This window comes from Vicia villosa, linkage group LG1 (assembly GCF_029867415.1).
Source record: "Vicia villosa cultivar HV-30 ecotype Madison, WI linkage group LG1, Vvil1.0, whole genome shotgun sequence".
NCBI classification, from domain to species: domain Eukaryota; kingdom Viridiplantae; phylum Streptophyta; class Magnoliopsida; order Fabales; family Fabaceae; genus Vicia; species Vicia villosa.
Window position 1 is genome coordinate 203,158,806 of NC_081180.1, and position 72,089 is coordinate 203,230,894.

The 72,089-nt window shown below is 35.5% G+C and overlaps 4 protein-coding genes across 5 annotated transcripts; 3 read left to right on the plus strand and 1 right to left on the minus strand.

The window, feature by feature from the left end:
- Positions 1-29,679: 29,679 nt before the first annotated feature.
- Positions 29,680-32,952, plus strand: LOC131621817 (uncharacterized). 2 transcript variants are annotated; one of them, XM_058892854.1, is made up of 7 exons: positions 29,680-29,977; positions 30,075-30,115; positions 30,352-30,529; positions 30,620-30,743; positions 30,842-30,896; positions 32,183-32,321; positions 32,465-32,952. In XM_058892854.1, the coding sequence occupies exons 3-7, from the start codon at positions 30,353-30,355 to the stop codon at positions 32,561-32,563; spliced, it is 594 nt and encodes a 197-aa protein (XP_058748837.1). In that variant the 5' UTR covers positions 29,680-29,977; positions 30,075-30,115; position 30,352; the 3' UTR covers positions 32,564-32,952. The 2 variants fall into 2 exon arrangements, with proteins under 2 accessions (XP_058748837.1, XP_058748843.1); XM_058892860.1 differs by having other exon boundaries at positions 30,620-30,704.
- Positions 32,953-39,227: 6,275 nt separating this feature from the next.
- Positions 39,228-39,872, minus strand: LOC131621830 (uncharacterized). The gene has a single exon (XM_058892872.1). The coding sequence runs from the start codon at positions 39,764-39,766 to the stop codon at positions 39,344-39,346; it is 423 nt and encodes a 140-aa protein (XP_058748855.1). The 5' UTR covers positions 39,767-39,872; the 3' UTR covers positions 39,228-39,343.
- Positions 39,873-54,026: 14,154 nt separating this feature from the next.
- On the plus strand, positions 54,027-54,614 carry LOC131593276 (probable E3 ubiquitin-protein ligase RHA4A). The gene has a single exon (XM_058865688.1). It carries the CDS (start codon positions 54,027-54,029, stop codon positions 54,612-54,614), a length of 588 nt encoding a protein of 195 aa, XP_058721671.1.
- Positions 54,615-66,147: 11,533 nt separating this feature from the next.
- Positions 66,148-67,089, plus strand: LOC131593278 (uncharacterized). Its single transcript, XM_058865703.1, has one exon. The coding sequence runs from the start codon at positions 66,148-66,150 to the stop codon at positions 67,087-67,089; it is 942 nt and encodes a 313-aa protein (XP_058721686.1).
- Positions 67,090-72,089: the final 5,000 nt, after the last annotated feature.

Below are 72,089 nucleotides of genomic sequence, written 5' to 3' on the forward strand. Positions count from 1 at the left end.
AAATGGATTGAAACAGTAACAACACCACATTAAGCGCCCTCACATTGGCCCAACTCTTCTCCCCCATTAACAACGTATCATCAACAAACTGAAGATGAGTTAATGAGCCCCCACCTCATTACCCACTTTATACCCCGTAAACAACCCCTCTCGAACAAAAGCCTTCATCAACACACTAAACCCTTCAGCCGCAATTAAAAAAAGAAAAGGTGATAACGGATCACCCTGTCGCAAACCTCTTTCTAACTGAAATTCCTCTGTTGGACTACCATTAACTAGCACCGACGCTGAGGCTGTAGTAACACATTCAGATGACCACTTCACCCATAACATAGGAAATTGCATTCGAATTATTACTCGCATCAAGTAGCCCCAATCCACTGAATCATAGGCCTTTTCAAAGTCCACTTTAAATAATAATAACTCTTTCTTCCTTTTATGAGCTTCGTCTACCACCTCATTTGCTGTAAGAATGCCATCAAGAATCTGTCTACCTGCAATAAAAGCTGATTGGGACTCTGAAATCAGCCCCCCCAATCACATTTTTCAATCTATTTGCTAACACTTTTGCCAAAACTTTATACAGCCACCCAACTAGCGGTATAGGACGAAAATCCACTACCCGTTGTGGACTAACAACTAAAGTTTACCCCATCAGACCCAGGACTCTTATAGCTATCATAATCCCACACCGCCTTTTTAATTTCCTCCTTTGAAAACGGCTTCACCAATTCAGCCCCATCCTCTCCACTAAGAGTATTAAACTCCAAATTATCAATTCCAAGCCGCACACCATTATTCACCTTAAAATGATTCCGGAAACGCTGAAAAATTGTACTTCGAATTGGTTCAACACCGTCTACCAAACCTCCATTCACATATAACGTGACAATCCCATTCATCCTTTTTCTAGACGCCATAAACCCATGAAAAAATTTAGAATTAGCATCTCCTTCTCTCAACCAATTCAATATGGACTTCTGCCACTGAATACTAGAATTCATTCTTGACAAGGACTTTAAATTAGATGATAACTTATGCAATTCACCCACCTCTTCGTCATCTAAACGAGTATGTTCTCCTTTTAACTCAAAAGACTCAATACGCTCCTTAACCTTAACTATTTTTCCATTTAAATTCTGAGAATGATGTTGATGCCACCATTTCAATCTTCCTTTTATTAACCGTAATTTCTCCTTCAAGACATAACCACCCCACCCCTCCACTTGAATCGCCCTCCACTGATCCATCACAAATTCATGATACCCTGGAATATCAGCCCAACATTTCAACATACGCTGAGGCCTCGGGCCCCAATTATGAACATCAATATTCAACAGCAAAGGACAATGATCAGATAACCCTCTACGCATAGCCCATTGGGTACAATTAGGCCAAGAAACACACCACTCTGGTGAAACTAGAAATCTATCCAAACGACTCATTACTCGACCATCCCCCTTATACCAAGTAAACCGTCTCCCACACAACGGCAAGTCCACCAACGAATTATCCTCAATAAACCTATTAAAAGACATGTCTTCCACCGAACGCTCAACAACCACCACACTCCGCCTTTCATCCTGATTTCTAGTTGCATTAAAATCCCTCACCACACACCACCGTCTACCAACATCAGAATTACTCAAAACAGCCCCTAAACTCTCCCACAACAGTTGTCGCCTCACCGCGTCACAAGGCGCATACACATTCACTAAAAAAAATCAACCCCGCTCTTAGAGAACATACCTTGGATAATCAAACCATGCTCAATCGATTGGGAAGCAAAAACCTCCACCTCCGTCACATCCCATAAAGTCACCATACCGCCCGAAGCCCCCCTGAGAAGGCCTAAAAGAGAAACCAACCAAATCATTCCCCCACAAGTATCGACAAATAAAATCATCCACCTCTTCCAATTTCATTTCCTGAATACACAAAATCCACGGCCTATGCTCCAAAACCATATTCCTCACCTCTCTCCGCTTCTTCCACCCGCCCAAGCCACGCACATTAAAAGAAATAATCTTCTTTAAGAATCCCCACCCCTCGCCACCACCCAACCCACTGTAGACTACTACTTCCGCTCTCCCCCACCGACATGATCCACCACGTGACACCCCTCTCTAAATAGCGCACTAAACATATTCAAACTATCACCCCCAAAAGTCACCCTAATTGCGTTGCCAATGTTAACAACATCTTCCTCCACTTGATTTTTTTCCCCATGCAAAGACCTCCAATGCTGCCACTCTTCTTTATTAACCGAAGTCGTAGAGTCCGCTTCCAAAGATTCACCCTGAACTGACACTTTGTCGGTAAACTTCGCCTTAAAAGAACCCTTCCTCTTCTTCGCACTCTTGAAAGCCTTCAGTAACTCTTTCCTATCAAGGTCAGACAACCTGGCCACCCTCTTTAAGTCAATCAGGGATGCCATTTCTTTACGTCTCTTACCTCTAACAACTTTCTTCAATTCTCCTAACGACCCCACCTAGTTCTCACTCGTCCCTCCAATATTTTTCTCCGCCTGCGCCTGGATATTTAAAGACACATAAGAACCTTTACCCTCAGCCACTTCATCTACCTGAACCTTTTTACCCTCCGTATCTTTCTTCACCCAATCATCATGCAACTTCTGCACCAAAAGATTGTCATCTGGGGAGTAATCCTCTCCCATCTGAAAATCATTCTGCTCCACAGGCTCCTTATCTTAATATTCGACCAAACACGCATCCTCCGCCAATCCAGTCTCCAAATCCTCCACCAACCGAATAACATACTTAATACCATCCACCCATACTTCCTCAATGCAATCAATTACATTCAACATAGAGGTTGAAATCAAGAGACGTGCATAATCCAATCGAGATCTCTCACTAGTACAATCATCTATTTTCAGAATACGCCCACAATCAGATACCAAACATGCAAAGAAAGAAATATTCCAAGCGTGCAAAGGCACCCCCAGACATCTCACCCACGCCCCTCTTTCATACTTCACCTCTCCCTCCTTAGACCACGCTCGACAATCATAGAGGAATTCCGAGAAAAAATCCGCCGTCTCAGCGTACACCGCCTCCGACGCTTCCTTATCAAAATGATAAAGAAACACCTTATCCCCTCCCAACGGAACCACTCTAGGATCCAATAACCCCGCATCTGAAATGATCTGTTGTAACACATGAACACACATGTCATTACGAATCCTTCCAACCACACCACTCTTTGCCCACTCCAAGTCCTCAGAATTAGACGAATATTCCTTCTTCGATGCCTCACCTCTTTTCTCCTGGCCTCCGCCACTCCTGACATCACGACTACTCCCCCCCCCCCCTATATCACCAAACGAAACTAATTTCTAGTAAGTAACAGTCGAACACCCCATCACCCTTAATCTCATCATTGTTATTTAATATTATATAATTAAATTAACTATTTTTCAAATGTAAGTCTAATTTATTTAGTAAGTTAATAAATTTGTTATTATTGTGTCCAATTTTAATGAAAATAGATTTGAATGAGTATTTTATTTTATTAATTATTAATTTTTTTAAAGGTGGAAACCGTTTTTTAGGGTGGAATTTCTTTTCCAATTTTTATGGAAATATATTTGAATGAGTATTTTTTTTATTAAAAGATTTGTACTTAAGTTAAACTCAATGATATATTCAACACATCTTATACATAATATATTAATAAAAAAATTATATTAAAATATAAAATATATTCATGAAACCTTAAATATACTATTTTATATTTTAGAGGTGCGTTCATTTCAATATGATTTTACTACATATAAAAACATAACAATTCTTTTCTAAAAGACAAAATTATTGACACATTTAATTTGGAAAGATTCTTAAACATGAATTTAGAAATTTTGGTTATATATCAAGCAAATTCTTCGGTACCCACCATTAACAGTAATATAATATGGGTCATGCTAACGAGTGCCCCAGGGGCACTCTTTAAACATTCTAAATAAAGAAAATATTCTTTCAAAAGTTCACCATTTCAATTTTCGATGCATTAATTACGCATATTTCCAAGAAAAACTTACTTTTTAAAGCTATTAAAGAGTGCCCCTGAGGCACTTGTTAGCATTTCCCATATAATATTTAGTCACTACAATCTAAATACACAATTAGAAATATACAAAACAATTTAAACATGGCATTGACATGAGAGCTAAATAAAAAAACAATCCCCACAATTGATAATCAATTTGATAAGCCTCTCATTTGTAATTCTAATAACCAAAGTATTATCATTTGCTAGCTGTACCAAAATAGGATATTTCAATTTTAAATATAATATAATATCATAATTAACCAGAGAAATCTGAAAAAATAAGTAAATGGCTTACATGTTGTATGAGTTTATCAAATTGTTAAAACGGGATATTTCAATTTTGTGCAAATCTGATAGCAATGAAAGTGTGAATTCTTGATATCTTATCATATTTAACGATCAAAACATATATATCAAACAAGAAAATTTCTTCACCCACCTCCTAACCTTCTTGCCCACCCCTGGTGAATTTACCACAATACTCCTTGTTTCGGAAGTTCATTTTCGAAACTGTACTTTTTTTCTTAAAAAATGTGTTTTCGGAAATGTATCTCCGAAAACGTGTTTTTTTTAATATAAAATATTGATTTCGGAGGTGCATCTCCGAAATAAAGTTACTTTTCAGAAAATGTGGTGTTTCGGAAGTTCATCTCCGAACGCACCCCCCTTGGAGAATTCGGAAATGAACCTCCGAAAATATGTCTGGACAGAATAAAATGAAAAACAACAACAATTCGCTTTATTTAATCGGGTGAAGATTACAACGATAATATTACATAAAATTAAAGTTACATATTGTTGAACACGGGTAGGTGGGGATGAGAGAGTGGTGGGGAGAAAAAAAAGGCTTCCAAATTTCAAAAGGTTTTTTTATTCTTTTAATAAAAATAAGTACTACTGTAAGTAACAAATGACGGAGGAGGTGTAACCGGGGCCGGAACATATGACGGAGGAGGTGGATGTCCGGAGGAAGAAGAACCGGAGGTACGTCCACCGCGAGACAAAGGAGCCAATCAATGTAAGCTATAGTTTATCATTATCATCAGGGGACGTCATTACAAAAAATTGGGAAAAAAATCTTATTATTTTTAATCTTGATTTTTTAGAAATGACGTCCCCAGATGATAATGATAAACTATAGCTTACATTGATTGGCTCCTTTGTCTCGCGGTGGACGTACCTCCGGTTCTTCTTCCTCCGAACATCCACCTCCTCCGTCATATGTTCCGACCCCGGTTACCACTTCCAAAAACTAACATGATAAATCCAATACAAAAACACTGTGCGATACAATCCGAAATCAGAACAAAACAAAACAAAACACGTCAAACAAAACAAAAACATGTTATTCTGCCCGACGAGCGTTACAAAATACACATCAAACAAAATAAAAACACGTTATTCTTTCCGACGAGCGAACTCCTCCGAATGAAGATAATTATACCAATCCTCATCCCACTCAGTATCAGAACCATCAGCGTTGATCACGCCTGAAGGCTGAGCCTGCACGTCCGAGCCATGGACCCCCAGGGGACGAGAAGCAGAACCAGTCAAAAGCTTCTTCTCCTTCACCTCCTTCACCTCCTTCACCTCTTTCACCTCTTTCACCTCCTTCTTTGAAGAACCCTTTCTTCCCTTAGCGCCCTCTTTAGAAGACGCAGTCCTGCGTGCTGGTTGGTTGCCCGACATGTTCCTGTAAACAATTGAAAACGATTAATATGCATAGACAAAATAAAAAACAAAAAAATTTGAACTTCTGATACATTTCGGAAGTTCATTTCCGAAAACTGGGATGGAGGTGTTTTCGGAAATGAACTTCCGAAACACCCCTGCGATGGAGTTTTCTGCAACTTCCATGGCAGACCCCTAAACCAAACTTCAAACCAAATCAAAATGCTTCTAAACAACCTAAATACTACTAACAACCTAACCATATATCATTTATGCAATTAAAACCCTAAATAACATGCATTTGAATAATAGATCTAAAAATTTCAAAACTTACAAAGTGTTAGGATTGAGGGCTTTTGAATGTTGTTTAGCAGTGTGATTGGAGCCTTGATGCAGCTTTGGAATTCTGTTTGCACAAATTTTCGCCTTTGCCACTTTTTGTTTTGATTTAGGGTAAATGATTGGGGGAGGGGGAGTGTTTTGATAAATCTGCAGAAATCGCAGTATTTCGAAAGTGAACTTCCGAAATAATGTTTTCGGAAATGAACTTCCGAAATAAGTCAAGTTTTTCAAAAAAAGACGCTTTCGAAAATGAACTTCCGAAGCAGGAGTATTTTGGAATTTTCGCTGGGGGTGACCCCCATAGGGAGGTGGCCAAAGAAATTTTCATCAAACAATATTATACATATTATTTCACCGGTCTCTGAGCAAAGCTAAGAACAACAATCACTACTATATTATCTATATATAATTACAAACAAACAAAAATGCATGAATTCACTTCAAGAATAGATATGAATTCTTTATATTGTGACTGAGTGGAGTGGAGTGGAGAATCTGACATAGTAGTCACTTTCCTATTTGTATTAATTAATAAAAAGAATTAGAGTTAATAATAGTTGGTTTACCTCTACCGTTGTTAAAGGCAGATTTTGACAACGTTTTTTTTTTCTAAAAACTGTTGCCAAAAGGTAGGGAGGGAAAAAAAAAGCAAAATTCGCTAATATTACAAGGGGTGAATTACTATTAACCAAAGAATTATAAGAGATTAAAGAGAACAGTTAAGGGAGAGTGGTGGAAAGTGGTTTAGAGAAAGTGGAGATTGATATTGATTATTATAAATTAATTATATAAATATTAAGCAAATTAGGAAATTGTGTGGGATCAATTTGTTATTTTTATTTTTAAAATTTAATTGAAAAAGTTAGTGGAAAACCGTTTTTAATGATGGAATATTAGATGTTAAAGGTAGTGCACTGACAGCGTAAAAAAGTCTTACAGTGTTATTCAATAAAAACAAATTGTTTTGCCATGTCATATAAACTTTTTAAAAATTACAGTCTGATTTATCCTGATTCATGATTGTGATTGGTTGACAGTGTAATTTTTCTTTTACACTGTCAGTGCATTATCCATTTTCTCTTCATATTAATTAATTGGAAGAATTGTGAGAAATTAAAGAAAGCAGTTAATTCATTCATGTAGTGGGATATAAATTCTAATATTAACTAGACGTACACCCGTCCGATGCACGATTAATTTTATATACATATTAATGATAATTATTATAATTTAAAAGGTATTAGTATATGTAATTTTTATATTGGTTGTATCTCTAATTTATAATATAAGGTGTTATAATTTATAGTATTGTTTAACTACTTAAAATAAAATTTAATAAATTAATAACTAAAAAAATAGACCATATTTCAAGCGTCAAATTAATAATTGAAATAGAAAATAAATAAAGTTTGCATTTAATTCTAGAGTTAAATTTTTATGAATCTTCCAATTATTATATATAAAAAAAGGAGGACGTGCAATTAGACAAATTATGAATAAATTTTTTATGAACAATTGTGATTTATTTACGATAGTGGATTAAACTAAGAGGATTAAGGAGTAATTATAAGAAGAAGAAAATTGTTTAGCCATTTTTGTTTAATTAATTATTAGTGAATAAAAAATAGTTATAATAATAATTAATAAGTGAATTAATAAAAAAAATAATGATAAGTGATTAGTTGGGGATTTCTCTTTTATATATCCGTGGTTGGTTTTTATAACAGTTAGTGGTTGGTTTTTTAATGGTTTGATTTAACCATATAGTTATTAATTAATTAATAAGTTGATTTTTAATTAGTATTTTTTTTGGATTTTTTATTTAATAAAAATACATAAGTTAATGTATTATTTTTTTAAATAAAGTGGAGTTCTATAGCACATATTATATTTTATTGGTAAAAAATATTTTTAATAATAATTAATTTAATATGATTAATTATTAAAAAAACATATTAAAAAAATGTATTTCTTTTCATTCATCCTCTCTCACAACAATTTTTGTCACAATTAATTATTAAAAAATAATTTAAAAAATTAGCAAACAATAAAAAAAGCCAAATCTCTTTTAAATAAAAATGTTACAATTAAAGAAGAACTATAAAAGTCATCTATGAATATTTTACAACAAAATAAATTATTTAAAATAAATAAAATGGGGAAGAAGAAAGAAGAACCGTCGTCTATGAATAGTTTTAGATATCTTGTATTTTATATATTACCTGCAATTGCAAAAACAATGTAAGAAAAATTAACATAACAAAATTGCAACAAATAATAATTTAAAGTAGATCGTCGAGGAAGAAAGAAGAACAATAAAAAAAAAAACAAAAAAGATTAACATATTATTTAAGTGTTTTTAGACAGTATGAGAAATAGGTTAGTGGAGTTGGTAGGTTAATAAATAGTATATTATTAATTTAATAGGATTTTTATTGTTAGTTTCAATTTAACATTATTATAATTAATAATTATTTAATAGATAAATTAGTTTCGGAGGTAATTAATAATTAATTAATAGATAAAATAGTTTTGGAGGGAAAATTTTGTAGAAGAACTTGTAAGATTATAGTTTAGCCAATATATGAGAAATGGGTTAGTGGAGTTGGTAGGTTAATAAATAGTATATTATTATTTTAATAGGATTTTTATTGTTAGTTTAAATTTAACATTATTTTAATTGATAATTAATTAATAGGTAAATTAGTTTTGGAGGTAATTAATAAATTATTTTAATTAATAATTAATTAATAGGTAAATTAGTTTTGGAGGTAATTATTAGTTAATTAATAGATAAACTAGTTTCGAGGGAAAATTTTGTAGAAGAACTTGTAAGATTATAATTTAGTATGAATATATTCATTCAAGTTTTATTTATAATTTTATTATTAATAAAAAATATTAAATTATTCATTTATGTAGTGGGTTAGCCACGTTTAGTTTCTAATTTGGGTTAGCTAAGTTTTATTTCTAATTTTATTATTAATAAAAAATATTAAATTAAATAACAAAATATTAATTAATAATAATAAATAAATATAGATACATGAAATTACTGAATAATAAGATATTAAATCAAATAACAAAATATTAATTAATAATAATAAATAAATATAGATAAATGAAATTACTGAAATAACCCTAGTTTTGGATAGGCCTTAAAAGAGGTCGGCCACCAATCATCTTGTTTGGAAATGATGTAAAAAGAGTTTGGTGCGAAATGGCAGAATTACACGATGATTACATGACCTCGCCTAGTCTAGACGTCTCAGTCATGGATCGTCTGGTTTAGTCTAATATATCTTAACTCGGGACCACGTGAGAACGTTCCAAGTCACATATTGAGCAAATAATTGAAGTCACCATTATTCTTGTAAAATAATAGGACTCCCTATTAAGGGGGTATCTGGATCCACTTATTTCCATAATCTAATTGAGTCTAAGGGACAGGTGGTTGAGCATATATGTGTTTGATCTGACTTTCTTAACAACAATTTGACTAAGGGGCCGAATCTATAAATACCCTGGTCATACGATTTAGGAGATTCATTAATTTTTTCACCGATTAGAACCACATAGGCCTTTTTGTGCATCTTATCGCAAATAGGGTATCCTTTATTATACTTATTGCAAGTAAATTTGGAACCCACCGCGGGGTCCGATAAAACTAACTTTGAACACACTCTCATCTGAAATACCAGTTGCTTTAACCACTGATTTACAATGGTGAGACGGGGCATCTACAACAATAGTGGCAGCTTTCAAGAAGCCATAGCGGAGATGCAGGCCGCTACAGAAGAATTATGTTGTGTCAATGAAACCTTACAAGACAACATTTTGCATCTCCTACAACACCAACACGAGGACAACCCTCCTAATGGCGAGGAGATTCAAGGATCCTCGTCCCCCTCTCTGATGAAATTTAGGACACATTCATGCTAGAAAACTTCAAGCATTCGTCTTTGGTAACCTTCAACAGAAAGAACGATCCGCGGGAGCACACATTACCATCAATATTCAGATGGAGATAATAGGTTCCCGTTATTGGGTGAGAATATGAAGTAAAGAAATGGTCTAAAGGGGGGGTGAATAGATCCTAAATAAAAAATTTCACCGATTTTCCAAAAATAGCATATCATAGATTTTTCAAAAACATATGCGGAAGTCGTAAAGCAAAAATAGAGATCTTATACTTTTATTGGATTTCAACCACGTCGACAAATACACAATTTACAAAACTCACAGATTGTTCAAGAATGATTAATTGAATGATTGTATATTACACGCGATGTGTCCCATACAATATTTTTATTATGATCGGACTTTAACAGCACTAGTTTTCCATAATTTAAGCACCACTAAAACCCAATTAGGTACAAAATCTAACAATACCTACCCTTACGTAATAAATCACTACCAACTGAATAAACGATAAACTATGCTAAGAATTGATACTACGCATTCAATATCCTACAAAATTAAATGCAAGAGTGAATGAGAAAGAAATAGTACATCAGGATATATAGTGCTTCAGTGTTTGTAATCGCTTTGCCAACTCCACTCTTCAATAGTTTCACATTGGAATCTGTTTTGTTTCTTTTAATTTTGACAGATGTTGCAAGAGTGCATATAACAATGTTGAGAAAAATAAATCTCCTATCTGGATCTTAACTTGTATGCAACTTAATGTCAAACTCTTCTATGAAATCTTTAATCGATTCATACTTCTTGAATCTTCCAGCTTCACTAATTTTCTCACAGTTTTCGTGTGTGGCAATCACCCCTTGATCCCACTCATTTCTTGAGTAATAATATGTCTGAAGATTTGAGATGAACCCCATATTATATGTAGCCTTCCACTCAATCAATACCAAGGTCAGCTAGAGAGAAGAACCTCCTTATTTTCATTGAAATTTGTCACAACTAATGATAACCACCTCAGTCTTACAAGCTTCTTAAAAATATTTACCAAACCTTCAAGAAACGAGTAGTTTTAAGATAATGTCTCCCTCAATAATTACAAATTTCCATGATCAAGATCTGAAATCAAACTAGAGGTTGAAGATGAAAGAATTTATGTTTGTAAGAGTTTTTGAGTTTTTAAAAAATGAGAGGCTACTGATTTCACCAAATCACAATGTAGATTGTGAATTTATCTTCTTAAAATATGATGACATAATGAATTTCTATGTACTTGAGATTAAGCACAAAAATAGATGGAAAAATTTAGTTAGATTCGAGTCAAGAACATTTCATAATTTGAGTCAAATGAGCAAGTGAAATGAAATAAGATCTCATAAAGAAGAGCTATCAATTTTTCCATGATTCGAGTAAGTTGTAACCTTGATTCAAGTCATGAAACTTCATGATTTGAGTCAATGCAACTTGTGATTCGAGTCAAACTTAACAGGGACAATTAGGAAAAATTTGAAAAGCATTGTGATTCGAGTTAGTTGAAAGTGTGACTCGAATCAAACAGAGCAGTGACTAACATGAGATTGCATGATTCAGGTTAGTGCAACTTGTGATTTGAGTCGCAATGTTGCATCATTTGAATCAGTGTAAATTATGATTCGAATCACAGAAACCAAAAACTTCTTGTGAGTGACTCGAATCACACACAATAAATCTCAATTTTTTTTTAAATTTTTTGAAATAGTTTGAGATTTCATTTTGCACATAACTTGAACTAACATCAAATACGATTCTTGTTATAAAAACTCATGCAACTGACTTAAAACATCATAACCAAACTCAAATACAAACAATTGAATTATGCATGCTAAAAGGAATGAATCGATTCAAAACATGATTCAGAGATGTGCAATCTTGAATTAATAGACAATAATAAACCAAATGAAAGCGATAAGAGAAGCAACAAAATTGTATTGGGGTTATCCCCCTAAATGTATTAGGGACATGCAACTTCAAACTCCCTTTTTTTTATGCTTGGCAAGATTTCACTTGGAATTGAGTCGACTTTGAGCCAAAAGCAAAGGACTCGTGCTCCCTCTGAAACATCGCACAAAAACAACACAACATAAAACACATAAAACAATTCTAGACTCATATTACAACTTCTCCCCCCTTTGACAACATCAAAAAGAGATAGATCGAAATGAGTTTAAAAACCATATAACCAACTACATAACAGATAATTCCAGATGAACACATGAGCTAAAAAGCTAAGAAGAATATACAACAACAAAGATCATATACAGAACATGAAGATGGACATGCTGCATGCAACAAAATACAAATAGACAAGTAATAACGTTCAACATCAACAATTAAGTGATCAAAAACTATTATGCAAGGAAGGTTAAATAATGCATGAACATGTATATGAATGCTCGAATGTACATCATTAGCCACACACATTTAAAAAGGTATTAAATGCATATAAGAACAATAAAAAACATGATAGATATGAATGAAACAAATGAAGAAGGTAATAAGCAAACCAATGAACATATCCAGAACAAGCACACACGATGATATAAAACGGATACAAGAGTTATAGAGACATACCAATGTAATCGGTGAAACTATGATTTGCTACAAAATAGTGTTAGTGAAAACAAAATATACATAGAAAATGAAACTAAACAAAATTCTTAATCTATTTATAGAATAAGGAATCTAAGATTCTCAAATCCCTACAGATCTTGTGAAAAGGTTCCGATGACAATAGTTTTGTAAAAATATCAGCAAGCTGATTTTTAGCGCCAACGTGTTAAAAAATAACACCCCCTTTTTCAACATGATCTCTAAGAAAATGGTGCTGGACCTCAATGTGTTCAGTTCGTGAATAAAATATCGGATTATTAATGAGCTTTATCACACTAGTAATATCATACTTAATCAGAATGAAGCCAAATTTTAAATCATACTCTAGAAAATTTTGCCTTAGCCATAAGACTTGTGCATGATAACTATCAGTGACTATATATTCAGCCTCGGCAGTAGAAATATTAGCGTTATACTGCTTTTTGTTGCTCCAAGAAACTAAACAACTTCTAAATAAGTGACAGGTATCACTAGTGCTTTTCCTATCCGACTAGCACCCTGCAAAATCATAATGAAAAAACCCTTCTAAGCTACACGAGCTACCTTTAGGATACCAAAGACTATGTTGATAAGTTTCATTAAGATACCTTATTTCATACCCCAAAATTTGCCCACCACATTTTATACTCAAGCTCACTTGAAAATCAAAGGCTCAAGACTTGACTGAATGTACACTCTCCTAGTCAAAGGCTTCTGAATTAGGGTTTTGAATTTCTTGGGGAAAAAGGATAAATAAAGGTCTCCAAAGGATTTAATATGATTCCTTATATCCCAAACTATCCCTATGACAAAATGCAAGCTTTAGTTCCCAAGATTGCTCACTCAATTGCTCAAATAGTCAACAGTCGACCAGTTTGACCTAAAAGTCCATCATAGTCAAATTACAGTCAAAACTCTTGATTTTTGGTTAATATCCTTATTTTGAAGTAACATTCATAATTTGATCAAGGGTTGATCATGATTCATTAGGGAAAGTTCATAAATCAACAAAACTCAAAGTTTCTAAATTAGGGTTTTTGACCTAAAAGTCAACTGAACTTTGACCAGCCATAACTTTCACATGGATCATCAGAAATTTCCTAACCAAAGCCTATTTTGAAGGAAATTGAATTCTCTACAACTTTGTCTATCTAAAAAGTCCAAAAATGCTTCATTTGGGAGATATGAGCCAAAACATTATAGGTCTTTTTTGAAAGTCAACCAAAAGCAGTTTTTTGTCAAAGCCCATATCATCAAGATAAAATCTCCAAATGGAAAAAAGGTTCCAAAGTGGCTTGTAGAGGACATCTTGAGCTTTCCAAAAAAGTCCTAGAACTCCTCCATATCTTAAAAATTGAGGGAGATATGCCTTGTCAAAGTTGAATAATTTTGAGAGAAAAAATGTGAAATAAAAGGCTCCAAAATGAATCTTTTTGCAAAGGAACTCAATCTTTCTCGGCCCAATCTTCATCCTTATCATATGCAAGGCCCAAAATTCAATTTCCACGAATTATTGATTAATATGAGATTTTTTATTGAATTTAATTCATGAAAAATGCAATATAAATCATATAATTAGAAAAAATACAAGAAAATTTGATTTGCATTTGATTTTAATCAGAATCATTTATCAAAATATGCATTAATTGACACCAAATTTGTTCAAGAGGATATTGGTCATGAAAGATTGAAATTGGACCTAATATAGAAACATCCATGAATCATATTTTTAAGATTGCCAATTAGTGATTCTTGAAGATTCAAATCAAAATAACAACCCTAATACATTCCATTATATAAGTATAAGGATTGCAAACCTAGAATGGATGTTTTTGCCAGCCTCAAGAGTCCTAACCGAGCTTGCAAAAAATCAAGAAAACTCAAACATCGAATTCCCAGTTGCAGTCCAATTCAAGGAGATCTAATCATTCAAACACGTTCCTTGGAAACCCCGGAAGCTATACCAATCCTTACCAGGTCTTGAATCATCAAGAACAAACTCCTACAAGTCACGGTTTGTCAAGTTTTAATTTGATTCGATTACGTTAATTCAAGCATCCATATTGAAATCTAATTGCATATATATGTTTGTTATGATGTGTTGATCATTTCTGGAGCTTTAATTACGTTTCTGTGCGTATTTGAAACTAACGCCACTGTTAGGTTTTAAGAGCTTCAAATTAGGGTTTTACGTTTAAGGCAAAATTAGGAAAAATTAAAGGTATCTTTGAACTCAGGGTGCTTGGAAGATCATGTTGGCATGGTCGCGAAATATTTTTTTGTGGCTTTTGTGGTATTCGTAATTGCAGGGTCTATAGCTACGAACCTCGTCCGTAGGTAAAAGTATCTCAGACTTTAGACGACGGAGGGAGGAAGAAGATGGATACATGTCCTCCCCCCACTGGCTAGCATGCGCGCGCGTTTTCATTTAAAACACAGATAGATCCTGTGTGTTATGACCCATGCAGATGCGATGCTCCTCACTCCCTCAGCCGTTTGATCGATCTTCAGGCTCATCCAACGCCTTTGGCAGCGAGGGCGTACCATGGTGCTTCACAGGCCTACCACACATGATTCGGACGCCAGGTTTTCAATTTTTTTATATTTTTAATTGTATATTTTCTTTATTTTCTTTTCTTTTATTCTTCTATAAAGCTTTTATTTTAAAACCTTTTTTAAAAAAGCCTTTTTTATATACAACTAAAAATCTTTTTTTTTTTTAAATCAAAAGTTGTTTTTTTTATTATTCAAATGATTTTGTTTTATGTTTAATAATTATTTTAACTAGTATAAACTTAATTAGGTCTATATTTAATTAATTAAAAAATTAGTTTAATTGATTTAAAAATTAGGATTAATTAATTTAGGTTAATTTAAAATCAATTTAGGGTTCATAAAATTATTTTAATCAGGATTAGCCAATTTTAAAATTATTTAGGTTAAAAATCAATAATTAATTTTTAGGATTTGTCTAGCCTCGATTAATTTAAAACCCTAGTAGCCATAGGGGTTTTAGATAGGTGTCGTCCATTAACTTAGTGTTAATTTTTCTCATAAAACCTCATTCCCTAAAAAATCAGGGTTTGCCCTGAACATTTTCAAAAACATTTTCTTTTTGCTTTCTTTCTTTAAAAACCTTTTTTTTCTTTTTCTAAAAATCATGTGGTTCATCCCTTTTTCAATATCTTTCTGTTTGCCTTTTGCCTTGTCAATTTACAATTTTAATTTTTGATCTATAATATATCTGCCCCAAAGCCTTGTAAAATTTCCTGCCTTTATTTTCTGTTACCCTTCAGGGTTTTATTGTAATAGCTTAGGTTTTCTTTCCCGCCTTTATTTTTCTGCCTTACAGGTGTTTATTATAATAGCGTAGGATCTTTAAACTGCTTTATTATACTGCTATGGTTAATAATCCTAGGGAGTGCAAGCCTTGAATTAACTTAGAATAACTAATTATAAGATAAATATCTGAATCTAATCACTTGATTGTGTCACACACACACCTTTAGGGTAACCCTTCTTGTTGCCTGTTGCCTTTAATTACGATTCTAAAATAGTCAAGTCCCTCGATTCCGAGGATACCTAAAGCAAGTGTTGCCTTAATACATTAAAATCATCATAAGATCTTGTCCCTCGATGTTGCCTCGAAAATAAGATGATTGTCCCATTGCTAAGGTATCCTCGCCTGTTGCCTAAAAAAGATTAATGACTATTATATCCTTCCCTAAAGACTATCTACCTCTACATGGTATGGACAGTTTTATGGCGAACAATAATTCCTCGATGACCCTAACATCCAACGAAAGGACTTCCTACCCTCTTTATGGTATGGATAGCCCTTTCAAACTGAAAAGCTTAAAGAACATAAAGCTTAAAATTAGGGTAGTTGCTACTAATTGCTTGCTCTGATTTAAATTCAAAAAATCTTTTTGTCACACTCTTTTTTCAAATACTTTCAAAACGAGGCTACGCTTATTTACAAGCTAAAGTCCTTAACAAAGTTTTTACTATTCACACACTACACATCAAACATTTTTGAAAACAAAGTGAGCCGAGCAATTAAGAGCCCAAGGATAACCATGGATACAAAGGGTGCTTATACCTTCCCTTTGTATAACCTACCCCCCGAACTCAAAATCTTTCAAAGGTATTTCCTGTTCTTTTAGCCTTTCCAATTGGATAAAATAAAAGTCGGTGGCGACTCTTGCTATCCGCAACATATTTTAAAAGTCAGTTCTCCCACCGTATTACACCTTAAAATTCTTTTTATAATCTTAAAGTGGGAGTCATTATCTGACGCCTGATATTTGGCACAAATGCACTCACTAAACATGGTATTTGGCCTACTCGTCATTAAATAGAGTAAGCATCTAATTATACCTTTATACCTAGTGATCTTGAAGTCCACACTATTATCGTCTTTGTCAATTAGCATATTTGAAGCCATGGGTGTTGAATTACTCCAAGAAGCTCTAAGCAGTATTTTATTTGAGTTATGAAAGTTTCTTCTTCGACTTGCTTGATTTTCAATCCTAAGAAATATGTGAGCTCTCCCGTGGGAGACATTTCAAATTCTCCATGAATGAAACTTGCAAGCTTTCGACAAATAAATTCTTTAATAGAAGCAAAAATAATATCATTTACATATATTTGAACTAAAAAAATATGTTTTGATTTACGTCTAATAAACAAAGTGGTGTCTTCTTTACCTTGCTTGGATCCTTGTTTAATTAAAAATCCACTCAATCGCTCATACCAAGCTCTTGGAGCTTGCATGATACCATAGAGGGATCTTTTGAGTTTAAAAAACATAGTTAGGATTTTCGTGATCCTCAAAACCATAAGGTTGAGAGACACGAACTTATTCATTTACGTACCCGTTAAGAAAAGCAAATTTAACATCCATTTAATAAAGTTTTAAATCCATAGTCGTGTGTATCCCAAGTTCGAAACTCATATAAAGTAGTAACTAGGAAGGCACATGATCAATTGCTGGATACTATGACCCGTGTCCATATTCTGTGGATTCGGATCGGCAGTGGAGAAGTACTCCATGCTATGGGAAGTCTGTGACCTGTGACCCTAATCTGTGGATTTGGATCGGCCGGGGAGACATTCCTTGTTGTGTGGACAATCGTGACCCGTGTCCATAGTCCGTGGATTTGGATTGGCCAGGGAGAAATTATCCGAGGAAGCAGAGATTTAAGACCCGTGTCCATAGTCCTAGACATAAGATTGGCCGAGGAAAAATACTTTGTTGTGCATTCCTGAATAGTGATTCATTGAGTTGTGTGAACTCAAGTTGTGTGTTTTCCATACGAAGCGTGAAACCCCTTGAACGCTTAAGTCCTTGTTACATTGTGCGAGTGATGCACAAGCGGACCCATAAGATAGAGGAACTAACTAAAATTATTATCTCACCCCACTATTATTGTTGTTTTTCAGGTGGTTCTTTGCAAGTTAAAGGCAAGGGTAAACTTGTCTGACTATGTTTCGAAGACTTTTGTTATCGCGATTTTTTGCTGTGGATTATGTGTAAATGTGGATATTGTACATAAATTTTAGTTTTAATTAGACACTTGTATATATATCATGTGCCATAGTTGTATATTTTGTCTTGGACATGTATATATAACGATGCCGATAGGCTCTCATGTTGTGTCAGTACCAGTTACACTATATATAATGTATTTTTTAGATGTATATTATATGTGAGTGTTACACTATCCTTCTAGAATCTACTCAGTGCACGAGGATTATCCTACGAATGATCACAAATGATCTAAATTTTACTACATCCAATGACTCTCCGCAATTCAGTCTGACAAGTAGCAAGTTTGTTACTCCTTCTCAAATATATATAAAGAATGCACCAATTCATGTACTAAATTTCAAATTCAATTTCAATTCGTTCTTCTCTCTCACATACTATGCTAACATGTTGGATTGCTAACTTACAGGTCACCCGTCTTGCCGCATTGAAAGTTAAGATCCACCATTACAACCAATTCTTATTCCATTCATGTTCTAAAACACTTTATTTCATACTTCACTCTATCTATTTTTATTCATTTAATAACTTATAGATTGAAATGCTAACTTTGCAGATTTACCATTAAATTTAATCTCACTGGTGCAACACCATATCATACTTCCACCGTTAGAATTCACGCATAATTTTCATTCCGATCCAAAATTGAAATAAATGTAATTATGCAAAACCAAAACATTCATCTATTGACACATTGGCACATGAGACTTGTTCATTCTATAAGTGAACTAGTTTCTCCTCACATGTATACATATATAATAAAATAGTATGATATAAATAGGTATTATAACATCATACTTGTATTTTTGTCATTTTTTCTTTTATTATAATATAAAGAAAATGAAATTATTAAATCAATTAATCATATAATAAACTAATTTTTACATACAATTTTTAACATACAATTTTTTATAGTGTTAATCAGTCATAATCATAACTGTTAAATTATTAAAAATATTTAATTATAGAATATACATATTTTACTAGTCATAAATTTTTCTTTAACTCTATTCTGTAAATACATTATATATATAATTATAAGTATTTAAATTATTCAATTATTGATGATAATAAAAGTATTTATTATTTTTATTGTTTAAAATAATAAATTTTAAAAATTAAATAAATAAAAGAAGTATTTGGGTTTATCTTTTATAAAATAATTATAAAAAATTAGATGACCTAATAAATTTTCTCTTTTCCAAAAGAAAATCCAAAACATTTTAAAATTACTACACTTTTTTTTTCTTATTCTCTTTTTAAAACATTTTATAAAAATAAATTTGTAAAATAAGTTTCAAAAAATAAAAATAAAAAGTTATTCAAACAAACATTTTTTTTTTAAAAAATAATTTCTAAACCTCAATATCTTTTTTCTTATTTGTATTAACATAATCTCTATTCATTAAAACTAATAGAAAATCAATAATTAAAAGGAATGAAGCGGCATGAAATAGTATAATAGAAAATGGGTGATGCACTGACAGGGTAAAAAAGTTTTATATTCTCAATCAATCACGATCATGAATTAGGACTAATGAGACTTTAATTTTAAAAAAGTTTATCTAACATGACAAAACGATTTATATCTATTGCAGTGCACTACCTTTAACCTTATAGTATAAATTTTAGTTTTTCTCATATTTCTTTCAATTACTTTATTCATTTTTAAAATTTTTATAATCTTGGCCGTGTTCCACTCCATTCATTCATTCATGGTATGGTATTTAAACATAATCTAAAGTTAAAATTCTGTCTAATTCAACTTAATAGTAATTTAACAAATTTTAATTGGTCCAATGCTGATGGGTGTAAATTTGATAGAGAGGATAACAATTTAATATTCTGCAACTATACAATTTGAAAGGGGTTAAAATTACTTTAAGACAAAACTGATCTGCAAACTAGTAGTTTAATTAGAATTAGATGCCTCAACACCAAAAAAATAAAAAAAAAAGAATTACAACATTTGTCGAAAAAAAAAATTTAAATAACCAGGTTTAATAATAAAATTACAAAAAAAACCATGTTTTCGGGGTATTTACCAAAATGTCTAGGTTTGGGACCGAATGTAAGTGAATGCGCCAAATGGTTTGGCGCATAGGTGTATATTTTAGGTGAATACGCCAAACCATTTGGCTAACCCTAAAAATGTGGGTGTATGCGCCAAATGGAATGGCGCATTAGGCTAGGCATTTTGCCCTAATAGCCATACCATTTGGCGCCTAAGTGTGCTCCCCCTTTTTTTTTTTTTAATTTTTTTTTGGGTTAATAGTCATTTGCCCCCCTGCAATAGTAGCGAGATTCGGTTTACCCCCCTTTTAAAAAAATATTTTGCATTACCCCCCTATAATATTAAAATTGTAAGTCTTTTGCCCCCTAAGAGGGAAAATTACCCCCCTGTAAAATATATTTTTTTGATTTTACTCCCTGGTTTTTACACGTTTAGGGGGTACCCAAATATTACAGGGGGATAATCCAATTTTTTTTTAAAAGGGGGGTAAACCGAATCTCGCTACTATTGCAGGGGGGCAAATGACTATTAACCCTTTTTTTTTAAGTAATGTTACTATATTTTTTTCTTTTAAATTTTTTTTTTAAATTATTTAAGTTATTTTTTTTTTCTTTTTTTTTCCAAATTTTATTTTGTAAAGTTTTGTTAAATACATAGGTTTTAACCTTGTTCTAAAACTAATTTTTTAGGGTTTATAGTTTTAAAATTGCATTTTTTATAGTTATGTTAAACATACCTATATATATATATATATATATATATATATATATATATATATATATATATATATATATATATATATATATATATATATATATATATATATATATATATATATATATATATATATATATCGATGATTAAATACTGTATTATTTGTAAAAATGTAGTGCACAAAATGTAAAATGAAATTTGATAATCGAAAACAAAACATTGGTTATAATAGATTAAAGAAAGGAAACATCGATTACGACTGATTAAATAAACGATACATTGACACAATTGATTGAAGAAAACACAACTAAATCCTCAATGGCGTCCATCACCAAGATAGTCATCCGTTCCGCACCCTGGTCTTGTTATCACACGTTTGCCGCGATCGTTCATCCCGCCGCGAAGATTGGCACCACCCCTTTCCCTAGCTCGACCCCTGCCCCTGCCCCTTTGTGCTTCTTGTTGGGTCTGTGTCACTGGGCCTGGAATTGGGATGTCTCGTGGGTCGCTGTCTATGAATTCGTCCACGCCCCCATAATTTTCCGGTAAACGGCTGTTGTAAAGTCGGTGACCCATCCCCTCAAAAGCGTTAAGTCGTGGTTGTGGAGTGGTTTGGGAAAAGATTTCAGGTGCGTAGCATCCAGCATCACTAGAACTACCTTGAACAAATCCGAATTGGTTCGATGGTGTTGCATATCCGGAGGGGGTGCCTCGGTGAGAGGAATCACCAAAAGGACCATCGTCGGGACTTAGATGTATGCTAGAAGAACCGGGCGTAAGGTTGTGGCCGAAAGGCCTTGAGGACCCTACAAACGCTGTAAATCCTAATGGTTGTGAATGGGTCTCATATTGGCCCGAGGAATGATGGTGGTTTCCAGATTGTTGAAAAGGCTGGGACTGGGATTGAAACATATTTGGATGTCGGTAGTTGTGTGCGGAACGGGACGGAGTGTTGAAAATATTTTGTTGTTGCTGCTGCAGTTGTTGTTGTTGTTGTTGTTGTAGTTGTTGGCGTTGTTGTAGGCGTTGTTGTTGCCGTTGTTGTTGCCGTAGTTGTTGTCGTAGTTGTTGTTGTTGTTCTTCTTCTTCTACTTCTTCTACTTCTTCTTCCTCCTCAGGTTGTTGTTGTGGTAAGATGTAATTGTGAGCACAGGGATCAATCAAATAGAACGGAGCTGCAAGAAACAGGTTAGGGGATGTAGCTGTACGATACCAACTCATGTACTCGGCGGTCGGTTTCATCTCATGGTCACTGACGGGGAAGTTGAGGACATATTGGCGACGGTCCTTCCACATCTGGAGGTGTTCGGGTGCAAAATCCTTCCAGTTTTGGTGTGTCCATTGATGATTGACTCGTTTGAGGTGCCACCGTCCCACGTCAATTGGAGGGTCTGGTATACGTTGGCGCATTCCGAACTGTAGCATAACACGGTCACTATGATGCATTTCAATGATGTTGTACCGGATTATGCAACACTTTGTGGTCCAAATTTTTGCATCCTGAGCTCTAGGCACATGCTCACATTCGAGATACGGTCTCCATATAAACTGCATGCATAAGAGTTATACATTATCTTGGGAAATTATTTATAAAAAATAAACATATAAAAGAGAAAAAGGTTAGAGATAATACTTGTTGAGGTCCTAGGTGATCAATCAGCGTGCGGTACATTGTTATATTTGACCGCGGATTTAGTTGGAAGTCCATACCTTTCACGCAAAATCTACAACATAAATGTAGTGGATTAGTTAGTCTGGAGTAGATCATAATCCACCAACTGTGTATTAAAATTTATGGTATACTAATAAATTACCTCAACGCATACGGAAAGCCCCAATCGCCATTGTTAACAGGGGCCAGTATGGGCATCCTCCACCACCCCCACACCTGCACCAACAGGGCGCATCCATAGAATGTGCAAGTATCAGCTTTGGAGGTCTTGCATAGGGATTGGTAGACCGTAGCCAGCACTGCAGACCCCCAGCTATACAGACCAACTCTAGTAAAATCCATTAACAAACGAAGATACATAAAATTAACCGTGTTACCAGTGCTATCTGGGAACAAAACGTTTCCAATTAGCAGGAGTATGTAACACCTAGTTTTCTGAAGTTTGGTCTCTTGGGGAGACGCATCATCCAAATGAAACCGATCATAATAAAGCTTTAACCTCTTAAGGTTAATGCCCTGTCCCCTTGCACCAACCTGTCCCTCTACCAAGTCTATGCCAAGAGCCTGAAAGCATAAGGAGTTAGCCTGCATAACACAGCCATTAATTGCCTTACCGTCAACTGGAAGGCCTAGTAACATGTGTACATCTTCCAGGGTTATGGTGCACTCCCCTGTTGGAAGGTGGAACGTGTGTGTCTCGGGCCTCCAGCGTTCTAGCAACGCAAGAACAAATTTGTGGTCAATAGATGACTCGGCTATGGTACTAATCGGTCCGAAACCCGCCACTTCCAAGTATGGTTTTATGCGGTCGTCCGGAGAGATAGTAGAGTGACTACGAGTCTGGAAACGTCCAACGTCCTGGAGATAATAATGTATGCAAAAAAAATCAGTTACATATTCTCAGGCAGATGCATGTTATCAATGTTATACTAAAATACTTACATAGGTAGCGATGTTCTCTGGTGTTCCTCGGTTGTGTATCGCCCATTGTTAAAAGAGACATGGTTGAAGTATGAAATCTGGAAGTTGTAGGCAGAAGGTTTAGTGTGGGAGTAGATGAGTGAAAGTGGTGAGGAGTCTGTCTGCAAAGCTAAGTGGTTTATATACCCATCACACAAAAACGGTAACATTATGCATGTTGGACAACTCAACACTTCCATAGTTGATAGGTGTTGCGTGTGCAGAAAATGTTAGCATGCATGCTGACTAACTTTCGGTGAAAAGACATATGCATGTAGATCAGAAGTAGCTGTTGGATTAGGGCTGCATGCATGCTTTGCCTAGGGGGAATCCTTGCAGGAATCTATCAGGAATCGTGCAGGAATCATGCAGGCGCATGCTAGGGTACAGGAACTCGTTTCGGACGCATGCGAAGGACAGAAAACAGGTGGGGACCATGTGGGGCCCTGGGGGGTCCACACCTAATACACATGCGCCAAATGATTTGGCTTCTTCTTCAAAAATTCCTTCTTATGCGCCAATTCATTTGGCGCCTTCCTGTTGTTTGTTTTCACTAATGCGCCATTCCATTTGGCGCATTAGAAGGCCCTGTTTTTTTTTTTCAAAATTAGGGTTTACGTGTGTGCCTTGTATACGAAACCCTAATTGTGATACAGACCTAAGGCAAGGCGTCCGTCCCTCTATAAATTAGGGTTTACTATGTGCATTAGTACACACAAGCAAAAATGAGATCTCGAATAAGGCCAGATAGCTCGCACCGGACTTCAGAGCCTCCACCCCCTGTGAGGCGTTTCGACTATCAACCGGACTATCGTCGAAGGACTGGATACGTCATTTTCTCTGCCGTCAAACCTCCCATGCAGGTGATGTTTTGGAACATTCAAACTATGGACCAGCTTAAGAGAACCCTAATAAGGTTTTTGGACGGAGAGTTGAGTCCAGGCGAACAAATCAGATCTATCAAGAGACTTAGAACAAGGGGCGGTGTTTTTCTTGAAAGACAGCGTTGGTGGGAGACTATGGAGGACGACATTCAATGCACTCGAATGATGGAGGACAGAGAAGACATTGTCCTAACCGTTGTAATATCCTAGATGTCGCAATTTCTTTACCCTTTCAATTACTTCTGTACCGTCCAATTAAATGCTCTGAGCATATATTAATGAAATGTTTTTTTAACATTACCAAGTTTCCTATTAGTATTTAAGTTATTAATAATTAACAAAGTTATTTTCCCCTGTATTTCACCCACTATAAATAAAGGTATGAGTGTGTGGAGTTGAAGTACCAACTCTTTCTTCATTCTTTCTGCAAACACTAAAAAATGAACTCAGTTTGGGCTGTCGTTTTTTTTGAGGAAGGTAGTCACATGCGTGTCTGCCTTAACCCCCATTGGAATTTCCAGAGAATTGTTAGAGCCATCAACACTGGGTTTCGTCAACTAGATGGTCCAACCAGAAAAGTTAAACAGATAGATTACCGTTGTCCATACATTACGTTGAGGGATAATAATCCAGAAGGCACCTACATGTATTATTGGGACCGTGTGAAGGACGATGTGGACGTGGATCTAATATTTTGGACACACAGTGGAGAGGTTAACCGTGGCGTTGAAGATCCACTTGTTCTTGCAGTGATACTTGAGTAGTTTAGATAAAGTGTTGTTGTCTTTGTTGCAATGATCGAGCGTGTACTACAAGTTTTTATGTGTTATTTTGCAATGTAATATTGTGATATACCAGTTGTTTTGGGTTGCCAAAACCGGATCGTTCAATTAAAATTAATGTGGTCGCTGTGTTAAAATAAATAGGATGTGTTGATAACTATATATATATATATATATATATATATATATATATATATATATATATATATATATATATATGTATATATATATGTATGTATATATATATATATATATATAAATATATATATATATATATATATATATATATTTATATATTTATATATATATATTTATAAATATATATATTTATATATTTATTTATTTATATATTTATAAATATATATATAAATATATATATATATATATATATATATATATATAAATATAAATATATATATATATATATATATATATATATATATATATATATATATATAAATAATTATTTATATATAATTAGTTATATATAAATATATAAGTAAATCGTTTCAGGAATCTTATCAGAACTAGCTGCCAGATAGGTTTAGATGCATGCTCTGTTTAGGGGAATCGTTGCAGGAATCTTGTCAGGAATCGTTTCAGGACATATACAGACGCATGCATGTTTTGTATAAATATAAATAAATAGTTATATATATATAAATAAATAAATATATAAATATAAATAAATATTTATATATATATATATATATATATATATATATATATATATAAATATTTATTTCAGAACTAGCTGCTAGATGTAGGGCTACATGAATGCTTTGATATAAATAAAAACATATACATGAATATATAAATAAATAAATAAATATATAAATATATATATATATATATATATATATATATATATATATATATATATATATATATATATAAACATATACATGAATATATAAATAAATAAATAAATATATAAATATATATATATATATATATATATATATATAAATATATATATATATATATATATATATATAAATAAATAATTATTTATATATAATTAGTTATATATAAATATATAAGTAAATCGTTTCAGGAATCTTATCAGAACTAGCTGCCAGATAGGTTTACATGCATGCTCTGTTTAGGGGAATCGTTGCAGGAATCTTATCAGGAATCGTTTCAGGACATATACAGACGCATGCATGTTTTGTATAAATATAAATAAATATTTATATATATATATATAAATAAATATATAAATATAAATAAATAGTTATATATATATAAATAAATAAATATATAAATATAAATAAATATTTTATTATATATATATATATATATATAAATAAATATTTATTTCAGAACTAGCTGCTAGATGTAGGGCTGCATGCATGCTTTGTCTAGGGGGAATCGTTGCAGGAATCTTATCAGGAATCGTTGCAGGAATCTTATCAGGAATCTTATCAGACGCGTGATGGGGTACTTGACATAGATCAGCGTGTCTATGTGTTGGCAAGGATGTAAGAAGCACAATTTATAAGGCATACCAATATTTTCTAAACATTACAGCCCCCACCAACAATTTTACCCAATCTGACTTGAGCTTACAACACCCAAACACTTTCCCCGTCAAAATGACTTCATCACATGTGTGTTTCTTGTGATGAGAAACACTCAGGTTGTACCATTGTTGTTAAGCAAAAGAGCAACATTTTCGTACTTCATTCATCGACTATACTCTAAGATTGCAATGGGTCCTATTGCAAGTGTTTTTTACCAATGTCCCCATTTCAATGAAGACAACACCGTCAAGTTTTACGAGATGGAGATTGCCACTAACGAAGACCTCCAAGATATGTTTACCACCCACGAATACTCTGGGTTGGAATCCATCGAGCTGTACGTTACTCTACAGGTTGAGACACAAGAAACTAATGTTGTCCAGTCACAAGTTATTGACCCACCAGTCAACGAGCAAGACGAGGTTGACGTCATAGACGAGGAAGAAGACGATCTGGAAACTGAATTTGACGACATGGTCAACGAGGAATCCGACGACGATCAGCAAACGTTGGTGCCTCCAGCTCATGCGTACGCACCTCCAGCACATATGAGTAACTTGAACCTGCAAGGTGACGAACCATCATCTGACATCTTCTTCACACCCTACATCCAAAATGAAGAAGAATTAAAGGAAGGAGACAAGTTTCCTTCTAAGGAGGCTTGTCTGAGAAGAATAAAAAAATGGCACATGGCGAACAATGTTGATTTTGACGTAGATCGTTCAAACCTGGAACGGTATGTAATCACTTGTAAAAATCCAGAGTGTGGGTTTAGACTTTTGGCTTCTTATAGGAAGAGAAGTAATGCATGGAAAATAGGGTCGATTACGCAGAAACACACGTGTGTCAACCCTAACAATTCCCAGGATCATACAAAACTCAGTGCCGATCTCATATGTCAGGAGATCTTGCCTCTCATAAGCTCTGATCCGTCTCTGAAGGTTAAAAATATAATATCACACATTGTTACAACCTTCAACTACACTCCATCTTACAGAAAGGCGTGGGTTGCAAAAACAAAGGCAATTGAGACAGTCTACGGCAACTGGGAGGAGTCATACAAAATACTTCCCCGATACCTCAATGCGCTACATAGTTACGCACCTGGCACTGTTACTATTCTAGAGACATTGCCCGCGCATGCCCCGGATGGAAACCCTGTCCAAGGAAACGGAATATTCCATCGGCTTTTTTGGGCGTTCAAACCTTGTGTACGAGGGTTTGCACACTGTAAACCCATACTTCAAATTGATGGGACTTGGTTATACGGCAAATACAAAGGCACCATGCTCATGGCGGTTGCACAAGACGGGAACAGCAACATATTTCCAGTGGCGTTTGCAATCGTCGAAGGTGAAACTGCAGCGGCTTGGAGTTTCTTTCTAAGGAACCTCCGAGAACATGTTGCTCCTCAGCCTGACATCTGTTTATTCTCTGATAGGCACGCTTCCATAGAGAGTGCTTATAATAATCCAGCAAACGGATGGCATGACCCCCCTTCAAAACACGTCTATTGTATTCGCCACATCGCCCAGAACTTCATGCGGGAGATCAAGGACAGACATCTAAGAAAGGCCCTGGTCAATGCTGGTTATGCATTGACCCAACCCACATTCCAGCATTATCGGAGTGAGATTGTAATGACAAATCCAGAGGCAGGTAGTTGGGTAGATAATCTTTCCAGGGAGAAATGGACAAGGGCTTACGACAAAGGCGTGCGATGGGGCCATATGACAACCAATCTCGTGGAATCCATGAATGGCATTTTCAAAGGCATTCGTAACCTTCCAATCACAGCACTGGTGGAGGCCACATACTTTAGGATGGCTTCACTGTTCTCAACAAGAGGCAGGAGATGGGGTGATGTTAGGCAATCTGGCCAACTTTTAAGTGATAGCTGCATGAAATTTATGCAACAACAATCGGCAAAAGCAAACACTCACCAAGTAACTTCTTTCGACCGATTCAGTCGCACGTTCAGTGTGCGCGAGACAATTGACCACAATGAGGGATTGCCAAGACAACAATATAGGGTTCTTCTTGACGAAGATTGGTGCGACTGTGGAAGGTTTCAAGCTTTTCGTATGCCTTGCTCGCACGTCATAGCTGCATGTGCGTATGCCCACCGCGACGCTATATCACTACTGTCTCCGATTTACAAGACTCAGACATTGCTTAGAGTTTACAGTGTTGCGTTTCCTGTGGTGGCCAAGGAGGATTACTGGCCTGACTATGAAGGAGAGGTAGTTTGGCACAACGACGCAATGCGGCGAAAGAAAAAAGGGCGTCCCAATAGTACATGGATTAGAACCGAAATGGACGTCCACGACAAAATGGAACGAAAATGCAACATTTGTCGTCAGGTGGGGCACAATATAAAAAGATGCCCTAATCGTGGCTCGGGCTCGTCGCAAGTTTAGTATAATCTGTAGTTTTTTTTTAAAGCATTGTATCAGTTTCGCTTACCACCTCTTGTAACCTTGCCTCCGTCTTTCATCAATAAATTGTGCTTTAGTGAATAACCGAAATTGCCAAGGCAAACATTATTCAAACATATTCTTCTGTTTTTCCAAAATCGATTTATCAGACATTTTCCGGAATCGATTTATCAGACATATACCCGAACCGGTGCGCGAAAATACCCGAAACAGGTAAAATTTAAAAAAAAAAATAGGCACAACACATAGGAGCCAAATGAAATGGCGCCTATGTGTTGTTTTTGGAGTGCATGCGCCAATTGGATTGGCTACTTCCCTTTGCCCTAATTTTTTTAGGGTTTACGCCAAATGGATTGGCTAGTTAGGTATATATGCGCCAAATGGTTTGGCGCATTCACTTCCAGTCGGTCCCAAACCTAGACAGTTTGGTAAATAACCCGAAAACATGGTTTTTCTTGTATATTTTTTATTAAACATGGTTATTTTAATTTTTTTTTTCACATTTGTCTCTAAAAAAGAAGAAGAAAATAAATCTAGAGAAAAAAAAGTAAAAAAGACAGAGGAAGTATAACACAGTGGCCGCTCCCATTTTCCGGCCACCACGCTTACCGGAATACAAAAATACAACATTTCTTCCGTCGCAGCAGCAAGTCCCATTACGGCCACCTCAGTTTGTTCTTCTTCTTCTCCTTAGTCTTTACATCCATGATAAAATCTAGGAATTTGAATTTGTTGTTTCCGCCGCCGTTTTAACCGCCGCTCGTAGCTACCGTTATCGTCCTCTCATCTTTTTCATTGCTTTGGTAAGTTTAAACCTGACACTCACCTAATTACTTTACCAATTTCATTTCCCCCAAATTCCATCCAACCCTAACTCTATAATTTCAATTTCATTTGTAGTGAGTTTCCAGCCATTCTCTTCGATGCCACGGCCGCCACAGGTTTGAGACTTTGATTTCTCATTTTACTTGATTTTTGAACTCTAGTGTAGATTTTGTATGTTATTGCTTGATTTTTAAGTGTTTTTAACATCATTGTAATCCCTGCTTTATATTTACAATACACATATTGATAAAATAATTAAATTAGTATTAATTATATTTATAACTATAATATCTGAGATCATCTAAACTTGAATCTAAGTAGAATAAATAATTGTTGGACTTGTTTATTTCAGGATGGTTGAATTTTCAATGAGTAATGCTAGATATAGTTATGTGCATGATCAGAAATATCCTTCTCAAGATGTTGACATACACCATATAGTTCTGAGGAGAAGTAGTGCAAAACATCTTTTTGTGTATGCCTCAGCACTTCTTGTATTAGCATGTGGAATCTATCTGTATGTTTTTGAGGTATGTCTTCAAACAAAATTTCTCTGTCAATGACTTGAGGTTTTTGAAATTTTTTTAACTTTTCCTCGCTTCTTTCTTTTCTATTGACAGGAAAAATCGATTAATCTTGTGTATTACAGCTTGCTTTTTGACATTCTTCTTGTCAAGTTGTTACTTCGGAAGCCTGTTAATAAAGGTGAGCACCTGACTAACAGGGTTTGTGACACTCTGAAAGGTTAATTTATTTTCATTGTAAACCAGGAAAATAAATCTAAAATGTATGTTTTATTTTTAAAAGTTGGTCATTTTGACAATTTTGTCTTTTACTTGCAGAGTCTGTTGTGATTATGCCAGCTTTTGGTGTACAGCTTGAGACTCACTATGTGAGGTAAATTTTTTGTTGATCAGTTGTTTAGTCAACAATCAACATTATGTTAGGACACGTGAAAAGCTTAGTCTAGAATTATATAGCTTGTTTTGTAAATGATTGTGCGCTTCATAACTATTGTCTTTCAAAGAAAAGGTTGGGGCATTGGAATGCTGGTGCTAGTACAAGGTTATTTAGTCAGTTTGTAGGATGCAGCTTCCTTGCAATCAGGAAAATGTCGTATTCCTTCAGTCTAGATATCCTCCACCATTTGATTCATGCAATGGTCCATATTATTTATTTTTTGTTCGCTTCAGTCTTAAACCACAAAGGAGTCATGCACGCACATTTCATCCAACAGTCTGCATTGTTTGTTTTACTCTCATGCACACACCTTTCCCTCTCCCCAAACATGGAGGCCAACTCTAGGATCAGATGATGTTCAGCTGCGCCACAGCACCATCTTTTCAGCGCACTTTGTGTCTCCGTAATGTTTCCTAAAAGATTCAATATACAGTTACGTGTTTCATCATCTTCTACGACAGAGAGTATAGGAAGAACCTATGCTCCAGAATTTGGGATGGATTTTTCCCTTGACCTCTCCAGTTTTTGTGAAGGCAACAATGTATTTTCATGTACTGAAGTTGCTGCTGGATACATTGGTATGATTGAGGATTTTGTCCTTTGGGGTTTTATTAGAAAGTAACTTGTGCTTGGATTATAAATTGTGCTATAGGGTTCCAGTGAGATTTAAGATTCAAAACCAAGGCTGCAGTAAGATAAATTGTGCTCTCTGCTTTAGGGTTTCAGTGGATAAATTTGCCACTTGAAGCATAAGGATCCCATTTTTACAGGGGAAAGTAACTGCTATACCAACACTTGTAGCTAATATTCTATCAGATTTGATATGTTAAATTGAACCGATTTGTTCATTCTCGTCAACTGTATCAGATTTGCTAATGTAAAACTTTATCCTTGTTAAATTGTGTTTGACGATGCTGTTTTCAGCTCAAAACTGAAAACTAAAATAAGTTGACACGGGCCTTTGGATGAACTAAATGGTGGAAGAGTATTTGACTGTGTGAATGTGAGAATTCTCTGACTGCAGAGAATCCACATCAATATGTTTTTCATGAAAATGTAAATATCTTCTAAGTTTTGTTTTTAGTTATGAGATCATATCTAACTTTTATGAGCTCATTCAACAAGTTATCTTGCTTGGCTTTCATTATGACCCTTATAACTCCGGCATGGATTTCTCATATTCCATTCCCTAAAGTACTTATTTTGTTGATTCTTTGTTACAGTGGAAAAGTCATCCGATGCTTTGTTCCCATTGACAAGATTCTAAAACCTGTCTTATTAGAATGTGTGACTCCAGTGACTTGCTACTGGACTCTATCCTTGATTGTTCGCGAGGAATCAGAAATGGTGTTAGTTTTCAAGGTAAAGTCAAATTTTGGTTTCCACTAGGTGTCATTCTTAAAGTCTTTTTTACCCGGCACTCAAAAACAACTGTTTTTTTTTTATTGGCGGCTAAACATATGTTTTTTAAGTACTAACGAAGAATCGCCAAATTTGTTTGCTAGAAATTGCAACCGCCTGTCAAAATGCTGGTCCATGTCTGGAAGGCTTTGTGTGCTGCAACAGATAATAAAGAAGAGACTTGTATACATACAAGTGAGTGATGGATGAGTTCCTAATTGTTATACTCTTGAATTCACATGAAAAAATGATCATCATAACCGTACTGGTTCAGGACTCACTGATGTGATCTCAAATTGATAGTTTGGAATAGGACTGCTCGAGCAAGTGCCTTCCCACTATCATGTCTGAATGGAACCTCTGCTATACGTAATTAAGAAAAATGTAACAAGGCCTTGAAAATCGGCATAGAAAATCAGCATAAACATAAAAGAAGCTTAAGAAACAATGTTAGAACAATTCATAGTTTCTTTGCAGGTTAATCTAGAATATGCGATCTATTATTTTTATGTTGTTTTAGAGGGTGTTGGTTGCACTCCACCACCATACTTGCTACACATTAACCTTTATAAAATGCCTATCAATTTTAACATGTTTGGTTCAGTTATGTTGAACAGGATTTTGTAAGGTTTTTTCTTTGGCCACCTCCCTATGGGGGTCACCCCCAGCGAAAATCCCAAAATACCCCTGCTTCGGAAATGAACTTCCGAAGCGCTTTTTTATTTTAAAAAATTTCCTTAATTCGGAAGTGCATCTCCGAAAACACCCCATGGGGGTGCTTTCGGAGATGAACTTCCGAAAACACCTCATGGGGGGTGTCTTCGGAAATGAACTTCCGTATTATGCAGAAACTGTGTTTTTTTTTTTTATGTTTTTTCATAACAGTCTCGCATTTTAATTAAACGCAAACGCCAAATAAAATAAGCAATAGATAAACTGAAAATACTAATATGATAAATAAACAAAAAAAAAATACTAATCCGATGAAAATAATAATATACAATCCGAAAATAATAATACTGTGCGGAATATACAATCCGAAATCAAAAAATAAATAAACCCGACCACTACTGGGTATGCCTAACCCTCTCACCCTGGGCCCTCCTCTGCCGCCTGTACCCCGCCGCACGGCCCGCATCAGTGACGATCATCTCCATCACGGCGTCTGCCTCTGGACCGCCCTGATCAACGATACCTCGATCCAACGCGTCACGCCCAAGCATCGATATCCGCTGGCAGATCGGCATGAGATCAATGGCGTGATCATCCTCGGCCTGCTGGTTCTCCAGGATCTCCTCGTGTGCTGGCCTAGGAGCGCCGGGATGTCGGGTCTCAGAAGAGGATGTGACACCCGGTAGAACCATGTGACGTATCCCTCCTCACTGTGCCAGTCCTGGGTGACCCAAGTGAGACGGTACTCCAGCGGTACCACATGATCCTCCCAATTCTCCCATATGGCAGTGAGCTGCACTCGGGTCACAGTGTCGGGAGCAACCTCAAAGGGTGACCAGGGTATCCGCTGCACGAATCCGAACTGACGCATGCACCGCTCTGGGAGATATCGAACCATGATGCCGGTCCCGCATGCCAACCAGCCTGAATATAGAGCAATGCCGTCAAAGGGGACAATCTGAGCGTAGTCGACGAACGGCCTCCAGGTGACGTCGTCGTGCATCGTGCGGTCCAAGTACAGACGGTATGGTCCCACCGCATCGTTCCCCCTCTGGAGAGCGTATCTGGCGGCCCTGGGCATGGCGTCCACGTACGTAGGATCTATGTGAAAGCCGTGGATGCGGGAGAAGTAGGAGATGATCCAACTTTGAAACAGAAACAAGATAATGTATTAAAATTAAATACGAAACATATATAAATAAATAAATACGATAATGTATTAAAATAAAACGTACCGTAAGCAGTGTGCAGGATCCGACCAACTGCCTCGTCCTCCAGTTGGAGGCCTCATTCAGCTTCTGGTAGAGATATGCCAGAGTAGCTGACCCCCAGTTCCACTGGTGAACGGTATCCAGGTCCATGAAATAGCGGAGGTAGGCCACGTCGACGTACCTGGCACTCTTGTCCACAAAGCATGCAGCGCCTACCACATGCATGTACCAGCACCGGAGAGCGCAACCGCGGTGGTACTCCCTATAGGTCGTTACCCTCCTGCTCGGTCTCGGCCGCCGCGTCCAGGTGGAACTCAAAATAGAGGCTCAGTGTGTTGAACCGGACATGAGGCCCAGAAGTCGAGACGCACTCCAGGTGAGCAACCTCGTGCGGCAGGCCCAAATAGTGCATCATCCACTCAATGGCCTCGACCCTCTGGATCCTGGAGTGGTCCAACAGCGGCCCCCTAATAGGCAGGTGGAGAAGACACTAGACGTCATGCAAGGTGATCGTCAACTCCCCCACCGGCAAGTGGAAAGAAGACGTCTCCTTGTGCCAGCGCTCCACAAATGTCCCCTGCATGCCGGTGCTGATGGTGGTGTACCCGATCATGCAGAGCCCGCAAAGCCCTGAACCTCGCACATGGTCGTTAAACCACTGAGCTGCTGGTTTAAACAGACCAAAAATCTTCCTGGAGTGGTTCACCATTTTCAATGGCTCTCTCTCCTGTTACAAAAAAAAAAAAAACAAATAAGCGAGAAATAAACGGTAAAATTATAAAAAATGGTGACAAATAAACGGCTAAGTTAAAAAAATACCTCTCCCTCCCAGATCCGCCGAGCGACGTGATCCTGGTAGTGAATCAGCAGGGAAGTGTCAAAAGGCCCTCCCGGAAAGCTATCCACCTCCTGCTCCTCCTGCTCCTCCTCCTCCCCGACTGGAGGTTCAACATCCGGTATGACCTCCTCCTCCTCATCCTCTTTCTCCTCCTCTCGCTGGCGGGAAGAAGATATCCGAGCCAGCCTACTCCTAGATCCTGAAGCAGATGAACTCTCCACCAAGTCCTGTGGAACGTGCACACGGCGTCCCCGGCCCCGCCCGCGTGTCGACGCCAGCTGCGCCGCCGCCCGCTCGCGTCTAGCCGACGCAGTCTGGGACTCCCCGCCCTGTCTGATGCGTGCTGGTTGGTTGCCTGACATGTTCCTGTAAACAATCGAAATCGATTAATATGCGAGACAAATGAAAAAACAAAAAAAATGCACTTCTGATACAGTTCGGAAGTTCATTTCCGAAACTGGGATGAAGGTGTTTTCGGAAATGAACTTCCGAAACACCCCTGTGCAGAGCTTTTCTTCAACCTACAATGGTAGACCCCAAAATCAAACTTTAAACCTATGTCTACATATTCTAAACATCCTAAATACCAGTACCAACCTAACCTAATACATATTTTCCTATTTGTAAACACCCTAATATCAATTTTAAGCATAGATCTAAAACTCATCATGCTTACCGATTGAAGAGGTTGGAGTGCTTTTTAATGTAGTATAGGAAGCTTGTTGGAGCCTTTGATGTTGCCTTGGAAGTCTTTTAACAAAATTTCGCCTTTGGTGTTGTTTGATGTTGGATTAGGGTAAATGAATGGGGGAGGGGGAGTGTTCTGCTTAATCTGCAGAACGCGCATTGTTTCGTAAGTTCATTTCCGAAATGCTGTTTTCGGAAATGAACTTCCGAAATGAGACAATTTTTTTTAAAAAAAGGCGCTTTCGGAGATGAACTTCCGAAAACACCTTTTTTATGCAGTTCGGAAGTTCATTTCCGAAGTCAGGGGTAGTTTGGGTTTTTCACCAGAGGTTAACTAAAAGGTTGGGAGGTTGGCAAAGAAATTTTCTTTTGTAAAATACTAATTGATGCCCTGTTATCACAATACAACTTTATTGGAGGAGTTATATGAAGTTTCAACTCTTCTAGAATTCTTACAACTTTATTGTAAGAGTTATCTGAAGTTTCAACTCTGCTAGACTTTTTTGAAGCCATATAATCTCACAAACATCTTAAACCATTGCCATATATTCTTCCTCAACACTACTTCTTGCTACTACATTTTAGTTTTTTTTTTCTCCTCCAAGTAACTAAGTTTCCTCAAACAAATGTGTAATAAATAACCAGAAGTTGACTTCCTATTTGTAATAGAATATGTCCAGACTACATCACTATACACTTCAATGTCTTGCTAATGTGTTTTCTTAAACAAGAGTCCTTTGTTTGGGGGCACTTTTGAAGTATCTTAAAATGTGGTAGACACTTTCTAAATGTTTATCATGTGGTGAGTGCATGAATTGACTCACTAAACTTACAGCAAAGGCTATATCTGGATGAATATGAGATAGATAAATTAGCTTACCTACTAATCTTTGATACCGAAATATTTACATTAGATCACCACTGCAATTACAGCTAATCTTCTGATTCAAGTTTATTGGAGTATCAACTACTCTCCATTTAAAAAGGTTTTTTTTTAACCTCTTGTTGTAATGGCCATTTTAAGTTTCCATCCAATGGTGTTAAGTTTCACAACAGGAGCAAACAATTTAATAATCAATAACATATGTTTGTGTAAAGTTTTTGGAAACAAGTCAAACTTATACTCTCAGTTGATTCATCTGCCTGACACTTCATGGTAAACATCCATTTACATCTAACAATTACTTTTCTTCTAAGATCAACCTCTTTCAAAGTCTGTTTTTTTGAAGAGCCCCAATCTCCTCAACTTTCCATTTAGCAACCCTTAGAGCTTAATGCATATCACTTTGAATTTCTTTTTTAGCTGGTTCACAAGTAAAGGCTCTAAAATGGGTGGCAATTTGTCATAAGATATTGAGTTGAAAATAAGATGTTTGTAGAGGATCTCATACCTTTCCTAACAGGAATAGATAGAGTATAATTAGCAATGGTTGGTTGAAAAGGAAAAAAAACATTATTAAGATCAAGTTCAATAAGGATAAGGTCATAATTAGAATTTTCAGAAATTTGAAAAGGTTCAGTAAGATTTGGAGACAATTTTACATGCTGGGTTATCAGATAATTGATAATGTTAGAGATTCACGTATGAGAGTTTATTATTTAAAAAAAACATTTGTGAAAACATCAAATGAGGTTTTGAAATTCAAGATTTTGCAAGGCATCATATTTATCAAATATGTTCCAGCAAGATTTCTTCATCGTAAACTTCAAGACGATGTTTGTTATTTTTTGTTTAGCTTACTCTCTATTTTGTTGTGGGATGTCCGCACAATAATAATGTGTTCCTAAAGAAACAAATCTACTCAAGTATTTATTAAAATATTCTCTTCCCTTATCACTACGAACTATATTAATTTTTACTCGAAATTGAATAATAAGATCATTTGAAAAAAAGTTATAAAGGTGCTTTGGAATTCTAATTTTGTTTTCATTAAGTAAAGTAAAGTCATACGAGTGTGATCATCTATGAAAGTGTTTAACCATCTCTACAAAGACCTCAAACATCACTATAAATTAAGGTGAACAAACAATATATGGTTTATGCATATAAGAACAATAGGAAGAATGATGATATTTTGCAAATCGACAAACTTCATAATAAAATTGCTTCATATTTTTAATTTAAAAATATTCAGAAAACAAGTAATTCAAATTTGAGCGTCCTGCTAATGACGCCATACCATTATTTCTCCATCTTAATGAAATCCTTCCTTAATGCCAACCTCATCATTAAAGAGATAGATACCATCATCTTCTTTATCACTATCAATCACTTTCCCCAAATTTAACTCTGGAAATTTACAATTAAATGTGTTAAAAATAGCAAAATGGTTAAGATCTTGTGTTAATTTGCTTATGGATAACAGGTTGCAAGACATATTTGGAACATGAAGGACATACTGAAGGGTTAGAATCTTAGATATAGGAATGAAACCAACTTCATATATGGTAGAAAAATATATCATTGACTATTTTAAACTTTTTATGAAATGCACAAGTACTATAAAAAAACTGAACTTTGAAGATGAGAAGGGAAATACGTGTGTTTTTGAGAAATTGAACTTTGAAGATGAGAAGAGAAATACATGTGTTTTTGAGAAATTGAAATTTGAAGATGAGAAGAGAAATACATGAGTTTTTGAGCAAGAGAGGAAAAAGGAGGAGTGAATGGAATAGTATTCAATAATTTATATAAATACTCTAGTTGCCCATTATACAAATTTCAAATACTAATATAGTATTAAAATAGCAAGCAAATATACATTTCTTATTTAATCATTTTAGACACTTAAACATAAAAAGTTAGAACCATAAGAATAAAGATGACGAGTTGTACTTAAAATGAAATAGAGTTAATGACAGGTTAGACAAAGTAATCTTAGTGGACTTTATACATTTTCAAATCGCTGCCAAACATTATAGCCTTACTAACATATTCATCCAACATATTCTCGTAGTCTATTTCACGCTCAACTAACATACAGGGATATAGTGTCTTTGAATTAGCGTAGACAAATTTGAATTAGCATAGACAAAATTGATTCTAACTGAATTGAATTAGATAAAATTGATTTTATCAAGTAAAAATCATTCAAAATGGTTCTGAAGGCATAAGTTACAAATTCTAGAATCAGTTCCGAAGATAGATCAATTCTACTTTTGTAAAACCAAACCTTTTAAAATCATCCAAATCAATTTTACACCTCTAAAATTGATTTTAACATTCAAAAAACCAAACCAAACATATCCTACAACCTTGTTATATGCGACACACTATTAATATATGTTTGAGCCACCAATGTTGAGGGCCGTCTTTCTACACATATTGACATAGGTTGAGCCACCATCGGAAACAGAATATTTTTGCTAAATAACAAGGTAAGTTTGTATAAAAAAATTATTAAAAAGAACACTGAAATTTTTTTTTCCAAAACCAAGAGAAAACTTATGCAAAGCAAGTTAAATACAATCAGATTTTCATCAGTGATATCATAATGTTAATAATATCCCCAAATATACAAAAGGATACCAAAACGACACATAACAGAACATAAAAAAACCAAAACGGCAGCGAATCAAACGGCAGCGTACTTAGAAGCTTCAAGATCCGCAGCTTTCTGAAGAAGACTCTGCGAATCATCTTCCAGAACCATCTGAATCGGAGAAGATCCCAATCCATCAGCGATCGCGAGCATGATCTTCTTCATCTCGGCTTTAAACTCGTCACGATCTACAGTGCCACTTCCATCACCGTCAAAACTGTCGAACACGGAGTCGTAAAGGCGCGTGAGTTGCTCCGGCGGGGTGGATACGTCGATGCCGAAGTGTGCCTCGATCAGTCTCATCGATTCGAAGGCCGTGCGAAGCTCTGCGCGTGATAGAACGCCGTCGTTGTTGAGATCGAGAGATGAAAACTGTTCGTTGACGCTGTTGGTGAAACGCTCGTCGTCGGCTATGAAGTTTGTTACGGTGGTGCCGTCTATTATCACTACACCCATCCTTTGAATCTGTGTGAATGAAGATTAGTTGAATGATTAAGATTATTTAGTTGAAGATAAGATTAGAACAATAGTAATTTATTTTGAAAGGCAGAACAATAGTAGTAATTAGAAGCAATCATTATATGGAGCTTTGCAGTTGACGCGTGTCATCATTTGTTTGATTCTATAACTGCGTGTCATCCTTTTCTCAAATCTATGGGCCTCTAGTTTTTAATTTGATTTTATATTATTATATTGTGTTGATAAAGTTGCTCTTATTTTATTTATTTATTATTTAAAATAAAATGTACTATTTTTTTTAACCAAAAGAGAAGGATATCATTAAAATAAAAAGGAAGGGGACCAAGTCAAAACCTCTCAGTGATAGAGTCTAAGTCTAGGGTACCTTCCTTGTCTAGCAAGAATTCTTTAAGGATATCCGTATGCACATAATTAAACCAATTGTCATTTTTGCATTTTAAACCAATACTAGCCAAGGCATCCGCACAAATATTGGCTTCTCTAAAAATGCGAGTAATATAAAATCAATCTTTAAAATATAATCCAAACACTTAAGCCAACGAGACTGGACCTTCCAAGAGAATTGATGCTCCATTCCCTGGCCTACTTAGTTATGTATTAACTTTTATTAAATTTTTTACTTACAAATGAGGATATTGATTCTATACGTAATTTGTTCTTAAAATTTGTAAATGGAATAACTTTGTTATGCTCCAAGCAACTAAGAAAAGAAAAAGTAAAGCTAGGAACTCATAATCCAACTCAATGAAGTGATGCAGCTCCTAGGAATGCATATGATCTTAGTCCTCAAGAGAATGTTTTGGGGAAAAAGCAACCAGTTCTTCCTCTGGAGATTGTTCCGAGGGAAATGAAGGATGGGATCAAATTGGAAATAGTGAATACAATGGAGAGCAGCCGGTAACTTTCATGAAAAATAACTATCAAGTTCTGTCAAAAGTGTAGCTATGTATATATTGACAACAATGATGTTAAATAGATGAATCAACTCCTGAGTTTTGATTAGATTTTATTTCAACTAGGAAGTGGTTTATACAATCTAGCTTGGGACATAGATAGACATTATGTTAGGGTGCCTCTCATGTTTTAATTCGAATTTTTCAAAGTTTAGTTTTAACTTTATATATTGAATAAATAGCCTTGAAATTTTCATGAATTTTGCAATGTTGATAAAGGTTTAGATATGAGAATTTACCATGATGATTCTGTTGAAACTACTGTTTTTAGCACTTCAGTTGGCGTAACCGGTTACGCCTGTTACCGTAACCGGTTACGAATCCGTGAAACAGATTCACTGTAGATGTTGCGTTTGCGTAACCGGTTACGCTGTTTGCCGTAACCGGTTACACTGAAGCCCAACTGTTTTTCTGTTTGTTTTTGGGTGCTTTAAGTCATTCCAATTGTTTTGTAACTTGTACTATATAAGGAGCTCACTACTCCTATTTTGTGGTTAATGCCAATTCACTATCTCACCCTCAATTACTCTCTCTCTCTATTATTTCTTTTCATTCTCTAATCTTCATCTTCTTCAATTCATTATTTTCCCATTAAAGAAATCTTAATTTGATTTGTATGTTCCAACATTTGGCATCAAGAGCACTGGTTCTGATCCGATTCCGCTGCAACAATGAGTACCAATGATCGAATCCCATCCAATTTACCGATTCTTGATTCGAAGAATTACGACAAGTGGTCTAAACAAATGAAGGTCTTGTTTGGATATCAAGAAGTTCTCGATACCGTCAACAATGGTGTCACACCTCTTGGGGCTGAACCTACAGCTGTAAATCAAGCCACTTTCAGGGAAGAGAAGAAGAAAGATTACAAAGCTCTCTTCTTGATACACTCTTGTGTCGATGGTGATAATTTCGAAAAGGTCGGTGATTGCGAGTCCGCGAAGCAAGCCTGGTTAATGCTTGAGAAAGCATATGCTGGGGCTGCGAAGGCGAAGGTTGTGAGGTTACAAACTCACAAGAGGCAATTCGAGTTAACACAAATGGAAGAGAAGGAAACGATCAACGATTATGTGACGCGCATTACGCGCTTAGTGAATCAAATCAAGTCGTGTGGGGAAACTATCTTAGAGCAGAATGTTGTGTCAAAAATCTTACGTTCGTTGACGTCAAGATTCGACAACATTGTGGTTGCTATTGAAGAGTCGAAGGACCTTACGTCGCTGAGCAAGGATGAGCTTCAAAGTTCCCTAGAAGCACATGAACAAAGAATGGACGAGAGAGGAAGCGATAAGGCAAAGGCGGAGTTAGCTTTGCAAGTTCGTTTCAATGAAAGGAGTAAAGGTTCGAAAGGGAAGCAAGGCGATGGTGAACCTAAACATTCGAAGGGACAAAAGGGTGAGAGCAGCAACTCAAACGGTTATGGTGATCGGAGCAACGCGAGAGGTGGAAAACCAAGAGACATGAGCAAAATACAATGCTGGAAATGCAAGAAACTTGGGCATTTTCAAGTAAAGTATGGTGCTAAACAGCTTGAAACTAAAGGGGATGAAGCCAAGGTTGCTAGGCAAGAGGTGGATGATGAAGCCACACTCTTAATGATGATTACCGATGAGTGCGAAGGCATGACAGAGGTGCTGGACAGCAGCTGCAAGTCACGGGACAGCAGCTGCAGCAGTGCAGAAAAAGCGACAGTTTTGAGTTCGGAACAAAATGTGATGATTTCGGTTCGTGATGGAACTCAAGGGAATGAGGAGTGGTACCTAGACTCCAGATGTTCAACGCATATGACAGGAAGAAGAGATTGGTTTGTGCAAATCAATCAAGTGGCGAAAAACAAAGTGAAGTTTGCGGACGATTCCACTCTCATGGCCGAAGGTGTCGGTGATGTGTTGATCGAGAAAAAGGATGGTGGACATTCTATGATCAAGGATGTGCTATATATTCCAGGTATTAAGTGTAATCTTTTGAGTATTGGTCAATTGCTCGAAAAAGGTTACAATATACGGTTGGAAGATAAGATCTTGCGGGTTGTTGATGCTAGTGGAGTGTTGATCCTAAAGGCTCCCATGGCTACGAATAGGACTTTCAAAGTTGAGCTGAAAGTATTGGAGCATAGGTGCTTAGCTACAGCTGCAAGTAGAGAGGAGTGGTTATGGCATTATCGTCTCGGTCACTTGAATTTTCGTGATCTCAAAGCGTTGCAACAAGAAGGTATGGTTACCGGGCTGCCACACATTAACGTTCCAGCTGAGTTGTGTGAGGAATGTGTGAAAGGAAAACAACACAAAGGAAGTTTTAGCAAGGATGCGGGTCATAGGACCAATGCACACCTTGAGGTGGTGTATTCCGATGTTTGTGGACCTATGCAAGTGGACACGTTTGGTGGCAATCGATATTTTGTCACGTTCATTGACGATTTTAGTAGAAAGTTGTGGACTTACGTCATCAAGAGAAAGGATGAGGTGTTTGATGTATTCAAGAGGTTTAAGTCCATGGCGGAGAGGCAATGCGGTCGCAAGTTGAAAGTTCTCAAAACGGACGGTGGAGGTGAATATACCTCGGTTGCGTTTGGGAAGTATTGTGATGATGAGGGTATAGTGCGTGAGGTTGTACCACCCTATACGCCGCAGCAAAATGGTATTGCCGAGAGGAAAAATCGCTCGATTATGAACATGGTTCGAAGCATGTTAAGCGGTAAAAATCTACCGAAGGAACTATGGGGAGAAGCGGTCTCTACAGCCACATACTTATTGAATCGTTGTCCTACAAAGAAGCTTGAGAAACTTACACCGGAAGAGGCTTGGTGTGGATTCAAACCGAATCTAAGTCATTTGCGTGTATTCGGTTCGGTGGCTTATAAACATGTGCCGGGACAATTGAGAAAGAAGTTGGACGACAAGGGAGAAGAAATGATATTCGTTGGACATCACTCTACAGGCGGTTACAAACTGTTCGATGCGAGAAATCGGAAGATTCAAATTAGTCGAGATGTTATTTTTGAAGAAAATAACAGCAACAGTCTCAGCGTAACCGGTTACGGCCAGTCAGTACAAATTGGCGTAACCGGTTACGGACAGGAAAAACAAGGCAAGAACTCTGCAGAGAACAGCGTAACCGGTTACGGCCAGCCATTACATACAGGCGTAACCGGTTACGAGCAGAACAGAACTCCAGCTGCTGTATTTTTTGATGATCCAGTCAGTCCCGAAACAGTTTCGCAGCCTCCGAATAATGTTCAAACTGAAGAACACCGTAGAAGATCAACAAGGCAAAGGGTGTTGCCTTCTAGACTCCAAGAATGCGAGAGATTCCAAGATAACGAAGTTAATAATGAAGGTGATTTCGTTCATTTTGCGCTTATGGCCGAATCCGAACCGGTGAATACGGAGGAGGCTCTAAGGGATCCAAAATGGATTTGTGCAATGAAATAGGAGCTGGAATCAATCGAGAAAAATGGTACTTGGAAGTTAGTTGATCTACCTCATGGTAAAAAGCCAATTGGTGTTCGTTGGGTCTTTAAAGTGAAAGCAAATCCGAAGGGCGAGATAATCAAGTATAAGGCTCGATTAGTAGCGAAAGGGTTTTTGCAACGTGAAGGAATAGACTTTGAGGAGGTGTTTGCTCCTGTGGCTAGGCTTGAGACCATCCGATTGGTTGTTGGTATTGCAAACAACAACAATTGGAGCGTTTATCAAATGGACGTCAAATCTGCGTTTTTGAACGGTCCACTTGATGAGGAAGTTTATGTTAGACAGCCCCCTGGTTTTGAAGTAAAGAATCAAGAGATGAGATACTTCAAGTTGCATAAAGCCTTGTATGGTTTGAAACAAGCTCCAAGAGCTTGGAACAAACGCATAGATGGCTTCCTTGTTGACATTGATTTCAAGCGGTGTGTGTCCGAACATGGTGTATATGTGAGATCAAATGCTAAGGATGGATTGATAATACTTTGCTTATATGTGGACGATCTCTTGATTACCGGCATCTGTGAGGAGAGTATTTCAAGGTTCAAGAAGGAACTCATGAGTGAGTTTGAGATGACGGACCTTGGAATCATGAAATACTTCCTTGGCATAGAGTTCCAAAGGTCAAAAACGGGACTGCTCATGCACCAAAGGAGGTATGCACTTGAGATCTTGAAGAGGTGTGAAATGGAACATTGTAATGTTGCCATTACACCATGTGAAGCAAGGCTACAGCTGTCCAAGAGTGAGGATGAGCAAGATGTTGATCCAACTCAATATCGAAGATTGATTGGATCATTGCGGTACTTGTGCAATACGCGATCGGACTTGGCATTTAGTGTCGGTATTGTGAGTAGATTCATGGAGGGACCAAAGGTATCTCATATGGCAGCTGTCAAGAGGATCCTTAGATACATTAAAGGGACTCTTGGTTGTGGAATTCTCTTTCCGGCATCGAATACGAGCCGAAAGTGTGATTTACTTGGTTTCACCGATTCCAATTGGTGTGGTGATAAGGATGATAGAAAGTCAATGGCTGGATACATCTTTATGCTAGGTAGAACCCCAATCTCTTGGTGTTCGAAAAAGGAACCGGTGGTAGCACTCTCATCTTGTGAGGCCGAGTATATTGCGGAATCGTTGTGTGCTTGCCAAGCCATGTGGCTTATGAATCTATTGAAGGAGCTTAATAGTAGTGAGGGTGAGGCTATTACTCTCCTTGTTGATAATGTCTCTGCGATCAACCTTGCGAAGAATCCGATTGCACATGGAAGAAGCAAGCACATAGAGATGCGGTTTCATTATTTGAGGGAGTTAGTGAGCGATGGAACGTTACGATTGGGATATTGTCGAAGCGAAGATCAAGTAGCTGACTTATTGACCAAGGGTGTGACAAATGAGGTGTTCAAGAGGCTGAGAAGGAAGCTGAGCATGGTGGACTTGGACCAACTGAAGTGAGGTGGTGTGTTGAAACTACTGTTTTTAGCACTTCAGTTGGCGTAACCGGTTACGCCTGTTACCGTAACCGCTTACGAACCCGTGGAACAGATTCACTGTAGATGTTGCGTTTGCGTAACCGGTTACGCTGTTTGCCGTAACCGGTTACACTGAAGCCCAGCTGTTTTTCTGTTTGTTTTTGGGTGCTTTAAGTCATTCCAATTGTTTTGTAACTTGTACTATATAAGGAGCTCACTACTCCTATTTTGTGGTTAATGCCAATTCACTATCTCACCCTCAATTACTCTCTCTCTCTATTATTTCTCTTCATTCTCTAATCTTCATCTTCTTCAATTCATCATTTTCTCATTAAAGAAATCTTAATTTGATTTGCATGTTCCAACAGATTCATCACTAAAGCATTGATATTAACCTTCACGTGAATATATAAAATTGGATAAGCTATATTGATTAGATGAAGTAGAGTAATAATACACCACAAGTTCATGGAGTGTTTAAAATAATTTTAATTTAAATTGTTAATTTAAATTGTTAATTGATCTCAATGTCTCTAATTACTCACTATATTGCATTTTCCAACTATATTTTATTCTACTATACAAATTTTCTGAATTGCATATTCTATTTATAAAAACATATCACATAATTTGGTTAATAAAATACTTAACAAGATGGAGTAGTTAGTAATTTTAAATATTTGAAGTATTTTTTATTTCAAATTTACTAACAAATTGATTTTTATAAATATATTATAGACAAAATAATTATCTATATAATTCTAATTATTTGATTTTTGAATATTAGTTGATGCATGCATTATTGTTCTAGGTGATGATATTAATTTCTTCGTAGATATTTTATTGAAACTCACTCTTTTCACTGACACTCACTATCTTTTACTGAAACTCATTATTTTTACGGGTCACTATCACCACAATACCTTTTTAACCTTTAACTCAATAAAATGTACTAGAGTTTTAAGTTTTAAATTTTTATCAATTATGTATTTAAAAATTTATAAATTTTGTAACAAATCCTTAGGTACTAAACCCGATGTAAAATTTACTAACAGGAATTTTATTACTAAAAGTCATTATTTTTACGGGTCACTATCACCACAATACCTTTTTTATTTTATTCAACAAAATATTTGTACTTAGTGATATTTGTAATATTTCACTTCCAAGGATGATGTTTCACATTAACATTTCTAAATATATTCTTAAGAACCATTAAGGTATATGTGCTCCTTTCGTTTGTACTATATTATTCACATTAAGATATGAATTACCCGTGCGGACGCACGGGTCTTCTACTAGTTTGAATTTATATTATTATATTGTGTTGATAAAGTTGCTCTTATTTTATTTATTTATTATTTAAAATAAAATGTACTATTTTTTTTAACCAAAAGAGAAGGATATCATTAAAATAAAAAGGAAGGGGACCAAGTCAAAACCTCTCAGTGACAGAGTCTAAGTCTAGGGGTACCTTCCTTGTCTAGCAAGAATTCTTTAAGGATATCCGTATGCACATAATTAAACCAATTGTCATTTTTACATTTTAAACCAATACTAGCCAAGGCATCCGCACAAATATTGGCTTCTCTAAAAATGTGAGTAATCATGAAATCAATCTTTAAAGTATAATCCAAACACTTAAGCCAACGAGACTGGACCTTCCAAGGCACTAAAGAGTGATCTTTAAAAGCTTTGAAACCCATGCTACAGTCTGACTCAATCCAAAGTTTACTAATTTTCCTTCTATTAGCCTCTTCCAAAGCCACAATAGCTGCTAAAAACTCGGTCATCTCAGGAGTAACATCACCAAGAAAGGCAGCAAGCTAAGAATATGGCTGGACTCGTGATCCTGAAAAATTCCCCCACAAGCTGAAGTAGAAGGATTACCTATAGCTACACCATCAATGTTACACTTTAGCCAGCCAATCAAAGGAGGAGTCCAAAGAACTTCTTGTGTATGATTACTTCTTGAGTTGATCTTCATCTTCAGTTTCTCTTAGAGCAGATTTAGAGCAACAACTCTTGTGTATGATTGCTTATTGATTTGATCTTCATCTATGATACTTCAATAATGTGTAGTGAAGAATGTTTGAACTCAGAGATATGATTATTCTTCAGAGTATGAGTTCATTGTGTTATGTTGGTGTTGTTTGAATCAGTTCATTGTTTGATACCACCATCACACACTCTTGAAGGAGTGATTTTGTGTGTATATATATATCTTCAGACTCTTGCACATTAGTCTTGGTTTTTGGAGAGAGAAATAAATGGTTGCGTGTTTGCTTTTTGCTTTTGTTTTCTCCAATGAGCTGCATGTGGATAACTTCTTCAATCAACCTTGGGAGTTGCGTTTTTGTGTGTTGCAGCTGCCTTGCTAATGATTATGTTTCTAACATCATTCAAACTTCATGATCTTTTGTTTGAGCTTGGAATATATCTTCTGTATCAGTATGTATGCAACGTTTTGGTGCTTTATCAGAAGTTGTCTTCAGACTTGAGCAATTGTGTATTTGTTCATCTTTGCACATCAAGTTCTAATAGTACTTGTATTGAGTCGTCTTCTGAAATCAGAAACGTATAATTAGAGTTGCTTATACAAAATTTATTTGCTTGTTATCATCAAAACACTAAAATTATGTTTAGAACCAAACTATGTTCTAACATGATGTATGTTAAGTGATGCATTGTTTGGAAGTGAAATCATGTTGTGTATATTGTGCAATGTTGGAAAGATGTGATTGTGTAGTTTAAGAGAGAGAGATCGTCTTAAATGCATGAGTCTTGTTTTGTTACACACTTACACAAGCATGAGTCTTTGAAAGTGGCAATGTCGGATAATCTCGTGAAGATTATTTGCTTGTCCCAAATCTAACGCCGAATGGAATTTGAAAGCTTAACACCGAATGGAGCTTTGAGGTGGTTATCTAGTCTGTAGAGAATGACAACCGGCTTTCCATAAATGATAACGGGGGGATCCACATGCATATTGCATAGATTCATACTTGAGTCGCACGTGTCGGTGTGAATTGTGTTTTGTGTGATTATGTGGTATGATTTGTGTGGGTTGATTATTTGATGAGTGATGCATATATATATATATATATATATATATATATATATATATGGAATTTGTGAATTGATAATTGTATACTTGATGATATTTCATTATTGGATTACAATTGTTTAGTGGGTAATTGGATATGATTACTTGTATGATGGAATTTGGTTGGTTGATTCTAAACATTTTAACCTTGATATATGGATATGAAAGCATGTTTCAAGAAGAGTGATGAATTGTGAAATGTATGCTTGTTTATGTTTTGCATTTCCCATTATTATGTTTTCTATAATAATTTGAACTCTCACCCTTCTGTTTGAATGTTATCCTTTGTTAGTAACATGCAGGTTCAGACGAGTAGTAGCTTGTTCGAGGATTAGCCGAAGAGCTTCCGAGTTTTGTTGTTTGATTAGGTAGCGAGTCATATGCTCTGATCATGTAACACTTGGGGGATTTCTTTAGACTTATGCTTATGTTTGGATATCGCTATTTTCTATGTTTTGTTGGATATTTTGGATGTATTTGTTTGATATCTTGGATACGTTGTTTTAAGGCTATGTAGCCTAGATTGTGAATTTCAAGTAACATGGTTGTTGGTGTTACTTTGGAATTGGTAGATGAATATAGTATGGGATATATTCATTGAATTTATGTGATAGCAAATCCTATTTTTTTCCGCAAGTGTTTATGCATAATGTATGAAAGCATGCGATTTTCAAATTGTGTTAGAATATGATTAGTGCATATTATGAATGTTGAATGTTTGTTTTAGGTTTTCATGTTAATGAAAATAACATGTGAAACCCTTTTTTCTTTATGCATGATTACTTTGTGAATTGTATGTTATAATTTAGGGTTAGAAAGGGGTGTTATATGTCTCTGCACTCATAAATGCAAGTTCTATGTTTATCAATGGAATGGTGAAAAAGTTACCAACAAGATGTGGATGGAATAGACTAGAGACATTGTCAATGATAATAGTCATATCACTAAATGGAAGATAAAATGTAGATATTTCCTTATGCCACCACTTAATAAAAGAAAATAACAACGGGGCACCAAGTATAATCAGCAAACAATCCACTAGTGACAGCATACCATCATCACCATCTACTAGTGTCATAACCACCTTTGGCATATGCACTACCGAGAATTTATTCAAATTTAGCTCATGAGTAGAGACCTCAATGAGATTTAGTCTTATAAAAATTAAAGCATAAACCATTAGTTACTTTCAATTAATCACTAATACAATAAATCAATATTTTTTTAAGTTTAATCCTCCCTTACATAATATGAAGGAAATGTGATCGGCATAACCTAACAATAATGTAAGGTCATAGGGCCCTCCAATGAAGCTTTCACCTATAGGAATATCATGATGATCACACGTATCAGCTTGATGAAGCACTTCTGTATCAGCCTCTAGCTCAACATAATCAGTCACAACAACTTTTACCTCATTATTGTTGCCTCTAAAATGACAAACTCTACCTCTTATACGATAGAGAATATGTAACACCCGTATTTAGTTAATTATTTAATTATATACATTCAAATTACTTAGAATTTAATTATTGAATTTGTGGAGTGTTGAGAATTGTTGACATGGGTTTTTATGATTAATTAGTTGATTAATTAATTGATTAAGTTGTAGAAATAGTATTGAAGAAATACTAGATTTATTATATGGACTTAATTAAGTGATGGTGGTAGTAAAAGGTGGGGTGTGAATGTTAGTCCCAATAGGTCTAATGAAATTAGATTAAGATAAGGATTACGCTAATTAGAAGAGAAAAAGTCTTGGGGAATTGGTCATGGGAAGTTGTAGAGAAGAGAGAAAATAGGAGAGAAATTCGTTCCCGTTTTTCTTGCAGCAGTCTCACTAAATCGAAGATCCCCGATTCGTTAACCGTTGGATCGTCACCAAATTTTGTGGGTAGGTTCGAAACACCTATAGCTAACTTTTGACCGTTGGGATATTTAAAATAAGGTCTGAGTTGTGAGATATCATCATCGCAATGTAGCTGCATATTTGGGAAATTTTTCAGCTTTTGATTCTGATTAAAAGAGGCAATGGTTGGGAGCTAAGGCTAGATGGCTTCGATCGGTAGAATTTTAGAACAGACTCCGAATATAAGGTAAGGGGTGGGGTTCTAACTCTATAACCGGATTCATGATGAATGATATGTGGGGGTTAAATTCGTAGGAAATTATTCCTGATAATTTGTTGTGATTCTGTCGTGTTGATTCGATGAAATTAGTTATTGTTGTGGTGATAATTGTTGTTGTTTTATGCGATGTTGAAGGATGTTTCAGTGACGATGTATATCTCTATTTATTAGTATAGCGACGATATAAGCTTATGCCTTGTGACGATGATGTTGTTTGTTGTGTGTGTTTGTTGCATTCATATACATATGCATTTTTGGCGACGGCCTGGATTGGCAAATTAGTGACGAAGGCTTATGCCTTGATGCCTCTGTTTAACTGGCAATTGGCGATGGGGGCTGAAGCCCTGGGTACCACATGCATGTGCATTTGTTAGAGTCTCGTTATATGTGGCATGAGTGTGATTTAATTGTGACGTGATGTGACTTGAGTTGTTGAATTGTGATAATGTGAATTTGTAATTATAAGTTGTTATACTAATGACGTGTTGTGACAAGTATTGTCTGGAAGATGAGAAATAGTTGTTATAACTATTAATATGTTGTCGTTATTGATTTTTGTTAATTATAACTGTTCAGGTTAATTGTTATTATAAATGTAGTCTGAAAGCTGTAACATGATAATTTCGTATGATTAAATTCTAATATATTGTTTATCATGCGTTTGTTTATATTGGTAGATATCTCACCCTTTCTGAATGATGTTTCCCTATCATGGGAAATTGACAGGTACTCAAGATAGCGGTGGAAGTTTGAAGTGATTTTATGAAGTCTTTAGTTGCTGTTATTCGAGTTGGTGTCTTGCTCTGATACGTAGCACTCGGGGGGATAAAGAGATTGTTTTATTTATTATGTTGTTTGCTGAATTTTTAAGTGAACTATGTTTTAAATTGTAACTTAAAGTTACCGTGCAATGATGCTACGACTTGAATTGAATATTTATGAAGTTTGTTGATTCCGCTGCAAGTTAATTATTGAATTTAAACAAAGTGATTTTTAGTAATGATTTGATTATCGTTTTAAATTTTTGTGCTATGTACCTATGAGGGAAGGCAAATAAGCCGTAACTGTTTTTGAAATGACGAATATGTGATACCTCAAATGAACTTGTTTGAAATTTATACTCTGATTTTATTATATTTTTCGGGTAGAATTTGGGGTGTTACAGAATACATGGTCCAGCGTGTCTTCGATCCTCTTATTGTGAAAACTAGTGGGAGCTACTTTACCCACCCTGGTGCGCAACTGATCGTCACCATTATTTGCACTGTCATCACTAGAGTTCTCTACAACGTCTGTTACAGGTCTATCGCTCAATCTATGTTTGATCCCCCTATTATCTCTTTTTTGGGGTTTTGGTCCCCCTATTTTAAAATCCGGAATTTTAGTCCCTTTATTTTAGTTTTTTGAGGATTTTAGTCCCCTTGTGAATTCGAAGTCAATTTTTAATGAAATGGAACTCACATTGATGACATGTTCAACATGAATCTTAAATAAAATTAGTTTTTTTTAACAGTTCATTGCTGAACTACCAATGACACATCATCAATGTGAGCGTCATTTCATTTAAAATTGCCTTCGAATTTGCAGGGGGACCAAAATCCTCAAAAAAACAAAAATATAGGGACTTAAATTCAGGATTTTAAAATAAGGGGACCAAAACTAAAAAAAAGAATAATAAGGGGACCAAAATTGCAATTAAGCCTAATAAAAATTAAAAAGAAACTACATATCTGATGATTAAAAAATCCGGTGTCACCCCTACAAGAATTCATGTGTCACCCCTCAAAACTATCGATTTTTTCCAAAAAAATTCGTGTCACCCTTGCATTCTCACTAAATTTTTAAAAATCAATATAAATCATAACATTTATATCAGACAATTTGAAAAATCGGTATTCACTTACGAATTTATGACAGACTTGTAGAACAATGAGATAAAAAACTATATTTTTTAGACCAACCTTTTAAAAATCATATAAAAATACATAAAAAATATTGAATATATCTTAACTAAGCAGAAATCCGATAAAAAAAATAAGTATTTAAAAAAAAAACACATACGTTCATAATCAAGACCAACCTTTTTGTAAGACGCTCTTTGGGTACTTAACAAAAGATTCAAGTTGTCTCTTCCTTTAGTGAATTTATCAAGTATGTTTTGAAGATTTCAATTTTACTTTTCAAGTATATTTCTTTCAATAAGTTTTTATTTTGCAATTCGAAGGAAAAACTAATGTCTTTGGAGATATAGACACTTTTTCTAATTTACTTGTTTCTTTAATTAGTTTTTTACATATGGAAAACAAGCCTTGATAAGAAAAATAAGAGATTTTCTTTATGATTTGTGATAAGACACATATTTGTTTCTTCCTTACAAGAGGATTTCACATCATTATAATCCTAAGATACGTAGGCTCTCTAAACTTTTTTTCATGGTTTTTTAGATCTTCTTTGATTTTGAGAAAAGGTTAGACTTATTTTGAAAAAATCGACATTTACTTACGAATTCATGCCAGACTTATAAAAAAACGCCATAATCTTTTTATACCAATCTTTTGAAAATCCCATAAAAATACATAAAAAAATACCGCATATTTCTTAATTAAGAAAAAAATCTAGTAAAAACATAAAATATTAAAAAAAAAAAAATACTTGTAAACATTGGGACATTTCTTTAAAATTTTTTAAAAAATACAATAATTTTTTGAAAATTCCTAAATATTGTAAAAAATAGTACTTTGGTCGAATTATCTAATACAATAATTTTAAAAAAATGTGAGATGTAAGATATCAATCTCTATTTATTGAACTATTTAATTTGGGCCAATAGTTGAAAATGAAGCCCAAAAAAAAGATTGAAATCTTGTGAGGCAAGACATTCTTATTTGCTTCATTTAATGAAAGATCCTTAAAAATCTTGTTGATTAATGGTAAATCCTTAAAAGATTTTAGGGTTTGTTTAGTTCCACATAACATAACGGTCACAAAAGAGTACTCATAGCTTCTATAAATAACAATTCGCGCTATCACTCTTAACATTCATCCTCATACTCTCTCTCTCTCTCCGCAAATCTATCTTTCGCAAACGATCACTTGTGCAGTAACAATAATGTTGATACCGCTTTCACTTGTTGACGATGTTGCTCTTTTTGATTTAGAACAACAACATCCTCGTACCCACAACAACAACAACAACATGTTACCTGTCTTTGTTCTCTTTGATTCTCGTACCATGTCTCACTACCACCACCCAACAACACCACCTTCTTCTTCGTCTCACAACCACAACAATCTTCCAACAAGATTAATTTCTCACAACCGCAACAACAGCGTTTCATCAACACCAACCTTCTCTGTGGTTGATGAAACTCTTGTCTATCATTCTCATTTGGCCAACAACATTCCAAGAAGATCAAGGATTCATCCAACAACACGGTCATTTAATCATGCTCATCCCCACCACCACTACAATGGTACTACTAGGGCTTCTGCTGCTGTGGTGATGGATGTTCAAGAACATGTTACAACATCAACAGAAGATGCTGTAGAATCCATCTGCTCCATTTGTCTTGTTGACTTGCCTAATGCTTCTTCCACGCCAATTCGGTTGCGCTGCTCTCATGTTTTTCATACTCACTGCATTCAGAAATGGATTAACATTCGAAAAAACTGTCCTCTCTGTCGCGCCGATGTTTAATTTCCATACATTGATACTACTACTTGTTTGTCACACTGTCTTTGTGTGCAAACCTGTTCTTTTGTATATCATTTCTTTATTCTTTGTGTCAATACTGCAGATGTTTAAGGTTATAGGTTATTTTGTTTGTGAATACTTAGAACTATGCTTCTACATAAAACTTATTTGAAGAATGTATAGCTTTGGATGGTGTTATTTGAAAAACTTGGGTGTTTCATGATCCACATTTAATATGACTTTTTAAATGAAAAATTTGTGATTTAGGACTTGGTTTATTGTTTCAAATTAGGCTGCTGTTGAACTTTGAACTTTTTTATTGAGGGGAAAGATTGTATAAGGTTGTGGGAAAAGCTGAATGACAATTTAAAAAGGGCAATTGTTGTTCATGTTTTACTTTATTACAATTCTTGTTACTCAAGGTTCTACATAAAAACAGCTCTATCTTTGTGATTTTGTTTTGTCAATATTTAAAGTGATTTTGTTTGTCAATATTTAGAACTATGCTTCAGTCCTTGCAATCATCCAGTTATACTGAATAACAACAGATGTTTATGTTGTCCAGTAACAGTAAAGGCTTTGTTCTCATATAGAACAGAAAGTAACATCTTTTTTGTTACAATGGTGAAGGTGTGGGATCTTAATATGGATTCTGGCTTATGGGTCATGTAAGCATGCTTTTATGGTTCTTACCAGTTATTTCTTTTTTTGGTTATTGAAAATCTATATATACCTTGCCAAATTTCTCACTAATTGATTTTATGGTAAATTTTATGGTCTAGATTGGTACTCAAATCATATGAGGTTTGTTAGGATGTATTGCATTCAGGAGCAACTTTACCTGCTGTCATCCCACCTGTTTCTAACAGTACTTCCTGTAGAACGAGCCTAGTAATAAGTAATAAGCTTGCAATTAGTATTTTGATTTTTATTTTGGTTTTGGTTGAATGCACCCCAATTCGGTTGCGCTGCTCTCATCTATTTCATGCCGAGTGCATTCAAAAATGAATTAACAATAAGAAAACTTGTCCACTCTGTCGCGCCAATGTTTAATTTTCATACATTGATACCACTGCTTGTTTCTCACTTATTAATGTTTCTTTTCTTTTGTTATTTTCCATGTTTGGGTTTGATTCGCTAAGATAACCACACATTACTTCTAGCCCTCCAGATACCTCTGAGATAAGTCTTTTTTTTGGTTGCTATTTACCTATTATGATACATGTGTTTTGGAGTTTTGTTTGTTAATATCGGTTCTACATAAAACATATATTTGCTCTGTCTCTGTATGCAAACATGCCCTTTTGTTTATCCCTTCCTTATTCTCTGTCAATATGTGCTCTGTCATTACATGCCTATTTGTATAATGTTTAAAATGATTTTGCTTGTGATATATTTAGAACTATGCTTCTGTCCTTGCAATCATCCAGTTATGTTGAATAACCGCAGACGTTGTCCTTTTTAATAAGCACTAGTCAATTTAATGCTAAAATAACAGTAAAGGCTTTGTTTTGTTGTCTTTTTTGAATTATTATGTACTTGTTTGGTTGGTTGGATAATGGAAAGTGTTCTGGGCCGGTCCCCAAGGCCTAGTATGGAGCAATGCCTAGTACCCAGGAGAAGCAAAACATGGTAAGTATAGATTAATTTGTTACTCGTGACTCCCTTGGAGGAAGCAATCAGGGCCATAAGATCCATCCTACGGGCGTCCGCATTGTTCAAACCCCTTTATAAAAGAAAGCAATGTGCGCCATTTTCAGGTAACTTCTTCCCCATTTGGAATTCCACTATTCATTTCATACACTAACTTGAGCGTTGGAGTGCTAACCTTGCAGGTTAGCTCCATCCACCGCATCGGAACCAAAGCTCTGCCGTAACAGAATACTCCGATCAGCTTATCTGATTATCATCTTGTTCTCATACAGAACAGAAAATAGCAGCTTTTTTGTTAGATTGGAGAAGGTGTGGGATCTAAATATGGATTCTGGTTTATGGGTCACATAAGCATGCTTTTATGGTTCTTACTTTTCTTGGTTATTGAAAATGTATATAATACCATGCCAAATTTCACACTAATTGATTCTATGGTAAATATCAGAACCAATGAAGATAAAAATAGTTTAAAGATTACATTGTCTGGATTGGTACTCGAAGCATATGAGTTATGTTAGGATGTATGGCATTCAGATGCAACTTTAGCTGCTGTCAGTCCACCTGTTTCTAGCAGTAGTTATTGCAGAACAAGCCTAGTAATAAGATATTTTATTCTCTTAAGCTTGCAATTAATAGTTCTATTTTGGTTGGATGCAGTAATTACTAAGTTTGAAGGCCAACAGCATCCTGGTGGTATGGGAGTTTCTGCAGTTGGCATGCCATTTCCTTGATATGTTGTTATTCGTTTGTCAAAATTTAGTAATTACCTCGTCTGTGCTTAAGCTACCAGTCTTAGCTAGTGTTGCAGGAGTTTTAGGTGCTCAATACTGCTCACCATACCTTGCAGTTGACACCAGGACAGACCTCTGCAATAGATGCTTCAAGGTTGGTACAGTTTTATAGCATTAATATATGATTTATCTCCATTTCATTTGAATATTGCAATACTATTGCTAGGTTCTTAATTTCTTACTTGGTTTTCTTTTTGTTGATGAATCACTGCAGCAAGGAAAATAATGTGAATAGAAGTCGCCACAAAAATGTGGTAAAGTATGTGTCACCTTTTTCCCTTGGTTTGATGAATGTTGGTTTTGCTCTCTATGCAACTTGTTTGAATTAAGCAGACAAAGGTTTGTCATTTCCCAACTATCGGTCTTTTGGTTTTTAGTAATGTTGCAGTGTTCAAGATTATTTAGGTAACTAGTGAGCAACTTACAATATTGTTTGCTGCTATCTCATTTCTCTCCTAATACTTATCATAGTACTTGTTTGCTGCTATCACACTAGTAAGGCGTTGGTGCATTTTATTTATCCACAAAATTACACTTCTTGCCATTTGTGTAGAATTGTGATCATAGTCAAAGCTGTATCATTGATTTATTACAACCATATTTTCACGAATCCCGTCACCTACATGAATTAAGAAGGGCACTTTCTCAATACCAAGATATACTCGAACATAACGGTTCTAACACCACTCTCAAAAAAGGTGACAATATCAGTGCAAAGCAAACTCCTTAGGTAGCCCGCCTGCCACTCAACATTTGTTTACCAACAGTGAGAATCAACCCTAGCCATCCCTTCTGCCACTCAACATTTGTTCACCAACGGTGAGAATCACCTCGTCTTTGTTTAAGTTGCCAGTCTTGGCTAGTGTTGCAGGAACTTTAGGGGCTCAATAAAGTAATTACCTCGTCTGTGCTTAAGCTACCAGTCTTGGCTAGTGTAGGTGCATGTTGTTACTAGCATGTTATCCACATTTAATATGACTTTTCAAATGAAAAACTTGTGATTCTCTAAATTTTCAAAGCTTAAATTTGGCACTTGTTTTACTGTTTGAAATTATGTGGCATCTTTCTTTGATATTTTAAAAATGAATCATTTCTCTCCATAACTGCAGATTTAGCCTCTGTTGTGATGGAGGCGCGGTTCAGATAAATGTCTACTTCAAGGATACAAGCAGTAGCCCCTCTGTTTGTTTCTGCATGGAGGTGGTTCCAACGAATATCTACTTCAACGATACAAGCTCTAGCTTCTCTAAAGACGTTAAGAATGGTAGTTCTTGCCATCAAGAGGAAGATTGACCAATGGAGCTGGATTTTCACTGAGATGAACATATAGATCATATTATGTGAAGGATCTGTGAGAATGTGAATCACAGGACAGGAACTTGCACTGGTTGTGGTTGATTTCGCATTATTGTTGAAGATGAAGAATGATTAGAGCTCAAGGCTCATGTTACAAGAGTGAAGCTAGACTGTCACTAACTTCTAGGATCGGTTAACTAATTGCAACAAACAACTAATCAGAGTAAGAATTGGTTAGAGTGCATAGCTTGTGTTGTAAGTAACTGAGCCCTGTGGTAGAGCCAACTATATGTATTGCATTTCATCTGAACAAACTTGGTCTTCAAAATCTGATGACTTAGCTTGTGCATGTCTTGGATTGTTGTCTAATGGCTCAACAGTAGTTTGGATTCAACCTTGCTCTCATGTATTTCACAAAATTGCAATAAAAAGCAGCTCAAGGTTAGGAGGACATCTCCTTAGGGGCTCATTACTGCTCACCACACCTTGCCGTTGGCATGACATTTCCTTGATATGTTGCTAAGCCTTAGCTAGCCAACCTGCTACTCAATGTTTCTTCACCATCAATGAGAATCAAAGCTCATCAAATGAAGGATTTCAACCGTAGTCACACACTTGGCAATTCACTTCGGTGTATGGTACGCATCTCTCAAAAAATTAGGTATGTCGGGGTATATATAAAATGATGTACTAACCATATTTACTTGCACTCAAATGGAGGTTTTTAAAAGTTGCAAAGGTTTACTACCATTAACGTGAAGGAAGTATTGCAAGGTGATTCAGAAGTTAGTATACTTGATTCTAATACTGAATGACTTTGTATTGATCTAGAAGAGTATTTGGTGGTATTTCCTAAGGGAGGCTGTGATATCACCCCATTAAAGAAACTCACTGCCACAGCTTTCTTCTGCACTGATTTGGAAGTGGTACCAAATTCCATTGGAAAGCTTTTAAATCTAAGACATACATCTCTACATCTTAAACTGCATAATAAGCCTTTCAAGTTTAAATCTAAGGAATCTTGATGATGTAGATATTTATATACGATCTAGAAGAAGGAGGTAGAGAAGTCAAGTGCTATATCCAAGACTTCCACAAATCATAGTGAAGGAGTGCAATTTGGGCTGAAAAAGCTATAATTAATTGAATAGATAGAGAGAGGGTATTCTATTGCTTTTGACTATTTATTTGTATACACACATAAATGTGTCTTTTTTATTTTATTTTATTTTATTTGTATTTTAGTTAACATGCTATGGTTGTGCAATTGTTCATTCAAAGTTCATTATGAATAAGACTCATAGAGAGACAACATTCATCATTATTTTATGTCATTGTTAAGAATATAAAATAAAACACATGCATAATATAGCAGAGTCTTGACCAATTTAGAAGCCATTCTTATTTTGATTCATTAATCTAATAAAATAATAAAACATTCATCATTAATTTACATAATTATTAAAATTATAATAAAAACATGCATGATATGTAACTTTTTATCCAACTTATATGATATTCTACTCAAAACAAGAGTTTGTCCCATTATATCTAAGTATTAATATTTATTTTTCTTTTATATTCGTTATTCTTTGTTATTTTTTAATTATTTAAATTTTAGTTTTCTATATCATTCATAAAGAATAATTTTGTAAAATAATACATAATTTTGTTCCATATAAAATTAATTACATATATAAAATTGTCAAATGGAGTGAATTCTGATTCACACCTATAATTTTTTTTTAATTAAAACCTTATAAAGATTTTTTGATTTTAGACCCTTAAGACATGTGATTATTTTTTTTTCGATAAACAATAGGATTATATTAAAATATGGCACTAGGAGTGCCCAAACAGTACAAAGATAAAAGCCAAAATATTATCGAACTTTTACGATCCAACCATCGAGTTACAAACACTCAGCAGGATTTATCAACCAATCCTCCCAAAAAAATTCAATGCTATCTCTATTACAAAACTCCAACTAGTCCCACAATGTAACTTTTAACCGACAAAACAGTACATTTAAATCAAATGCTATGTTATTGAATATCAATTCATTCCTAGCTTTCCATAATATCCATGTTGCTCCCAACCATAAAATCCTCCAAAACTTATCGTTTGAATTTTCAATCGGATACACAAACGATCCGAAATTCTCCAAGACCGACCCTTGTAGATTATACAACGGAATGCGCAACCAAACAAATGTCTTTGCCCAAAGTTGAACTGAAACTGAACAATGAAAGAAGAGATGAATTGCAGATTCTTCGACATTAGAACAAAAAGGACAGCTACAATCGTTTGGTAATATAACCCCCTTTTCCCGAGTTGTATATGCGTTGGCAAACGATCAAGCAATAATCTCCAGTCGGAAAACTTAATGTTTGAAGTAACCGCGACTTTCCAAAGTTTTTTAAAAACCGAAGAGTTTGCGGAATTCTGCATAGTCCCCGACAGACTCGAACCGGACAACCACTTATAAACACTTTTGACCGAAAATCCAGCTGAATCTCTCCACCAAATGAAGGAATCCAATGCATTTGGCAAATGATGCAGCTCTGCCAGAATGATTAAAAGATGGTTCAACTCTTCGCTCGCCAAAGCTGGTAACAAATCCGCCTCCGAGATAACTTTCCAGCACCATTTTCCATCAACCCAATAACCCGACGAAAGGATGCTACCAGTGGCATTCTGAATCGCCCCGGAACAGAATCGGAAAGGAGACTTTTAGAGGCTGCAAACCAACCCAATGATAATTCCAAAAGTCAATCAAATTTCCATTTCCTAGTTTACAAATAACACTTTTACCAAACCAATTTTCGATCGAACCCCAACAGCACACTACATCCTTCAAATCTCTCCACCAAAACGATGAATTTGTCGAAGAATTATCCGAACCCCAACAGCACACTACATCCACCAAATCTCTCCACCAAATGCATGTTTTGTTGTTATTTTAATACAATTTTTTTATTTGTTTTTCCGCATGTAGCAGTCAAGTGATAATTTATTTATTTATAATATAATTTTTTATACATATGAGTTATGACATTGAACTAATAAAGTATATTTTATATTATCGAAATTAACAATGAAAATCATAACCAAGACCAAAATAGAAATCAAACCTTAATCAATTCTTCACGATAAGAATTCATCCAGCTCATAAAAATTAACTAAATCATGTCTTATCCTAAATTTATTGGATTAATAAGCAAAATTATTTAAATAGTTAAATATTTTATTCCTATTTATTCTTAATTCATCCTTTATTTTATTTTTAGTTCAATTTAAAGAATTGAATTTTTTCCCACTTGAACAATAGTATATTTTTAGCCTTTATAAAAAAAAAAATTAACTACGTACTCTAATTTCTTTTTCTTGATTAGGTTTTTTTTTTTTCAAGTTGTTGTTAAAAGATTAAAATGGGGTTTGAAAACAAATAGGAGAAGGAAATATTTGGGATGTTGGAATTAATGACTCGAACCATACAAAAAATTAAGGCAATTATCCTTTTCACTAAAGCTTGCTTCAGGGATATATACATGTTTCAATAACTTATTTTGGAGAAGCAAATAACATTAAGAAATCAACGTATATGGCGATTTCCGGCGACGGTGGTTCGAGGAGTCCTTTTAGGCTCGTTTTGTCTCTTCTTCAGTGAGATTCCGGTGGGGCTGTATTCAAGGGTCCTATAGCTTCTTCGATTTCGGTTTAAATTCTTGGTTTTAGGATCAGGGATCTTGTTGAGGGGTTATTTGGGGCTTTTGTTTAGGGTTCATCATCGGCATTTCCAGTTTCTCTTCTTTTTTTTCTATCGTTGTCTGGTTTCTTTTGTTCTATCTGGTTCTGTCTGCTTTTGCATTGGAGTTGCTCTAGGTTCAAATGAATCAAAATCTTCATTGTCACCGGAACCCGTGGCTGGAGGTGAGAAAGAGGCAGTTTAGGAAATGGGTGATAACACGTAATTATATCGTATCGATTATAACATAAATTGTTTCATTATTTTATTATAATTATATTTTATTACGGTATTATGCTGGTATTTTCCTTTGTTTCAGGTATTATGTTTATGCAAGAAGCATTTGGCAAAAGAAGAAGAAATCAAGAAGAAATCATATTAAAAAGGGCAAAAGAATCAAGTTGGAGGTACTGTAGTGAAGTGAGGTGCAAATAGAGGAATCCAAAGTGGAACACGCGAGGCCCAGCCCACGTGAAGCTGAAACCCCCACGTCTCCAAGTGAGAGACGGTCGTCTCACCCTCCACAAAACAAGGGACGCACGTACCCATCATCTAAGCCACGTCTCCAAGTGGGAGACGCCCGTCTCTAGGCCCACTACAAGGAGGAGACGTCCGTCTCCTAGGCCCAAGGGTGAAAGAGAGCCACGTCAAGCACTTGAGAAGTCCGTCTCCATCTCTCCACTATTTTCTCCACTTCTTTCTCAAGCAAGGCGCACGTCTCCAACACTTTCCAAGTCAAACTGTTCCTAAATTCTCGGGGAAGAAAGAGGAACACGTGAAGAAGCATTTACCATAATTGTCATTATAAAAAGAGGCTTCTACGAAGTGAAAGAGGGTTGGACAATGCTTTTCCCAGCCACAGTTTCTTTCTTCTAGTTTTCCTATTTTCAATTCCAGCATTACTTTTCCTGCATTGAAGCTTATTTCTATTTATTATTCTTTTTCTCTTTTCATAGTTTTAGGCAGATATTTATTTTCTCACAATAGTTTCTACACCGGAAACTATTGTGTAATTTTTACTGGATCTAACCTTACGTTTGATCATAGTATTTTATTTCCTTGTTTTTATTATTATTTGATCGAAGAATTTATCGAAGAACAATCCAACCGACTTGTGGTGGGGGTTCGAGTATTTGAAGATCTAAAGATATATTCCAGATTTATATTATTCAGGTTTTAATTTACCACATTTATTTCTTGTATGATTATAAATTGTGTTCAAATTAATATGCTTGAATTTATAAACCGAATCTATTATTGCATGCTTAACCCAATTAATATGTCTGACTAATTTATTTAGATGTCGTTATGTAAAGTAATTTAACCGTGGGATCCGAAATAAATTGGCTTAAATATATTTTATTAAAAATCACTCGTTTCTGGTTTTGTGTCTAATTTAATTTGCTAAAGTTCAAAAATCAACAGAGCGAGAGTTTGAGATTTTAGAACTGATAAAGGTTAAGATCAACAGAGCGAGAGTTTGAGATTCTTAACTGGATAATAGATATATGACATTAGTTTTAAGGATGGCGAAAGCGTATTAAAACTGATTAGAATTTATTTACTTTCAAAAAGTGTTTTTAAACCCGACGCGGGATAGCGAGAGCGTACGTTAGGGAATACTAGCATGATCCGAGTCAACAGAGCGAGAGTTTGAGACTAGGAGATTTAAGTAGGTAACGTCTTCATGAAGCGAGCATTTTATTAACTATGTTATTTCCAAAAAGCGTTTCTTAATCTGGTGGGATGGCGAGAGCGTACATTATGAGTTAGGATCGTAGTCTTAATCAATAGAGCGAGAGTTTGAGAGGAGGACTTTTAAATAACATAATTAGTAAAGGTTTTTGATTTAATAAGAATCTGGTCAATGGAACTTCGGATCACCTAAGTTAGACAAACTACATACCGACATTCGCGCATTTATATTTTATCTAGATTTAAGATTTTAGTTTCCCCTTATTAACAAAACCAACTATCATTAGCCTTAGCTTTACATAGTAACTTTAGATAACGGTAGATCAATTTATAGTCCCTGTGGGTTCGATATCTTTTAAAACTACACGACACGACTATGCACTTGCAGTTATCCCGACTAATAGACACGCAAAGTCGCAATCAATGGGTACCTGCTTGGGATTCTTATTCGACGAGGAACCATCTGCTCTCGGGGGAGAACAGAAGCCTCGTTTCGATCTATGTATCGGAGTTCCCCGATTTCACCAAAGCTAAAGATCTTTATGATTTATTCGGGTGCATTGGTCAAGTGGTGGAGGTCTCCATAGCACCTAGAAGGAATAGCATTGGCAAACACTTCGGGTTTGCGGGATTTAAGGAGGTTGAAGATGCGAGACTTTTGGCTATTGAGGTGGATAACGTCCAGATTTTGGGAAGGAAGATACACGCAAACCTTCCTAGATTCGAACGTTTTAGAGGCGGTGTTGAAGGAAGGTATAGGGGTATGGGGAGCCAAGGGATGGCTGACAATCATGGGGCAGGTTTCAGGAACTTTGCGAAGAGCGGTGGAGCAGGTTGCAAGAACAACATTTGGAGGCGTTCGTTTGTGGATGTAGTAAATAACAACAAGCAACATAGAGCTGAAGTGGAGAAGAATATCTTGAAGTTTAAATCTCCGAACGAGGCAGTGTTAAGGTTCCAAAAGTCTTACGTGGGGAAGGCCATAATTCTTGGTTCAATTGGCAGTTTACATACGAAGTTCGAGATGGAGGGTTATTACAACTTAAAGGTTTCTCCGATTGGCGTATCCTGGTGTATTTTGGAAGAATCAGAGGAGGGGTTAATCGATCAACTTATTGGGGGACAGAGAATTGTGGTGGAAAAACTGTTTTGAGATAGTAAGAAGATGGGAGGAGGGTTTTAACGAAGGTGGGCGGTGGTTCAAATTCTGTTTTTGCAGGAGAGTTTGAATCTAAGTTTTGTAGTTTGCTTGCTAATAATATTAATTATGAAGGCCCTTTTGATAGTGCTGTGCGCAAGGCAAAAATCAAAAAGAAGTGTCACGAAAAGAAAGTTTCTTTCCGAAACTTGGCGGATTTGAGTGGGTCTGCTCATAGAAAATCTATATGGGAAATTCATAAAAACCAAGGTGTGGAAACATCAGTTAGTGGCATAAAATGGAAGAAGAAAAAGAAATCTTTTTCAGCAGGAGCAGCGAAGACTGAAAAGATTGTGAAGGAGTCCTCGGTTGCAAAATCTGTACCGATTTTTAGGGAAGGAGGCAGCGAGGAAGTGTCTTACAGTAGGCAATCAGATTTAGCGGAAATTAATAGGAATAATAGAAGGCTGTGGGGAAACTTGGATTGCGAAGCGGGTTCTAAAATATGGAAAGCAATGGAAGCCTAGGGGGTAGTTAATAAAGGAGATGAACAGGAGGTTGTGGAGAGAATTGAGAAAATGGAGAAAAAAGCTTTGTTGAAAAAAGTAAACAAGAAGGAGAATAAAAAGGGTTCCTTATGTTTATAGGATCCTTAAACATAAGAGGAGGGGGTAATGTTCTCAAAAGAAGAAGAATAAGTTCTTTGATTGTAAAGAGTAAAGCGGACATTTTTATGATACAAGAAACTAAATTAACAAGATTAGAGGAGTTTGTGGCGAAGAGTTTTTGGAATAGCAAAGATATTGGTTTTTCTTGTTCTAACTCTATTGGAAGGTTGGGGGGTCTTCTAATTCTCTGGAAGGAGGCTAATTTGGAGGTGATTTCTAGTTTCAAAGGGGAAGGTTATCTTGGTATCAAATTCAAAAAAGACAATAATCTTTTCTATTTGGTGAACATTTACTCCTCGTGTGAAATTTCGAAGAAGAGAATATTGTGGAGTAGGTTGTTGGAGTTAAAAGAGAAATTTAATGATGGAGAATGAATCATGGGAGGTGACTTTAATGCCACTAAGTCTAGGGGAGAAAGGAAAGGTAGAGGAATGGTGTCATTCTCGAATGAGATGCAAGAGTTTGCGGCTTTTATGGATGATAGTTTGTTGGTGGATATTCCTTGCAAAGGAAAAAAGTTCACATGGTATAGCGGAGAGGTAAATCAATGAGTAGAATTGATAGATTTCTTGTATCGGACAAAGTGGTGAATGATTGGGGAGTGGTGGGTCAATTGGTAGGCGAGAGAGATGTTTCCGATCATTGTCCCATTTGGCTAGAAGTTGATAATAATAATTGGGGTCCTAAAACGTTCATTTTTAATAATGAGTGGTTTACTTTTGCTTCCTTTTTTCCTTTTGTGGAGAAGGAATGGAATGCTTTTAGGGTGGAAGGAAGAGGGGATTTCGTGTTAAAAGAAAAGCTTCGTCTTCTTAAAGAAAGGCTTAGATGGTGGAATAAAGAAGAGTTTGGAAAGATAGATTTGGAAGTTGAAGAAGGAGTAAGGGATATCAATTTAGGGGATGATAGATTGGAATTGGAAACAGAGGATCTTCATCTTGGCATTCTAAAGGATAGGAAGGAAGCCACTAGTCGGTTTTGGTCTAAATTTAGAATTAAAGAGAATATGTTAGTTCAAAAATCAAGAGTTAAATGGTTAAATGAAGGCGAATCCAATAGAGGTTTTTTCCATAAGGTGATGAAAGAAAGAAGAAGATATAATCACATTGGTCCTATTAATTCTCCAGAGGGAATTAAGAAAATGGTGAATGAAGTAAAAGAGGAAGTTGTTCGTCACTTTTCTAATAAATTTGGAAGAGTGGAAGGAGTTACACCTAGTCTTGACGGAATTCTTTTTGACAAGATTAGTGAGGAAGATAGAGGATGGTTAGAAAATCCTTTTCAAGAGGACGAAATCAAGGAGGAAATAGGCGGATGCGGCATATTGAAAAGCCCGGGACCCGATGGGTTTTCTTTTCTCTTTATCAAAAGATGTTGGTCTTTTTTAAGAGTAGACTTTTTGCGGTTCTTTGATAATTTTTTTGAGGGAGGCATGTTGTCCAAGGCGGGTAACATCTTCTTTCTTGGCTTTGATTCCGAAATCTTCTAATCTGCTTTCTTTGGATGAGTATAGACCCATTTGCTTGGTGGGTTGTATGTACAAAGTGATGGCTAAAGTTTTGGCGGGAAGATTGAAAAAAGTGTTGAATTCCATAATCTCTCCTTGTCAAAATGCTTTTGTTCCGGGTAAACAATTGCTTGATGGAGTTCTTGTGGCAAATGAAGTGGTTGACTATGCTAGAAAGGAAGGTAATTCTCGTCTCCTCTTTAAAGTTGATTTTGAGAAGGCCTATGATAATGTATCATGGGATTTTCTTCGCTATTTGCTTATTATTTTGGGTTTCGGGGAAAGATGGAGGAGATGGATGGAATTATTGATATTCAATAGTAACGTGTCGGTTATGGTTAACGGAAGTCCTACAAAAGAATTTATTGTAAAGAGGGGTTTAAGACAAGGTGATCCATTATCGCCTTTTCTTTTTGTATTAGTAACGGAGGCTTTATCAAGGTTGGTGAGGAAATCTATTAAAATAGGAGAATATGAGAATTTTGTAATTAGAAGGAGGTGTAGTGTGGATATTCTACAATTTGCGGATGACACTTTGTTGATTGGAGAAGGGGCGTGGAAGCATGTGAAAGCGATAAATATTGTGTTGAGAGCGTTTGAATTAATTTCGGATCTCGGTATTAATTTCCATAAAAGCAAATTGATTGGAGTTAATGTATCGCCCCTTTTTTTAGAAGCCGCCGCTTTTTATCTTTCTTGCAAAATTGAAGATAGCAACTTTATTTTTCTTGGGATATCGATTGGGTACAATCCTAGAAAGGTGTCAACATGGTCTTCTCTTTTGGAGAAAATGAGGAAGCGCTTGGCAGGATGGAAGAACCGTTGTCTCAATTTTGGAGGTAGAATTACTCTCTTGAAATCTATTTTGAGCTCTCTTACTATATTTACAATGTCTTTGTACAAGATGCCGGTTAAAGTAGTAAAGGAATTTACAAAGATTCAAACTAATTTTCTTTGGGGGGGGGGGGGGGTGTTGAGGAGAAGAGAAGCATTCATTGGGTTAGTTGGAAAGTGGTGAGTTTACCTTACTTGAAAGGGGGATTAGCGATAAAGAATATTTCCGATTTCAATTTAGCTCTTCTAAACAAGTGGAGATGGATGATTGCTAGAGGGAATAATTCTTTATGGTTGGATGTATTGAAGGCCCGATATGGAGATTTATGTTTGCAAGTTACTTGCGGCGGAAATGATACTAAATTGTCTACATTTTCTTTTTGGTGGCGCGATATTCAAAAGGTTAGACTTTCTTCTTTTTCTTCAAAGGATCCAATAGTTTCTAATTGTCTTTTTAGAGTTGGAAACGGTTTCAACACACCTTTTTGGGATGTAAGATGGTTACAAGATTTTATCTTGAAGGAAAATTTTATGGATCTTTATTTGATATCGTCTTTGAAAAAAGTCTCGGTGGCGGCTATGGGAGGTTTGTCTCAAGGTGTTTGAAGATGGGGCAATTTAGGGATTTCAGAGGCCGATATGTACGCGGTCAATTTACTTCCTTCTTTCACGGTCTTAAGGACTCTTTTAGAGGCTTTTGGTGACTTGAATGGTGAAGAGGATACCGTGGAATGGAAGTCGGATTTGGATAAAGGTTACACGGTTGCTTCTTGTTATTCTTCGTATGCTTTGTTGCGTACTCCTTATGGTCCTTTAAATAGACATGATGAGGTTTTGGAATGAGTTTGGAAAATGGCGGTTCATTTTAAGATAAAAGCTTTCGGGTGGAGACTTCTTGTGAATAGGTTGCCAACAAAAGATCTTTTATTGAGTAGAGGTATTCGCTTATCTTCTTCTTCACACTTAAATTGTATTTATTGTGAATTACATACGGAAGATAGGGAACATATGTTTTTTAGGTGTAAAGTGATTAACATAGTTCGAAAAGAAATTGCTTTGTGGGTGGATTTTTCGGGAAGGATTGAGGACTCGTGTATCTCGTCTTTTATGGAATGGTACACTTGGAGCCGTGTAAAAAGAATTAAAGATGGAAAATTGGGGGTGTTATGGTTAGCCACTTCTTGGATCATTTGGTTGACTAGGAATAGATTTTGTTTTAGGAATGAGGTGTGGAACATAAACAACATTGTCTGGAACATTAAGATTTTGGTTTGGAGGTGGTCCTTTTTTGGCGATATTGCCCACCCAAATGTTAGATTTTACGATTTTATTAAAGACCCTTTGTCTTTTATGTCGTAATTTTTATTTGGTTTGTAATATCGTTTAGGCGGCTTCAGACCGTTATTGTGTATCAAGGTTGGAGAACCCTTAGTTCTCCCTTTTAATGAATTCTTGCTTACACAAAAAAAAAACTAAAGCTTGCTTCCACATCCTAGGGAAAAATAAAACTACCCTTAAAATATAAAAAGGCTTAAATGCACTTTTGGTCCCTGTAAGTTAGTGAGTTTTTGATTTTCGTCCCTGTAAGTTATTTTTTTTTGTTTTGAGTCCATATATTTCACTTTCGCGTTTGTTTTAGTCCCTAAAATCAAAATCCGCAGGAAAATTTGCAGGAAGATCCGCAGGAAACCTGCAGACTTTCCTGCGGATTTTGGCTTTAGGGACTAAACCTCAAGTAAAAAGTAAGATATAGGGACTCAAACAAAACAAAAAAACTTACATGGACAAAAATCAAAAACTCGCTAACTTACAGGGACCAAAAGTGCATTTAAGACATATAAAAATCATCTCCGAACGCATCTCATTCATACACCATTAATTTGTTTTTGAGCCAGACCCTAATACCATGTCAAAAAATAATACGGAAATGCATCTCTGTATAATTTACAAAAATGTACTTTCAAACGCGTTTTTTCATCAAATACGCGCCAGACTATTTTTCTTCCTCATTTCTCTTTTACTCTCTCAAACTCTCTCAAATTCTCAAATTCTCAAATCTCTCAACTCACTTCCAAGTTTCTATTCTCAACATCCAATAAATCAAAGAGCTCAACATCAAACTCACATTTGGTAAGTTTTTGATTTCTCTATACATTTTTTATTTCTCTATACATTTGTAGAAATTGAGCAATAGGTTGCGTAATAGGTAGTTTAGATAGGTTATTTAACTAAGCAATGTTTTTGATAGATAGTTTAGATGAACAATGTGTTTTTAGAACATTGGATTTCCATGCATTTCTTCTATTTTTCATGCTTTTATGAGTTGTAGGTTAATACATAAATGCACTTACATATTTGATCAAAATTTGATTTTCTAGAAATTCGAAAATGCATTTTTGTATTTAGTCTGTCTGCATCATGTGGTTTTATTTTTATTGTAATTCTTCTGGATAATACTTGTGTGGTTTAATTATAGGCATTATAGCTGATAGCCAAGCCAGATTGAGGCTCGTCAGAGTGGCGTAGCATGCATGAGTTGGTAGGAAAAAACCCAACTCTCGCAGGCACCAGTTAGTTCTAGGTCGTTTGGTGCAGATGCGTCAACTTTTGGGATTCATACATCTCTGCTTTGTCTTCCCAGAAGGGGCAGGTATCACATCAGGGGAAACATATCAACAACATAATCTACCCTAGCCTGTTCCTCCTCTAATAAATCCTTATACAACACCAGATACCTCGAGAGATCCACCTAGGACATATCATGTTATTAATATGTTGTATAGATATCGTCTTATTATTGATCTAGCGTATGCGAGTAAAGACAAAGGAGTCTTTCCAGAAGGCTATTCTGGGAGGGAAATTATAGATGCTATTTTTACCGACGCACGGTTGGCACTGCAGTACATGAGACAACATAGGAACCAAGTGGGGAGTCTGACATATGCAATAATATCTTATTTGTATTAGGATAATATATTGTTTGTAATTTATTTTGACTTTATTATGGATTCCGAATTTATTCATTTATATATGAAATTTTCAACTTATTTCATACTTGTATGGTTTAATTTATATAAAATTTACTATGATAGTATAGCTATAAAATATGGTATGTTACATCGGTGTATCTCTTAAAAAACAAAATTTACTGTCTAAGGTGAATACATAAGTAGATATCCGTATTCTATTTAAGGTGATACAGAGATGTATCTCCGGAGTAATTTTTGTCAAAATTAGGATATCTCAGTAAGAAATGCATGAGGTGCATATAAGGGGAATACGAAAGAGTATCTTCGAACTAATTTCTAGAAATAAAGAAGGGTGTACTTTATTTATGCATGTATTTTATGTGAAATGGATGCATCTGAAAATGCACTTCTGAATTTATATTGAAACATTTTCAAATTTTCTTAGGGTGCTTCTCCACCATTTAGGGTGGAAGAAGAGACAATTTCCTAAATAAATAAAAATTAAAAGTTAAGTATACACTTCAAACTCTTCTCTTGGACATAACCACCTCTACCTCTATGAACCTCTAACCTTTTGATAGGTTTTTATTCCGAATTCTCCATCTACTTTTGTGTTCACCATCTTTGATTAACACCATTTTTTCTACTTCTCCTATCACTCTCCCTAAAAACACCATTTAAAAAGCTATTTTGAGTAACTAAAAAAATAAACACTTAACAATATCTAAAATAATTACTTAAACTAAAACTAAAACTAAAACACATGACTACATTGAAAGAGGCATTATTAAATACAGTCAACAAAAATATTATACATAGTAAATTTATTCAAAAGAAATCCAAAAATATTATCCATAGTATATTTATCCAAAAAGAAATCCACAATAATAGATACTTACAAATAACACTACAATATTACAAAATTAAAATGTATCAACATACAAATGAAAGAGATAAATTATTACCTGAAATTGAAGATATGCTTACAATCTCCAATAACAACTCAGAATAATCTCAAAATACAAAAGAGCAAATAAAGGAACTAAAAAAAATTAACAAAAAAGAAACATAAATCTCTCATATCTTTTTTTTTTAATCAAGGATTAGATTAAGGGAGTACTAGGGGTACTCAATCCCATATACAAAAAACGGGAACAACCCGAAAAAGAGACGAAACCA

Coding starts and splice junctions, on each gene's coding strand:
- LOC131593278 (XM_058865703.1), top strand. CDS start 66,148: ATGAGTAGAATTGATAGATTTCTTGTATCGGACAAAGTGGTGAATGAT.
- LOC131621817 (XM_058892854.1), top strand. CDS start 30,353: ATGGTTGAATTTTCAATGAGTAATGCTAGATATAGTTATGTGCATGAT. Junction 30,897..32,182: donor CTTGAGACTCACTATGTGAG/GTAAATTTTTTG, acceptor TCTTTGTTACAG/TGGAAAAGTCATCCGATGCT. Junction 32,322..32,464: donor AAATGGTGTTAGTTTTCAAG/GTAAAGTCAAAT, acceptor TTTGTTTGCTAG/AAATTGCAACCGCCTGTCAA.
- LOC131621830 (XM_058892872.1), bottom strand. CDS start 39,766: ATGGGTGTAGTGATAATAGACGGCACCACCGTAACAAACTTCATAGCC.
- LOC131593276 (XM_058865688.1), top strand. CDS start 54,027: ATGTTGATACCGCTTTCACTTGTTGACGATGTTGCTCTTTTTGATTTA.